Raw genomic sequence first — 72,089 nt, 5'->3', positions numbered from 1 at the left:
GCGAACACAAGGCGCGCACCGGACGCTCCTCCGACAGAGGATGTGGACATGCTGTCTGCCACCAATTCCGAGGTGGAGAGTGCCATGAACCACAGGCGTCGCCGGACAGTTCTTCGTGATGCTTGTTTCTCCCAAGAGGCATTGGATGCCTTCAATTCGGGAGATGCGTACCTCCGTGCCGCTCAAAATGGTCTAGCCAGAGCCACGGAGCAGTATGTAAAAGACATACGGGTAAGAAAATTTTGGTAATTATATATATACCAGTAGCCCCCGAGACTTGAAACAGCTAGAATAACTGATTTAAGGATCATTTGTTATGCAGGTTCTTACAGAAAATAATACCCTACTGTCCCAGGAGCTGGAAGAGTGCAAAGCCCAACTTGAGGCCGCACTAGCCACGACAGGGGAGCCCAAGGAGACCCCCTCTAGTAATATATGCTTCGAAAGATAAGTATTTTGCGAAGTGCGGCATGGGTGTGAATCTGACAAATGAAATTGCAAATGGCGCCGGATTAAATCCGGAAAAGTAACAACTCCTACGCCAGCTGAAGGCTGGTGAGAGTGTGCTGACAAAGGTGAGGCGGGAGAAGAACAATCTCCAAGATGCCAACACTAAGCTGGGCGTTGAACTGAAGGATGTTCGTGCCCAGCTGTTGGACTCCGTTAAGGAGAATCAGCGACTTCGACGCGGCATATTTAGTAAGTGCTTAAACGAACTTCGAAAAAAGAGTTCGGCGAGGAAGTCGACTAACAGAGTAATGTCTGTAGGTATGCTAACAGGTCGTCCTGCAGAGGAAATGCCCGGTTCTATGGGTGACCTTCTTACTGAGCTCTCACAACTGCACGAGCGAGTTCGGCAGGTGATGCAAGGCGTCGCCCAGGCCTTGTGGCCATCTGTCTCCATGCCCGAAGGCCTTGGAGAGCTTGTAGAGAAGCTGAAGGGAGCGCAATGGCGCTTCCGATTGTGGAAGATGTCGGCCTACCGTCAAGGCGCCAGGGAGGCCTGGGCCATGGTGAAGACGCGGTACACGAAGGCTGACCCAAACCACATGGCCGAGGTCGGACCCGTGGGGCCCGATGGGAAGGAGATCCCTGTGAGCTTAGTATACGGGCAAGTAGAATTGGCCGCAAAGTATTCCCAACAGGATTGTAAGCTAGACAGCCTGTTAGATGGTATTGAAGAGGAATACAATCAGTCATATTGACTATGTAATTTTAATTGACATGTGTAATGCCTTCTAGCCGGATTGTAGATCGTTTGTCATGGCTGACCTTTTCGCTTCAACCTCGGGACCTGACGGTCCGGAGTGTGTCCGAATACCCTCGCGGTTATATAAGAACCGGGGTATGCATGGAGACCAAGCGTAGGGGTCATTAGTGCTTGAACAGACAAGTGCCCAACTAGTTATGTTATATTACATGGTTAGTAAGAAACACCTTCCAGGGAGAATAGTTTCGTTAGGGGTTCCTTTCCCTGGGAGGCATGCCCTAAAGTGCATGTTCATTCTGCGAAGAGAGATGCAGGAAAAACATCTGGGGGCGTATAGATAAATAAGTGAAAAAGATCATCTTTAGTTCACCGACCGAATATTCCCTTAAGAACGCTAGCTTTCGGCTTCACCCAGTCTGAGGTACACATCCGGCTGACCCGGCAGTAACAATCGCAGAGGTGCTCCCTTTACCACCTAGCCGAACAATCGGGAACGTAGGGGTAAGCACAGGAGCCAGGCAACCCAGCTTGGCCAAAACTTAAGTCATATCGATGCATATAATGGTGAATAAAAGGTACATGCGGAAGTGTGACACATGTGTTGGGCATGAAGCCCGTATAAATAAGCCTCTGTTTAAAGAAGCCCCCAGGTTTAATGAGCGCGGATAGCGCATCACTTTATGAGCCTTTAAAGGCTATAAGAGAGAGAGGAGAAGGAGAGAAATGTAAGACAGAAAGTATATAAAAAATGGACAGAGGAAGGAGACGAACACAGAGTCCGGCGCTAGGCATAGAATCTTCGGAGACGGGCTGCGTTCCATGGGTTCGGCTCGAGTCGGTTATCCGATGCATCTCGCAGGCGGTACGCTCCACCAGTCAGGACTTGGTCAATTATGAATGGACCTTCCCACATGGGCTTGAGTTTGTCCTTTTTCTTGTCCGGCAGGCGTAGAACTAATTCGCCAACATTGTAATTTTTGGCCCGTACTTCTCTGCTTTGGTATCTTCGAGCCTGCTGTTGATAGAATGCGGAATGGGCTTTTGCCACGTCATGCTCTTCCTCCAAGGTGTCCAAACTGTCCTGCCGATCGAGCTCAGCTTCTCTTTCTTCGTACATGCGCACTCGAGGTGAGTCATGAATTATGTCGCAGGGCAAAACTGCCTCTGCGCCGTACACCATGAAGAATGGTGTGTATCCGGTGGTGCGGTTCGGCGTGGTCCGCAGCCCCCAGAGTACGGAGTCGAGCTCCTCTACCCAGTGCGTATTAGATTCCTTAAGGGACCGCACTAATCTGGGTTTGATGCCGCTCATGATAAGACCATTTGCACGTTCGACCTGGCCGTTAGTTTGTGGGTGATAGACGGAAGCATAATCGAGCTTGATGCCCATGTTTTTGCACTAGAGTTTTACCTCGTCGGCCGTAAAGTTCGTGCCGTTATCAGTGATGATGCTGTGGGGGATGCCGTAACGGTGTACAACCCCGGATATAAAGTCTATCACCGGTCCGGATTCGGCCGTCTTAACAGGGTTGGCTTCTATCCATTTGGTGAACTTATCCACCATGACCAATAAGTATTTTTTCTTGTGGGTTCCGCCTTTAAGGGGTCCAACCATGTCAAGCCCCCAGACCGCGAAGGGCCAAGTGATGGGGATAGTTTGGAGGGCAGTGGGTGGCATATGGCTTTGGTTTGCAAAAAGCTGGCAACCGACGCATCGTTGGACTTAGTCCTGGGCGTCTGCCCGAGCCGTCGGCCAATAAAAGCCTGTGCGGAAGGCCTTGCTTACAAGGGACCAAGCTGCAGCGTGATGACCGCCGAGTCCGGCATGAATTTCAGCCAGGAGGTTCCGCCCTTCCTCTTCGGAGATGCACCTTTGAAGGACTCCGGTAGTGCTTTTCTTATAAAGCTCACCCTCATGGACTTTATAGGCTTTAGATCGCTGCACTATGCAGCGTGCCTCATTTTGGTCCTCGGGGAGTTCCTGCCTAGTAAGGTAGGCGAGGAATGGTTCTGTCCACGGGGCGATGACGGCCATTATTACGTGGGCTGAAGGTGTTATTTCATTGGCAGAGCCTCCAATTATGTCAGAGTGTTCGGTGTCGGGCAGTGTGGTTGGGTCCGGGCTGTTATTGCCGGGTTCCCCTTCCCATACTATGGATGGCTTGAACAGCCTTTCCAGGAAGATGTTGGGGGGGGGACTACATCGCGTTTTGCGCCGATGCATGCCAGGACATCTGCCGCCTGATTATTTTCCCGGGCTATATGGTGAAATTTGAGCCCTTCGAACCGAGCTGACATTTTTAGGACGGCGTTGCGATAACCTGCCATTTTTGGATCCTTGGCATCAAAGTCTCCCTTTATTTGGGATATTGCGAGGTTCGAGTCCCCGCGCACCTCTAGGCGTTGAATGCCCATGGATACTGCCATCCGGAGACCATGTAAAAGGGCCTCATATTCGGCTACTTTGTTGGAGTCTGTGTACATTATCTGGAGTACGTATTGAACTGTGTCTCCTGTGGGAGACGTCAAAACGACGCCAGCCCCTAGACCGGACAACATTTTGGAGCCGTCGAAGTGCATGACCCAGTTTGAATATGTGCCGTACTCTTTAGGGAGTTCGGCCTCCGTCCATTCTGCGACGAAGTCGGCCAAAACTTGCGACTTGATAGCTCGCCGCGGCTTGTAAGTTATGTCGAATGGGAGGAGCTCAATGGCCAATTTTGCAATCCGGCCCATCGCGTCGCGGTTGTTTATAATATCGTTAAGTGGCACTTCCGAGGCTACTGTTATTGAACACTCTTGAAAGCAGTGTCACAGCTTCCGGGATGCCATAAATACCGCGTACGCAATCTTTTGATAATGCGGGTACCGTGACTTGCACGGAGTAAGGACAGTGGACACATAGTAGACCGGCTTTTGAAGGGGGAATTTGTGTCCGTCCATTTCTCGTTCGACGACGAGCACTGCGCTTACGACCTGATGGGTTACTGCAATGTATAATAGCATTGGTTCGCCAATGTTTGGCGCGGCCAGGACTGGTTTTGTTGCCAAGATGGCTTTTATTTCGTTGAGTCCGGCCGTGGTTGCATCCGTCCACTCGAAGTGTTTGGTGCGCCGAAGGAGGCGGTAAAGGGGTAGGGCCTTTTCTCCTAAGCGGGAGATAAAGCGGCTTAGAGCCGCCACGCATCCGGTTAATTTTTGTATTTGTTTGAGGTCCTTCGGGATATCCAATTGTGACAAAGCTCGGATCTTGGCTGGATTTGCTTCAATTCCTCTACCAGATACAATGAAGCCCAAGAGCTTTCCGGCTGGAACGCCGAAAACGCATTTTTCTGGGTTGAGCTTGATGTCGTATGTTCGAAGGTTATCGAATGTTAGCCTCAAGTCGTCTACTAGAGATTTGACATGTCTTGGTTTAACGACCACATCATCTACGTATGCCTCCACTGTTTTGCCGATCTGGTTTGCCAGACATGTCTAAATCATGCGCTGATATGTTGCACCGGCGTTTTTGAGCCCGAAGGGCATTGTGTTGAAGCAGAATGGGTCGTATGGTGTGATGAATGCCGTTGCGGCTTGGTCTAACTCTGCCATCTTTATTTGATGGTAGCCGGAGTATGCGTCGAGGAAACACAACGAATCGTGTCCTGTGGTAGCGTCGATAATTTGATCGATGCGGGGGAGAGGGAAGGGATCCTTTGGGCAAGCCTTGTTAAGGTCTTTGAAATCAACGCACGGGCGCCAGGATTTGTCCTTCTTTGGTACCATCACCAGGTTTGCTAGCCAGTCCGGGTGTTTTATATCTTTGATGAATCCGGCCTCCAATAGCTTGGCTAGTTCCTCTCCCATGGCCTATCTCTTAGGTTCGGAAAAGCGCCGAAGAGCCTGTTTGACTGGCTTGAATCCTTTTAGGATATTTAAGCTGTGTTCGGCCAGCCTGCGTGGGATTCCTGGCATGTCAGAAGGATGCCAGGCGAAAATGTCCCAGTTCTCTCGTAGGAACTCTCGCGGTGCGGCGTCTACATTAGGGTTTAACTGTGCCCCGATGGAAGCTATTTTATTGGGGTCCGTTGGATGGACCTGGAATTTGACTATTTCGTCCGCCGATTTAAAGGAGGTGGACTTGGATCTTTTATCGAGTATCACATCGTCCCTATTCACCGTGGAGCACAGCGCAGTCAGTTCCTCAGCCGCTAGGGCTTCGGATAGCGCCTCGAGGGCCAGTGCGGCTGTCTTGTTTTCGGCGCGGAGTGCTATGTCCGGATCACTAGCGAGAGTGATGATTCTGTTAGGCCCGGGCATCTTGAGCTTCATGTACCCGTAATGGGGTATTGCTTGGAAGACTGTAAACGCTTCCCGGCCTAGCAGAGCGTGATATCCGCTACTGAACGGGGCCACCTGGAACGTGACCTCTTCGGACCTGTAATTATCTGGCATGCCGAACACCACATCTAGTGTGATTTTTCCTCTACAGCGCGCTTCCCGACTGGGGATTATTCCTCTAAAGGTTGTGCTGCTTCGCTCAATGCGGTTCCAGTCTATTTCCATTTTTTGAAGGGTTTCCTCATAAATGAGGTTCAATCCGCTGCCGCCATCCATGAGTACCTTGGTAAGACGAAAGCCGTCCACTATTGGACTGAGGACCAATGCGGCTGGTGCTCGGGCTGTTCGGAATTTAGGTTCATCACTGGCGTTAAAAGTAATAGCCGTGTCACTCCATGGGTTTATTGTTGCTACTTGGTAGACTTCGGCAAGGCTGCGGAGTGTTCTTTTTCGCATATTATTTGATGCGAAAGTCTCAAAGACTGTTAATACCGTACTGGTTTCTCTGGGGTGGCTTTCTGTGGCTTCTGGAATTAGAAGATCTTCGCCAATTTTTGCCACCTGCCAGAGTATCCAACATGCTCTAAGGCTGTGAGTTGGTGTGGCGCCCTCTGCACTATGAATTTTACAGGGTCCATTAAGCCATCCTTCCAGTACGGTTCCGTGCCCTGTAGAGGGCTTTTGCTTTTTGGTATTGAACCCGGGTGTCTGGCGATGATGCACCCTTTTATTTCGAACTGGGTTTGTATTCAGGGCCGGATTGTCCCAAAATTTTATTTCGGTTTTCCAGGCGCTTTCCATGGCACAGTACTTTCGTACTATGGACGCCAAGTCAGCGAAGCGTGTAATATCACGGCGACTTATGGCGTTGAGGATTCCCTTGTCCGTGCAGTTATTGTAGAAGAATGAAATTGCGTCTTCCTCGCGGCAGTCCTTTATCCTGTTAATAACCAGGAGGAATCTGGCCCAGTAGTGATGTACTGTTTCTTCGGGCTCTTGCCTAATTTGGGATAGATCGCTTATGTACGGGTGGGTGGGTGGAATCAAATCCGAAACCTCACCCAATCTGAGACCCAAGGGCCAAGGAGTTTCCGAACTGGGAAGTTTGGATTCTTGGATGCTGTCCAATGAATCTAGCCCGTCGCCTGACTTTAAGTTCAGGTCTTGAGTGATGTCCTCCCCTCCGCGGGTATCCGGCTTGGAGGGATTGGGAATCCGGACATAGCTAGTCCTTAAGATAGATGAAGGGTTGCCGCACTGTCCCTCTACCACGGCAACGTGATGGGTGACCTGGGGAGAGTTAATCTCTCTTAGATCGGGTTTAGGCCCAATCTGGTCGTAATCCATAGCAACTCCCAGGGCGGCTATGCGATCCAAGAGCTCGTTTAGGGAAGAGAGCTCCATTGGATCTAGCTGCTCGGTGAATTCCGAGCTGACGTGAAGATTGCTTTCGATGACCCGAGAGGTCATCATCGGCGCAGCAGCCGAACAGGCGGTCATAAGGAAACCAGCTAGCCGGAGAGTTTGGCCGACAGCCAAAGCTCCCTTAGCAACGGTGCCGTCTTTAAAGACGAGATGAGGCATCCTTCCTGATGGCGACGGCACAGAGGAACTCTCAATGAAAGCACCAATGTCGGTGTCAAAACCGGCGGATCTCGGGTAGGGGGTCCCGAACTGTGCGTCTAGGCGGATGGTAACAAGAGGCAGGGGACACAATGTTTTACCCAGGTTCGGGCCCTCTTGATGGAGGTAAAACCCTACGTCCTGCTTGATTGATATTGATGATATGGGTAGCACAAGAGTAGATCTACCACGAGATCAGAGAGGCTAAACCCTAGAAGCTAGCCTATGGTATGATTGTTGTTCCTACGGACTAAAACCCTCCGGTTTATATAGACACCGGAGAGGGCTAGGGTTACACAGAGTCAGTTACAATGGTAGGAGATCTACATATCCGTATCGCCAAGCTTGCCTTCCACGCCAAGGAAAGTCCCTTCCGGACACGGGACGAAGTCTTAAATCTTGTATGTTCATAGTCCAGGAGTCCGGCCGAAGGTATAGTCCGGCTATCCGGACACCCCCTAATCCAGGACTCCCTCAGCCCCCCTTTCCTTCTCTTCTCCTCTTCCTTCCCCCTTCTCCTTGTGGGAATGGGAAAGGGGGGAATCCTACTTGGAGTAGGACTCCCCCCTTGGGCGCGCCACCCCTTGGCCGGCCTCCTCCTCCCTCCCCCCTTTATATACGTGGGAGGGGGCACCCCATAGACACACAAGTTGATCTTTTAGCCATGTGCGGTGCCCCCTCCACAGTTACACACCTCGGTCATATCGTTATAGTGCTTAGGCGAAGCCCTGTGTCGGTAACTTCGTCATCACCGTCACCACGCCGTCGTGCTGACGGAACTCTCCCTCGGCCTCAACTGGATCAGGAGTTCGAGGGACATCATCGAGCTGAACGTGTGCAGATCGTGGACATGTGCCATACGTTCGGTACTTAGATCGGTTGGATCGCAAAGACGTTCGACTACATCAACCGCGTTACTAAACGCTTCTGCTTTCGGTCTACGAGGGTACGTAGGCACACTCTCCCCTCTCATTGCTATGCATCTCCTAGATAGATCTTGCGTTATCGTAGGTAATTTTTTTGAAATACTGCGTTCCCCAACAGATGTATCTATGGACATTGATAAAATTTACCCATTTTCTAGTAGCTGTGCATGCCCACTTTAGTACTCCATGCAAAATTTGAACAAATTCCGACAACGAACGCACGTTATGTCACGTCCGACCAGTATTTTAGGGTTTTTCATCGAAAAAACCATAGAAAATGCATAAAATGTCAAAAGTTGATGAAACATGACATGGATGCTTGCCATCATGATTGTAGTGTGTGGAAAAAAATTATGTTTACGTGATGTCTAAGCGCGCTCGTCTAGTCTGTGCCAATCAGCAGACACAATGCTCGCACGCCACCTTTCATGGGCCGGCCCAACTACACGAGCGACCAAAGAAACCTTCTTCATGGGTGACCTAGACAACAAGTTGAGCATGGACATGTTTGACCTTTGACAGTTGACTTTTAAAAGGTTCATCTTTTTGGAAAAGTTTATGTATTTGAAAAAAAATTCATGGGTTTACAAAATGTTCACAAATTGAAAAATACCATGAATTAAAAAAATTCTTGGCTTTTGGAAAAAAGTTCAAGGATTTCAAAAAAGTTCATTGATTTTGGAAAAGGTTTATCGATTTCGAAAAAAGTCCATCAAAAAAATGCATTCATTATGAAAAAAGTTCTTCAATTTTGAGAAAAAGGTTCATCGTTTTTGAAAAAAAAATCATCCATTTTGAAAAAAATCATTGATTTTGAAACAAAATTCATCATTATTATTTACAAAATTTAGGAAAAGTTCACCAAATTATAAAAATTGAAATAGGAACAGAAAAAAGAAAGGAAAACGAAAAAGGAAATAAAAGCCGAAAAAAACCGTTTGAAAAAAATGACAAAAAAGAATAAGAAAAATGTAAAAAGAAAAAAGAAAGAAGGAAAAGAAAACAGGATATAAGAAAAGAGCAGGAAACACTAGTGGAAAACAGGGCTTTAGTCACAGCTCAATGTACACATTAGTCTCGGTTCAAGCGGCTAGGGCTTAGGAAAGGCCTTAGTCCCGGTTTGAGACACGAACCGAGACTAAATGGTGAGATGCCCTTTAGTCCCGGTTCTTATCTCAAACCGGGACCTAAATATTAGACCTTTAGTCCCGGTTTGAGACATGAATCGGGGCTAAAGGGTGTGATGCCCTTTAGTCCCGATTCGTGTCTCAAACTCTACCCCTCCCCCTATGTATCACCATTATAGTTTAAAAAAACAAAAGAAACTGATAAAAACTTCAAAAAGTAAAATTCTTCGAGATGTAGTTATATTACTACATTTACTAGTTAGCAAAATTACAAAACTTAAATTTGGACACGTTTTGCAAAAAAATGTTATGAAAAAGTAAAACGGCTATAACTTTTGCATACGATGTTGAAAAAGTATAATATATCAAAATGTTCAGCACGAAAATCCGCATCCGATTTTGACCGCCATAGGCCATTTTGCAAATTTTTAGAATCCTCAAACTCTAAAAGGAAAAAATTATATGTCCAAATTTCACTTTTTTTTGAATTTTGGTTAAATCTGGTCAAATTGTGGTCAAACTACTTATTCGAGAAACATTAGTGCTACTAAATAATTATTCAAGAATATTAGTGTTACTAAATAATTATTTCAGTTTTTCTGAATTTTGGTCAAATCTGGTCAAACTGTGGTCCAACTATGGTCAAACTACTTATTCAAGAAATATTAGTGTTACTAAATAATTATTGTTTTTTAGAATAATACTCCCTCCGTTCCAAAATGTAGTGCTTCCTCTATTCCCGTGCTTCAACTTTGACCATAAATTTAACCAACGAGACTGACTGTGGCGGGAGAAAAGTTATACTAGTGAATTCGTATTCAAATGAAGTGTCAAAGTTGGACCTCGAGAAGCGCGTGCGCATTATATTCTGGAATGGAGGGAGTAGTTTCAAACTCAAACAGTGAAATTTGTGACTTCATGTTCAAGCTAAACTCCTGAGGGTTAATAGGATTGACATCTTACTAGTGTCAGGAAAACAACAAGTGAAGACTTGGAAACTAGGGGGGATAGAACTCGGAAGTTAAGCGTGCTTAGACTGGAGTAGTGACAGGATGGGTGACCGGCTGGGAGGTTAGACGATTTGGAATGATGAGGGGTGATTAGAGATTAAATTGTAAAATAATTCAGAAATTTGAAATCCGGGAAAAAAATTCAAAATAAAAATCAATTTTTTTCGAAAAATTTCCTTTAGGTGGAGCTCCAGACAGCAGCCATGTGGAGGGCCTTTAGTCCCGGTTTGTAACAGAACTGGGACAAAAGGGAGGCCTTTAGTCCCGACCCTTTAGTCCCGGTTCCAGAACCGGGACTAAAGGCCCTCTGGAACCGGGACTAAAGGCCCGTTTTCTACTAGTGAGAGACAAAACTATTCACGTTAACTGAGGTGGCTAGTTGGTTATGACTTTGTCGATTCCCGTTGCTCTCACATTTACGTTTTTCGATTTAAAATAAGGAAAAAATGATGTATGGGCCGGCTTAGGCGCTCAGCTCGTTTGTACAGCGTGTACCTATACAAACAAATCTGAGTCGTCCTTGTGTTTAGGGGGGTGTACCGAAGCGAAAGTGCTTCTTGGATTAGTGAGATAACTTCCCATCAGTGTTTTTGTACTAAACAAATGCTTTGTACACATGCAGACATGTGTGGGAATTTTCAAAAGTGTTCCTTAGTTCAAAGAATTCAGCGTTTGATTTCATGTATGCAAGGGTTCACTCTTAGTTTGTCAATGGGTTTATGTGTTACCCTTTTACGGCTTTTTCTTTCTTTTCCTGCTAGAGAGAAATGTTTATGCAACTTGTTTTAAGAATACATTTATGCAAGCTTTTAATAATGAATTCAGAATACTTTTATACAAGCTTCCTTGTTTTCCAGTGTTTTGTCCGCTATCTAAGTACACATGACCATGCCTATCAGCTATAGTGGTTGAAATTGAAGCAATTTTGCTTGAGATGCATATTTTTTCACAGAAAGTGTATGGTCACAGTACTAATACTCCTATATGAAACAGTAAACAAGACCCCAACAAATAAAAATGCATTGGTCAGTTGCAGGCTAATAAAAAGTGCAGAACAAACAGATAACACACGATACATGCACTTTTTTTGGAGCAAGACCATCATGGCTAACTTTATTAACTTAAAAAGCAATTACAACGTTTACTAGTTGGCTAATCAAAAACGCAGGTGGTTCGTTAGTCCAACTATCATTACACTTATTATAAAAAACTAATAGCCCATGTGCTGCAGAATTTGCATCACGATACATGCACATACGCATCAAAAAACCACAGCCGCAAAGATACTGCCAAAGGCGGAATGGTTCAAGAAGAAGTAAAGGCGACAAGAAAATGACTATAGTAAAACACGCTTTTCCACTTAATACACAACAGAAAAACGGCACGGCAAGGCACGCGTTTGCCTCTAGTTCACATTAGAACATGGTTAATAGTATAGCCAGATGTTGGCTGTATGGTCTTGCCACATCATCTATAGTCAAGTTTATAGCCGGCAAGTACAATAGTTGCATGTAAATATGTACTACTTTTGTATACATGGCCCACCTCCGTCTCTTACAACATGCCTAGGAGCACGTGCTGCAGCCGGCTGTTAATCAGCAGCCCGTTTCCCTTCTCTTTCCTCATCTCTCTCCTCCAACTCATCTAAAATATAATATTGAAAGGCTTACAACCAGCCTACGTCATCCTATTGAACTTGCTCTTAGGCCCCTCCCAATGCTCCACCTTGTACAGGTGCTAAGCCTTCCACGTAGGCAAAAAATCTGATGTGGCAAGTTATTTAAGATGAGAGAGATGGGTATGGTGACCCCAGGAAGAAACAATGCTAAGCGCGTGAACCTAGGAAAAACATTTAAACGAAGGAAGCCTACCAATACATGAAGAGCTTTAGTTGCTAAATCATTAAATGAAGCAAGCTTAGCTACCATGAGCTAAGCACCTATGCATTGATGAGTATAGTTGTTAAGCTATTTAATGTGCTTAGCACCTCATCTAAGCATCGATGCATTGACAGCAGCCTTAAAGGGAGTCTGTAACCTAGCTGGTGCTAGGCCTCGGGTCAGCTAGGCAATTCAACAATTACTGTACCATTAAGCCATTATCTTGTCCAACTCAACTCTAGTTTCTACAGTGATAATATCCCTCAAAACTAGCCACCAGCAGCAGAATAACCTTTTTGGTGCAAAACAGCTATATATAAAAAAGGCTCTGTATAATTTTGCACACACACACACACAGTAATGTCATATAGTATGTTTTTCCCGAACTGATAATAGTTCACATACTAAACTGGCACACCTAGTTTGTGTTTTAGTATATAAAATAGATGTCATCGAGGTGAGTTTATGTAGAAAATGCTTTTGTGTTATTCTTTCCAAAGAAAACATTGTGAACTAATAATGGCACGAAGAGTTGAGGCGTTGCCGGTGATCTCTGCATTCTGCATCTTCCTTTTGAAAATCATCTTTGAACGGCTGCACTTAGTTTTTCTCTGCATCCTGCTAAAATAGAAGGAACAAAATGTGAGATACATGAAGAGTTGAGGCGCTGCCGGTGAAAATCTGAATCTTCCTCGCTAGACCTCCGTTGCCCTGCCACCGACCGTGCCACTAACCACCATAGCCCCACCTTCCCCATGTGCATGATGCTTCTCCCTCCCTCCCCAACCGATTCACACCGAACTGCCGATGACGGCAACCTTCACAGCCAGGCCACATCGAACCTAACTCACGGTCATTACACACCTTAATCAACAGCAAACCTCCCTCCAAAGTCCTCACCTACTAACCAAAGTATTTGAAACTAACCAACTGACTATATATACTTGTTGGTGGCGCATGGGAGAAACCATATATCAAACTCCAAATCAAATATTTATATAAACTGTCAGCTTGAACACAAACACATGCCTTCGGCAACCAGCCCATGCTCATTATGCAGTTTTTTTATCTGTATGTTGAGTGCCGCACATGATCTTTGTAAAATTGGCAACTAAACTAAACTATGCTTTGTCCTAGCTAAAGTCATGACCAAAATTCAAAATTTTAAATTCCAACAGTTCAAGGTCACACAGGTAACAGTTCATCAGTTAAACGGTTCAATTCAAATAGAAGATCACTGGTTCTGCTGGAATTCAGTCTATTTTGGGCAGCCCAATAACTATTTCAGAAATTCCTAATAAATCCTAGAGGCCCACTTAGCCCATTTGTGCAATGCAAGGGTGTTGGAAATATGCCCTAGAGGCAATAATAAAATGATTATTATTATATTTCCTTGTTCGTGATAATTGTCTATTGTTCATGCTATAATTGTGTTATCCGGAAACCATAATGCATGTGTGAATACATAGACCATAACATGTCCCTAGTAAGCCTCTAGTTAACTAGCTCGTTGATCAATAGATAGTCACGATTTCCTGACTATGGACATTGGATCTCATTGATAACGGGATTACATCATTAGGAGAATGATGTGATGGACAAGACCCAATCCTTAGCATAGCACAAGATCGTGTAGTTCGTTTGCTAGAGCTTTTCCAGTGTCAAGTATCATTTCCTTAGACCATGAGATCGTGTAACTCCCGGATGCCGTAGGAGTGCTTTGGGTGTACCAAACGTCACAACGTAACTGGGTGACTATAAAGGTATACTACAAGTATCCCCGAAAGTACATGTTGGGTTGACACAGATCGAGACTGGAATTTGTCACTCCGTATGACGGAGAGGTATCTCTGGGCCCACTCGGTAATGCATCATCATAATGAGCTCAATGTGACCAAGTGTTTGGTCACGGGATCATGCATTAGTGTACGAGTAAAGTAACTTGCCGGTAACGAGATTGAACGAGGTATTGGGATACCGACGATCGAATCTCGGGCAAGTAACGTACTGATTGATAAAGGGAATTGTATACGAGATTGATTGAATCCTCGACATCGTGGTTCATCCGATGAGATCATCATGGAACATGTGGGAGCCAACATGGGTATCCAGATCCCGCTGTTGGTTATTGACCGGAGAGTCGTCTCGGTCATGTCTACGTGTCTCCCGAACCCATAGGGTCTACACACTTAAGGTTCGGTGACGCTAGGGTTGTAGAGATATTAGTATGCGGTAACCCGAAAGTTTTTCAGAGTCCCGGATGAGATCCCGGATGTCACGAGGAGTTCCGAAATGTTCCGGAGGTGAAGATTTATATATAGGAAGTCCAGTTTCGGCCATAGGGAAAGTTTCGGGGGTAATCGATATTGTACCGGGACCACCGGGTGGGGCCACCTATCCCGGAGGGCCCCATGGGCTGAAGTGGGAGGGGAACCAGCCCCTGGTGGGCTGGTGCCCTCCCATGGGCCTCCCCATGCGCCTAGGGTTGGAAACCCTAGGGGTGGGGGCGCCCCACTTGGCTTGGGGGGGGGCAAGTTCCCCCCCTTGGCCGCCGCCGCCCCCCCCTTGGAGATCCCATCTCCTAGGGTCGCCCCCCTAGGGGCCCTATATATAGTGGGGGGGAGGGAGGGCAGCCGCACCAAGTCTCTGGCGCCTCCCTCTCCCCACGTAACACCTCTCTCTCTCTCTCTCTCTCTCTCTCTCGTTGGTGCTTGGCGAAGCCCTGCGAGATCACCATTGCTTCCACCACCACGTCGTCATGCTGCTGGATCTCCATCAACCTCTCCTTCCCCTTACTGGATCAAGAAGGAGGAGACGTCTTCCCAACCGTACGTGTGTTGAACGCGGAGGTGTCGTCCGTTCGGCGCTAGGTCATCGGTGATTTGGATCACGACGAGTACGACTCCATCAACCCCGTTCTCTTGAACGCTTCCGCTCATGATCTACAAGGGTATGTAGATGCAATCTCCTCTCCCTCGTTGCTAGATGACTTCATAGATTGATCTTGGTGATGCATAGAAAATTTTAAAATTCTGCTACGTTCTCCAACAGTGGTATCAGAGCTAGGTCTATGCGTTTCTATGCACGAGTAGAACACAAGTTGTTGTGAGCGTTGATTTTGTCAATTTACTTGCCGTTACTAGTCTTATCTTGATTCGGCGGCATCATGGGATGAAGCGGCCCGGACCGACCTTACACGTACGCTTACGTGAGACTGGTTCCACCGACTGACATGCACTAGTTGCATAAGGTGGCTAGCGGGTGTCTGTCTCTCCCACTTTAGTCGGATCGGATTCGATGAAAAGGGTCCTTATGAAGGGTAAATAAAAATTGGCATATCACGTTGTGGTTTTGGCGTAGGTAAGAAACGCTCTTGCTAGAAACTTATAGCAGCCACGTAAAAACTTGCAACAACAATTAGAGGACGTCTAACTTATTTTTGCAGCATGTGCCATGTGATGTGAATGGCCAAAAGGATGTGATGAATGATATATGTGATGTATGAGATTGATCATGTTCTTGTAATAGGAATCATGACTTGCATGTCGATGAGTATGACAACCGGCAGGAGCCATAGGAGTTGTCTTAATTTATTTATGACCTGCGTGTCAACATAAACGTCATGTAATTACTTTACTTTATTGCTAAACCGTTAGCCATAGTAGTAGAAGTAATAGATGACGAGATAACTTCATTAAGATGATGGAGATCATGATGATGGAGATCATGGTGTCATGCCGGTGACGAGGATGATCATGGCGCCCCGAGGATGGAGATCAAAAGGAGCAAATGATATTGGCCATATCATGTCACTATTTGATTGCATGTGATGTTTATCATGTTTTTGCTTCTTATTTGCTTAGAACGACGGTAGTAAATAAGATGGTCCCTCACAATAATTTCAAGAAAGTGTTCCCCCTAACTGTGCACCGTTGCTAAGGTCCGTTGTTCCGAAGCACCACGTGATGATCGGGTGTGATAGGCTATAACGTTCGCATACAATGGGTGTAAGCCAGATTTACACACACAATACATTTAGGTTGACTTGACGAGCCTAGCATGTACAGACATGGCCTCGGAGCACGGAAGACCGAAAGGTCGAACTTGAGTCATATAGAAGATACGATCAACATGAAGATGTTCACCGATGATGACTAGTCCGTCTCACGTGATGATCGGACACGGCCTAGTTGAATCAGATCATGTATCACTTAGATGACTAGAGGGATGTCTATCTGAGTGGGAGTTCATTAAATAATTTGATTAGATGAACTTAATTATCATGAACTTAGTCTAAAATCTTTGCAATATGTCTTGTAGATCAAATGGCCCACGCTAATGTTGCCCTCAACTTCAACGCGTTCCTAGAGAAAACCAAGCTGAAAGACAATGGCAGCAACTACACGGACTGGGTCCGTAACCTAAGGATTATCCTCATAGCTGCCAGGAAAGCATATGTCCTTGATGCACCGCTAGGTGAAGCACCTGTTTTCCCTATAGAACAAGACGTTATGAATGCTTGGCAGACACGTAGTGATGATTACTCCCTGGTTCAGTGCGGCATGCTTTACAGCTTAGAACCGGGGCTCCAAAAGCGTTTTGAGCAACACGGAGCATATGAGATGTTCCAAGAGCTGAAAATGGTTTTCCAAGCTCATGCCTGGGTCAAGAGATATGAAGTCTCCGACAAGTTCTACAGTTGTAAGATGGAGGAGAATAGTTCTGTCAGCGAGCACATACTCAAAATGTCTGGGCTACATAACCGCTTGTCTCAGCTAGGAGTTAATCTCCCGGATGATGCGGTCGTTGACAAAATCCTTCAGTCGCTCCCACCTAGCTACAAGAGCTTTGTGATGAACTTCAATATGCAGGGGATGGAAATGGCCATTCCCAAGGTATATTCAATGCTGAAATCAGCGGAGGTGGAAATCAAAAAGGGACATCAAGTGTTGATGGTGAATAAAACCACTAAGTTCAAGAAAGGCAAGGGTAAAAAGAACTTCAAGAAGGACGGCAAGGGAGTTGCCGCGCCCGGTAAGGAAGCTGCAGGGAAGAAGTCAAAGAATGGACCCAAGCCTGAGACTGAGTGCTTTTATTGCAAGGGAAACAATCACTGGAAGCGGAATTGCCCCAAGTACTTAGCAGAAAAGAAGGCCGGCAATACCAAAGGTATATGTGATATACATGTTATTGATGTGTACCTTACCAGCGCTCGTAGTAGCTCCTGGGTATTTGATACCGGTGCAGTTGCTCATATTTGTAACTCGAAATAGGAACTGCGGAATAAACGGAGACTGGCGAAGGACGAGGTGGCGATGCGCGTCAGGAATGGTTCCAAGGTCGATGTGATCGCCGTCGGCACGCTACCTCTGCATTTACCTACGGGATTAGTTTTAAACCCCAATAATTGTTATTTAGTACCAGCTTTGAGCATGAACATTGTATCTGGATCTCGTTTAATGCGAGATGGCTACTCATTTAAATCTGAGAATAATGGTTGTTCTATTTATATGAGAGACATGTTTTATGGTCATGCCCCGCTGGTCAATGGTTTATTCTTATTTAATCTTGAACGTGATGTTACACACATTCATAGTGTGAATGCCAAAAGATGTAAGGTTGATAATGATAGTCCCACATACTTGTGGCACTGCCGCCTTGGTCACATTGGTGTCAAACGCATGAAGAAACTCCATGCAGATGGACTTTTGGAGTCTCTTGATTATGAATCATTTGACACGTGCGAACCATGCCTCATGGGTAAAATGACCAAGACTCAGTTCTCTGGAACAATGGAGCGAGCAACCAACTTATTGGAAATCGTACATACTGATGTGTGCGGTCCAATGAGCGTTGAGGCTCGCGGTGGCTATCGTTATGTCCTCACCCTCACTGATGACTTAAGTAGATATGGGTATGTCTACTTAATGAAACACAAGTCTGAGACCTTTGAAAAGTTCAAGGAATTTCAGAGTGAGGTTGAGAATCAACGTGACAGGAAAATCAAGTTCTTACGGTCAGAACATGAGGGAGAATATTTGAGTCACGAATTTGGCACGCACTTAAGGAAATGTGGAATAGTTTCACAACTCACGCCGCCTGGAACACCACAACGTGATGGTGTGTCCGAACGTCGTAATCGCACCCTATTGGATATGGTACGATCTATGATGTCTCTTACCGATCTACCGCTATCATTTTGGGGTTATGCTATAGAGACTGCCGCATTCACCTTAAATAGGGCTCCGTCGAAATCCGTTGAGACGACACCGTATGAATTGTGGTTTGGCAAGAAACCTAAGCTGTCGTTTCTGAAAGTTTGGGGATGCGATGCTTATGTCAAGAAACTTCAACCTGAAAAGCTCGAACCCAAATCGGAAAAATGCGTCTTCATAGGATACCCTAAAGAAACTATTGGGTATACCTTCTATCTTAGATCCGAAGGGAAGACATTTGTTGCCAAGAATGGATCCTTTCTAGAGAAAGAGTTTCTCTCGAAAGAAGTAAGTGGGAGGAAAGTAGAACTTGATGAAGTGTTGCCTCTTGAACCGGAGAGTGGCGCAGCTCAAGAAATTGTTCCCGAGGTGTCTGCACTGACTAGGGAGGAAGTTAATGATGATGATCATGAAACTTCAGATCAAGTTGCTACTGAACTTTGAAGGTCCACAAGGACGCGTTCTGCACCAAAGTGGTACGGCAACCCTATCCTGGAAATCATGTTGTTGCACAATGGTGAACCTTCAAACTATGAAGAAGCGATGGCGGGCCCAGATTCCGACAAATGGCTGGAAGCCATGAAATCCGAGATAGGATCCATGTATGAAAATGAAGTATGGACTTTGACTGACTTGCCCGTTGATCGGCGAGCCATAGAAAATAAATGGATCTTTAAGAAGAAGACAGACGCGGATGGTAATGTGACCATCTATAAAGCTTGGCTTGTCGCTAAGGGTTATCGACAAGTTCAAGGGGTTGACTACGATGAGACTTTCTCACCCGTAGCAAAGCTAAAGTCCGTCCGAATCATGTTAGCAATTGCCGCATTCTATGATTATGAGATATGGCAAATGGACGTCAAAACGGCATTCCTGAATGGTTTCCTTAAGGAAGAATTGTATATGATGCAGCCGGAAGGTTTTGTCGATCCTAAGAATGCTGACAAGGTGTGCAAGCTCCAACGCTCAATCTATGGGCTGGTGCAAGCATCCCGGAGTTGGAACATTCGTTTTGATGAGATGATCAAAGCGTTTGGGTTTACGCAGACTTATGGAGAAGTCTGCGTTTACAAGAAAGTGAGTGGGAGCTCCGTAACATTTCCCATATTGTATGTGGATGACATACTATTGATGGGAAATGATATAGAATTCTTGGAAAGCATAAAGGCCTACTTGAACAAGTGTTTTTCAATGAAGGACCTTGGAGAAGCTGCTTATATATTAGGCATTAAGATCTATAGAGATAGATCGAGACGCCTCATTGGTCTTTCACAAAGTACATACCTTGACAAGATATTGAAGAAGTTCAATATGGATCAGTCCAAGAAGGGGTTCTTGCCTGTATTGCAAGGTATGAGATTGAGCACAGCTCAATGCCCGACCATGGCAGAAGATAGAGAAAAGATGAGTGTCGTCCCCTATGCCTCGGCCATAGGGTCTATCATGTATGCCATGCTGTGTACCAGACCTGATGTAAACCTTGTCGTAAGTTTGGTAGGAAGGTACCAAAGTAATCCCGGCATGGAACACTGGACAGCGGTCAAGAATATCCTGAAGTACTTGAAAAGGACTAAGGATGTGTTTCTCATGTATGGAGGTGACGAAGAGCTCGTCGTAAAGGGTTAAGTCGATGCTAGCTTCGACAAAGATCTGGATGACTCTAAGTCACAAACCGGATACGTGTATATTTTGAATGGTGGGGCAATCAGCTGGTGCAGTTGCAAGGAAAGCGTCGTGGCGGGATCTACATGTGAAGCGGAGTACATGGCAGCCTCGGAGGCAGCACAAGAAGCAATTTGGGTGAAGGAGTTCATTATCGACCTAGGAGTTATTCCCAATGCGTCGAGCCCGATGACTCTCTTCTGTGACAACACTGGAGCTATTGCCCTTGCTAAGGAGCCCAGGTTTCACAGGAAGACCAGGCATATCAAGCGTCGCTTCAACTCCATTCGTGAAAATGTTCAAAATGGAGACATAGATATTTGCAAAGTGCATACGGACCTGAATGTCGCAGATCCGTTGACTAAACCTCTTCCTCGAGAGAAACATGATCAACACCAGAACTCTATGGGTGTTCGATTCATCACAATGTAACTAGATTATTGGCTCTAGTGCAAGTGGGAGACTGTTGGAAATATGCCCTAGAGGCAATAATAAAATGATTATTATTATATTTCCTTGTTCATGATAATTGTCTATTGTTCATGCTATAATTGTGTTATCCGGAAATCATAATGCATGTGTGAATACATAGACCATAACATGTCACTAGTAAGCCTCTAGTTAACTAGCTCGTTGATCAATAGATAGTCACGGTTTCCTGACTATGGACATTGGATGTCATTGATAACAGGATCACATCATTAGGAGAATGATGTGATGGACAAGACCCAATCCTTAGCATAGCACAAGATCGTGTAGTTCGTTTGCTAGAGCCTTTCCAGTGTCAAGTATCATTTCCTTAGACCATGAGAGACGCACCAGAACTTCTCCTTCCTCTCGCCACCGGTTCCAATCTCTGAGCTACTGCTGTCTTCCTCATTCCGGCTTGCGGCGTGCACCGCAGGTCGGGACAGTAGGCCTCCGAAACCGCACCTCTTTGAGTCCTGTACGGGAGAAGGGTGATAAGGTTTTTGGGGAGCGCTCTGCGCGACTACTGGCTTCTTCATCACGGACTCCGATGAATACTTCCCCGACGACAACTTCTTCCCCGACGTCGACTACCTCAGCAACGACATGGCTGGAGAGGATGTCGACCCCAAGTCCAGTGCTTCTGCTGCTGCTGTCCCATATGTGTTCTTCTTCTTTCTGTCAGATGTCCTGCCACAGTTTCTCGTACTAGTTCTTGCCCTACATGTGTTAGGTTCTACTCCATATATGCAACATGATCTAGTGTCTGTCCTAGATGTGTTCAGTTCAAGTTCATATATGCATATGCTATTTACTTTCTCTCCGTCAGATTGCATGACTTGCTTTATCGCAGCTATATTAGTCATGCTTTATCTAATATTTCTGTTAATAAAATCATTTGGTAAATTGCTCATATTTCCAACAATCCAAAAACCTTATTATAGGCAATTTACCCCGAGTGGTTTTGCTGCTTCCATGAGACCTCCTATGTTTGAGGGTATCCACTATAAGAGGTGGTGGGTGAGAGCAGTCTTATGGTTTCAAACCATGAGTTGCTATGACGCCACTCTCGGCAAACCTGAAGGAGAGCTTGATGCTCAACAGGCACAAGCTTTTCAGAAAATGGATACTCTGTTTAAGGCTGCTCTCTTGAGTGTTCTTGGTGAGAACATAGTTGATGCTTATGCGTCAATTGATAATGGAAAATATATGTGGGATGCACTCGAGGCCAAGTTTGGGGTCTCGGATGCTGGGACTGAGCTGTACATCATGGAGCAATTCTATGATTACAGGATGACTGAAGAGCGCTTCGTGGTTGAGCAAGCTCATGAGATACAGTCATTTGCTAGAGAACTTGAGCACTTCGGTTGTATGCTACCGGACAAGTTTGTTGCCGGAGGTATCATCACTAAGCTTCCTCCTTCATGGAGGAACTTTGCTACCTTGCTGAAGCATAAGAGGCAGGAGTTTTCCGTCCCGGATCTCATTGGCAGTCTTGATGTGGAAGAAAAGGCGAGAGCAAAGGACACACATGCTCGAGGTATTGAGGGAGGATCTAGTGCCAATGTGGTACAGAAGCAGAACTTCCAGCCCCACAAGTTCAAGAACAAGGGCAAGTTTGATGGAAAGAACAAGGCTGTGCAACACACGAACTTCAAGAAGAAAAATGACAAGAAGAAAGGTGCTTGTCATGTGTGTGGGGATCCTGATCATTGGGCTCCTAGTTGCCCTAATCGCTATGACAAGCGTCATCCTGGGAAAGGTGGCAAGAACGCTAATGTTGTCATTGGAGACACTGACATGAAGGATGCTGGACCGCAGGGACTTCAACCGTGCTGATGGGCAACGGTTCAAGTGCTTCTGTTCGTGGTGTTGGCACGGTCGATCTGAAGTTTACTTCGGGGAAGATCGTGCGGCTGAAGAACGTGCATTATGTCCCCTCCGTCAATAAAAATCTTGTTAGAGGATCTCTTCTGTGTAGAGATGGCTACAAGCTTGTCTTTGAGTCGAATAAATTTGTAATATCCAAGTATGGAACCTTTGTTGGTAAAGGCTATGAGTCAGGAGGCTTGTTTCGTTTATCCTTATCAAGTTGTTAATCATATTTGCAACAATAGTGAATCCAATGTGTGGCATTCACGTCTTTGTCATGTTAACTTTGGTTGCATGTCGTGACTAGCGAAGTTGAACTTAATCCCTAGTTTCACCACCATCAAGGGATCTAAGTGTCAAGTGTGTGTGCAAGCTAAGCAACCTCGTAAGTCTCACATGACTGCGGAAATAAGAAATCTTGCACCACTAGAGATCATACATTCAGATTCTATGTGAAATGAATGGTGTGTTGACAAAAGGTGGAAAGAAATATTTCATGACGTTAATTGATGACTCCACTAGATACTGCCGTGTGTATCTTCTGAAATCTAAGGATGAGGCTTTGAACTTTTTCAAGATCTATAAAGCTGAAGTGGAAAACCAACTTGATCGAAAAATCAAGAGGCTTAGGTCCGACCGTGGTGGAGAGTATTTTTCCAATGAATTTGATGCTTTTTGTGCGGAACATGGTATAATCCATGAGAGGAAGCCTCCCTATTCACCTCAGTCAAATGGGGTGGCCGAAAGAAAGAACCGTACTCTAACAGATTTGGTTAACGCCATGTTAGACACTTCGGGTCTCTCCAAGGCATGGTGGGGGGAGGCGATATTGACTGCATGTCATGTCCTAAACCGAGTTCCCACAAAGAACAAAGAGATAACTCCATTCGAGGAATGGGAGAAGAAAAGGTTAAAACTCTCTTATCTACGAACATGGGGTTGTTTGGTGAAAGTCAATGTTCCAATTTCAAAGAAGCGGAAGCTTGGACCAAAGACTATGGATTGTGTTTTCCTGGGATATGCTTTTCATAGCATTGGCTATAGATTCTTGGTTCTAAAATCTGAGGTACCTGACATACATGTCGGTACGATCATGGAGTCGAATGATGCGACTTTCTTTGAAGATATCTTTCCCATGAAGGATATGGCTACCTCATCTAATCAGGAGATGCCTAGTTCATCGAATCAGGAACCAGTTACAATTACCGAACCTGCCATTTCGATGGAACACTTTGAAAGTCCTGTGGAGGAGAACAATGAAGTTCCTACTAGGAGCAAGAGACAGAGGACTGCAAAGTCTTTTGGTGATAATTTTCTTGTGTATCTCATAGATGACACTCCCAGTTCTATTTCAGAGGCCTATGCATCTGAAGATGCTGACTACTGGAAGGAAGCAGTTCGTAGCGAGATGGATTCCATCTTGGTGAATGAAACCTGGGAGATAACTGATCGTTCTTATGGGTGCAAACCTATAGGATGCAAATGGGTATTCAAGAAGAAGCTTAGGCCTGATGGTACTATTGAGAAGTATAAGGCTCGGCTCGTGGCTAAGGGTTATACCCAAAAGGAAGGTGAAGACCTCTTTGATACTTACTCACCTGTGGCTCGACTGACCACTATTCGAGTTCTACTTTCACTAGCTGCCTCGCATGGTCTTCTCGTTCATCAAATGGATGTTAAGACTGCTTTCCTAAATGGAGAGTTGGACGAGGAAATTTATATGGAACAACCAGATGGGTTTGTAATAGATGGTCAGGAAGGGAAAGTATGCAAGTTGCTGAAGTCTTTGTACGGACTTAAGGAAGCACCCAAATAGTGGCATGAGAAGTTTGAAAGAACTTTAACAGCTGCAGGCTTTGTTGTAAACGAAGCTAACAAATGTGTGTACTATCGCCATGGTGGGGGCGAGGGAGTTATCCTTTGCTTGTATGTTGATGACATACTGATTTTTGGAACAAATCTGAATGTTATTAAGGAGGTCAAGGATTTCCTATCTCGTTGTTTTGAGATGAAGGATTTAGGAGCGGCTTATGTCATTCCGAACATCAAGTTGTTGAGAGACGATGATGGTGGGATTACATTGCTTCAATCTCACTATGTGGAAAAGATCTTGAGTCGCTTTGGCTATAGTGACTGCAAGCCCTCTCCAACACCATATGATGCGAGTGTGTTACTTCGAAAGAATCGAAGAATTGCTAGAGATCAATTGAAATATTCTCAGATTATTGGCTCGCTTATGTACTTAGCAAGTGCTACAAGACCTGACATCTCTTTTGCTGTTAGCAAACTGAGTCTGTTTGTCTCAAAACCAGGAGATGTGCATTGGAAAGCTCTAGAGAGAGTTTTGCATTATTTGAAAGGCACTGCAAATTATGGAATTCACTACACCGGGCATCCAAAGGTGCTTGAAGGGTATAGTGACTCAAACTGGATCTCAGATGCTGATGAGATAAAGGCCACGAGCGGTTATGTATTCACTCATGGAGGTGGCGCTGTTTCTTGGAAGTCTTGCAAGCAGACCATCTTAACGAGGTCAACAATGGAAGCAGAACTCACAGCACTAGATACAGCTACTGTTGAAGCAGATTGGCTTCGTCGGCTCTTGAATGACTTGCCGGTTGTTGAGAAACCTGTACCGGGTATCCTTATGAACCGCAACAATCAAACTGTGATCACGAAAGTGAGCAGCTCAAAGGATAACATGAAGTCATCAAGACACGTTTAGAGAAGGTTAAAGTCTGTCAGGAAAATGAAAAACTCTGGAGTTATTGCATTGGATTATATCCAAACTTCTAAAAATCTGGCAGATCCTTTTACTAAGGGTCTATCACGTAATGTGATAGATAATGCATCGAGGGAGATGGGTATGAGACCCACAATATGAGTTGATCATAGTGGTAACCTATTCTTTGTGATCGGAGATCCCGTGAATTAGATGTGGAAGACAAGCTATTGGTCAACTGAGAGGAGAGTATCCTTACTATTCACAATACCACTCCATGAAGATGCAATACTCTCCTAATCTGCATGGCAGGTTGATGTATATCTTAATGTGTTCTAAGTGGCTTATTTAAGCAGAGATGTTATCCTGCAGAACATCTTTTGAAGAACACATTTATATGAGTCTGATTGTCAAACGTCGCAATCTATGAGAGTAGGGTTGTCTCTAGTAAACTCATGAAAGGTCATGGAGTATAACGCTAAGCTCCACCCGCGGGGAAGACCCACGGTAGCCACGTATCGGTCAAGGCTTTATGTGAAGCTGGATTCGCAGAAAACTTGCAGTTCAAGGCCCAGTCCACTGTTCAAGTTGCTTACTAGTGTAGCATAGAGTTCTAGGTGGAAGTTCAACTTAACAGTCTCCACTGCAGTACCAGCATATAAAACAGTGTTTTGGAACCAAAGGCAAATTTCTGTGTGCCTCTGGGATCTGGTGGCGGATTGCTGGAATTTAGTCTATTTTGGGCAGCCCAATAACTACTTCAGAAATTCCTAATAAATCCTAGAGGCCCATTTAGCCCATTTGTGCAAGGCAAGGGATACTACTAAAGTTTAGTCCCACATTACTAGTTTAGTGGGAGTTGGACCTCCTTATAAGGGAGGTTCTTTCCCCACTTGTACGAGCATGAGAACAAGAGGAATATCCGCGCGCGCTCCTCCTCCGCCGCCCGCCTCGCCACGCCTCGTCACGCCGCGCCGCGGGTTGTGGGAATGAGCAGAGCCGATATCAATATTTTTGCCACGCACTACGGGTATATGGAAGCTGATTTTTTTTTTGCGAAAGTGGAGTTCGAATGCGAACGGTGCAGCCCTTCGGCTGCTGGTTGTTCGCTTCGTCTCTGTCTCTTCGTTTCGCCTCCCGTCGTTGCCCTCTCGCCTCCTTCTCTTGCGCCTATACAAGGGAGGCCGCTCCTCCCAGAGAGACGCACTAGAACTTCTCCTTCCTCTCGCCACCGGTTCCAATCTCTGAGCTGCTGCTGTCTTCCTCATCCCGGCTTGCGGCGTGCACCGCAGGTCGGGACAGTAGGCCTCCGAAACCGCACCTCTTTGAGTCCTGTACGGGAGAAGGGTGATAAGGTTTTTGGGGAGCGCTCTGCGCGACTACTGGCTTCTTCATCACGGACTCCGACGACTACTTCCCCGACGACAACTTCTTCCCCGACGTCGACTACCTCAGCAACGACATGGCTGGAGAGGATGTCGACCCCAAGTCCAGTGCTTCTGCTGCTGCTGTCCCGTATGTGTTCTTCTTCTTTCTGTCAGATGTCCTGCCACAGTTTCTCGTACTAGTTCTTGCCCTACATGTGTTAGGTTCTACTCCATATATGCAACATGATCTAGTGTCTGTCCTAGATGTGTTCAGTTCAAGTTCATATATGCAGATGCTATTTACTTTCTCTCCGTCAGATTGCATGACTTGCTTTATCGCAGCTATATTAGTCATGCTTTATCTAATATTTCTATTAATAAAATCATTTGGTAAATTGCTCATATTTCCAACAGGTTCATGGCTAATTTTTTTTTCAACGGTTCAGTTCAACAATTCAATAATTCAATTTTCACAGGGAGCAAGACCACCTTAGGATCAGAGAAATGGTTAACACAGAGATATTAAAAAATGATGCAATAAAATAATACTATCTAATATCCATCTTGTTTGCAGGAATTTACAGCTGGATAAGAAATTTGGTTGATAGATAAATAACTGAACTGAATTTCTGTTGCATTGCAGTATGAAGTAGACATTCAGAGAGTTTTGGACTTGGTAGCTTCGTCATGCGGAGGGAGGCGGCCTAGAGCGGGATCATGGCTAGCTCTGACCATGCCTTATGCATGGATGAACTGATATGCTACACACGAATAGATATCGTGAGTTACCTGCGAGAGAGGTGGCGACCTCGATGATGGCCGGAGCTAGCCCGACTGCATAGATGCTCGCCATGGCCGTAGGTTGGTGGGGAGCAGGCCCTGCAGGGCCGGTGCGGCGTTGCAGGGAGGAGGAAAGAGAACGACAGGATCGAAGCTCCCGGTAGCGGTTGGTGTAGGGATCCGGCGTGCGTTTGTGTTCGGTGGCGGGATCCTGGCGCATGCGGAGTGAGGCGGCCTGGAGCGGGATCCTGGTGTGCCGTGGCGGGAAGCAACGGTAGAGAGAGGGAGGCAGTGGGGTGGGTTATCTAATTTACTTTACCTGTTCGGAAAATCGGAACCCTCTCCTAGATAGGATGCGGCAGTATTCTTTTACTGGGAACAAAATAGTTCTATCCTATACATATGCCATTAAATTCATTTACAAAGCAGTTTATTACTCCCTCCATTCCCTTATACAAGGTCGCTATAAAAAAAATACAATTTGCATCTATACAAGGTCGATAACAATAAACGAAGCAAAAATTAATGATGTTTCCTCATACTCCCTCCGGTCCTCTTTACTCCGCATATAAGATTTGTTTGAAGTCAAACTTCGTAATTTTGATCAACTTTATAGAAAAATATACTAAAATTTACAATACAAAATCAATATTGTTAGATGCATCATGAATTTAATTTTCATATTATATAATCTTAGTATTGTAGATGTTGATAATTTTCCATATAAATTTGGTCAAACTTTACAAAGTTTGGCTTCAGACAATTCTTATATGCGATATAAAAAGAACATAAGCTACTTCCTTCCCATTCCTTCCTTGCATGCTTGCGGCGTATTGATGGTCCCGGTTAACCAAGAGAAAAGTTGGCTTGCAAAATATAGTCATTAAATTTTATCTTGGTATTGTATAATCTGAATTTGTGGCCTTATATAAAGAAATTGAGGAAGTATGATATATAACACATATTGCGTTGATCAAATTGAGGATATAAAGATACACGTGCGTCTTACAAATAAGAAGGAAGAGAGTGGAGCAGTATACAAAGAGCGAATTATTATTTTTCCAATAATTTGGATTGCTTATCACATGTGTCACGTGGTACAAAGAGCGGATTATTAATTAGCATACATCTTGGTATAATTTAGACGAAAATTGACCCAACGACATGTACATTTTCCCATTTTATTTTTCTTTATCCAAAGTACACCATTACCATAACCATGCATATGTCATGCTTTAGAATATAGAAGTATGAATTGCACGAAATTTGATCGGAATGCATATACGCATGATTTTAAGCTGCCTCCATAATCCATATGATAAGTCCAGATCGGCCAGCGACCATGCATGAATGTACACATGACGAGTGATATCACGCGAGCTTCGGCCGGAGGATGGCCCTGTGCTTGAGATGCTGCCGGAGGCGGTACCAGTCGTGAACTGCGTCGGGGACAAGGCCGGCGAGGAACCACTGCAGCTGCTGGGACGCGTCGGGCACACAGAGCACACCGTGGCCGATCCACCGCGCCGCGTCCCGGGCGTACGCGTCGGCGGTCGCCACGAACGCCGGGAACGTCATGGTGGCCTTTATTGCCGGCGACAGCATGCCGGTGTGCACGTAGAACGGGACCTGGCACTGCACGTCGATGCCCCTGTGCTTGTACTCCACGCTGAGGCACCGCGTCAGGTGCTGCACGTACCGTTTTGTGGCGCTGTAGACGGTGTAGAGCGGGAAGGAGGGCACGGCCACCGTGGACCCGGACCCGACGTTGACAATGGCGCCCCTCCCCCGCTCCAGCATCCCCGGCAGCACTGCCGCCGTCACCTCTGTGAGCGCCATCACGTTCACCAGCACCATCCTCGCCAGCCGCTCCACGTCCGCCTCGTGGACGTACAGCGCGCCCGGCCGATTCACGGCGGCGTTGTTCACCAGTAGCCCCACGTCCAGCCCCTCTGTGGCCTCTTTGAGCCGCCCCATCGACTCGTCGCCGGCGGCGGTGCCGACGAGAGAGAGGTCGAATACCACGGTCTTGGTCTCCACCCCGGGGTGGGCCTCGTGGAGGGCAGCCGAGACGTATTGCAGGTTGGCCGCGTCGAGGTCGAGGAGGACGAGGCTGATGCCACGGCGGGCGAGCTCCATGGCCATGGATCGGCCTAGCCCCGTGGTTGGGCCGGTAACGACCGCCCACGAGCCGTAGTGGCGGCGGAGGTTGATGGGCCGGCGGAGGCAGAGGGCGAGGTGGGCAAGGAGACGGAGGCAGGCAGCGGACAGGTACATGGCGCCTAATCCGGCCAGGGAGACGAACCAGACCTGCACTGCCGCCGCCATGTCGCAGCTAGCTCCGACCGCTCGGAATTAGTTTGCTACTCCATGCTGCCCCAGTGGCCCCTATATATCTCTTCTTCCCATCAACCCAATCACCGTTATGGATCGTGGCCCGCAATCACACCAATCGACATTGGTGTTCTCTAGAATAACTGAATCAACGTGACAAGCAACTATTACCTCCGTCCCAAATTATTTGTCTTAAATTTGTCTTATACTTATACGAATGTATCTAGACACGAGACAAAAAAAATATAGGATGGAGTCAGTCTGAGGCAAGAAAGCAATCACTTTAATTGCAACTAACTCATCTTAGAGCATGTTTAATAAGATATAGTCAGCTGGTTATAAGGATTAAACAATTATATTTGTGTTGACTTGGATGAGAGAGAAGAGAAAAGAAAAAGGAAGCTAATTTTAAATTAACAGCCGGCTGCAAGGCGAACTCCAAAAAATATTATAAGAGTGTATGACGGGTCATGCATTAATAAAGTAGTACTACTTAGCAACTACTCCCTTCGTCTCATAGCTTGCAAAATGCTCTTATATTATGGACGAAGGGAGTAGCTATCATACATGTTGGTTATTAGATTGACTATATGTAACATGATAACCCATATAGCCAGTTGTTAGGCAATACTATTACACACGCTCTTACACCACACCAGAGCACATCATCGTCAGAGCTTGTGGGGATCGGACGGAGATGAGAAGAAGACAATATATTCAATAAGATGCTGACGCACGGGACCCACTTGCTAGTAATGAAAAGTGTTGGCCAAAAATTATTGGTCGCATAACACGGTAAATGAAGTAATTTCAGTTTTCAATTCGACCAAATGACCAAACATTTCACTTGATTTCGGTAACAATATGACCAAGTATTTTGAATTTTTGAAAATAATTTGAATCCATGTGTTCTACTGTAATGATAGAAATATTTTGACCAAAAGGCAACTATCTTAGTATCTGTGTAAATGATTGAAACTTCAGAAATTTCAATGAGATTTTCATTTGCACTAGTTAAAACAATATCTATTGGCGCCTGGATAGTTGGGGCTATGGGCCCTCTATAATTATCTTTTCTCCTTGTAGTAATATTCTGCCGTCGATCAGAAACAATAATAACACGTTGCCTTGGATGTATCAGAGCATCTACAATCGCAAATCCAGCCTCAAACGCCTACAGACGCGCCTGAGCGTGTCCATGGACAGTGATCGGACAATACACAAAAAGTTGATTCCACAACAAAAACACCATTTCTAAATCACCAATTCTAAATTATTACATGGAACGTAAAATCCAATCTAAGCGGAGCTCCGCTGGCTCCACCGTGCTCATATCCGGCGGCCGGCGGCGCCCCTCGAAGTGTTGATCCGGTCACCGACGAGGTAGAGTAGGACATGAGACATGGACCGGCTGACGGAACTCAAGGCGTCACCATCTACCATGCCCTGCTCTTTCTCGTCGGGGTTCGGAACCTTTACGATGCCGGTGGATGTAAGATCGATGATGGATCTGTCTTGGGAGGAGCCGGTGACGTCAATCACAACGCGGTTTGTGGCGCCCAGGGTGGCCATGCACCACGCGGGGCACCAAAGAATGCGACCCTGCCTCGCCAACGTCCTCTACGATGAGGGGTGTTGCCGCCTCCCACCCCCGCTGCCTCGTACAGCGGGCACGTCGCGCCGTATTTGTGTTGGCAGATGTCTTTGGGTTCACCTTCCCCTCGGCGCGCCAACGAAACGGTTGCGCATCCGCCGGCCTGTTCGGACGCCAGACGGACCGCAACGTCTCCGGTGAGGCAGCGGTGACACACTTTCTGCCGGACCCATGCGCCATTTGGGGTGACGCAATGGATTTCAGGCGGAATGAGTCCGAGCGCTACCGTCGGGCGGGCTCCTCCCAGGAGCGGCGGAGCGCGAGACAGATGGTCATCTCCTCCTCAGAGCCTCGTGGGATGAGTTTCGGGTCAACGAATCTGAAGGTGTAGGATTCGAATCTGCTGCCCGCCATGCTGAAGTGGGTAAAAAATCGTCGGACGGAAGCTTGTGGGCGGAGGGAGTGGACGGGAGGAGAGGAAAGTGGAGTGAAATGCGGCTGAAGTTTTGGTTGGAGGTGCGGATAGGATCATTTTATGTGGGGTCAGGTGAACCAGTATGGGCCGGATCCAACGTAAGGGGCACATCCGGACGTTCCTTATATCTGTCAGATTTAGACTGGATACAGGGAATGCCAGTCAAGTCCTATCGAGCGTGTATTTGGTTGATCGAGGGTCATGTACAATACATACTAGTGTTTGGATGAGAACATGTCCGTTACAAAATGCCATCCTGGGAAACTAGTACTCCAGATGATCAGGATTTAGGGTACACATGTGGATAATCTCATAGGTGCCGTTTGGTTTGGACTCAATTAAGCCTATTAATAACGTGACGTCCAAATTGGCCTGTGTATGGACCAAGGCATCATTCTCAAAATCACCAGCCGCAGACTGCGAGCTATATGTGCACGCAGGGCCTGTCAGGCTATAAATATAGACGGATGACACACGCAGAAAGAGAGAGCAAGCGAAGCGACGTGTGAGATGGTGTGCGTACGTGTAAGGTAGATTCTGACTCACTGAAGGCAGCTTATAACCACCAAGTATTCACTTAAACCAACGTGGCAACGCCACATTTCAGTCTTGGTCGTTTCAAGAGGCAGAACAAGAAATTCTCGACTCTTCGCCAGGAAACACGAGGCCTGTGGAGGGGTGGCGTCAGGAAGAAAGAACATGCATGGACTCCGTTGGGGCATTGTCCACAACCACACAGCTTGGGCACGTACGCCGCCTTTGCACCATGGGTCAAGAGAGTGTCTGGCACATTATTACACGCAAGCAAACGAAAAGGAAATAGACTGTAGTGTTACATCGTGACAGTCAGGTACAGCTGCGCTTGGGTAGAAAATTTCTCCCTCGAAAAGTAGCAACTCGCGTAGAGGTCCCCCAAGAAAATCTCGTGCGTCTTGCCTCACCAAAACTTACAGCTATGTTTATCATCTATTTCTTCCTTCCAAAAATACTTATCATCAAAATGAATAAAACAGAATGTATTTTAATTTTAAATACATATTTTTTAATCTATTTTAATGACAAATATTTTCAAACGGAGAAAGTATATCACTACTAGTAAGATAGTTACAACATAGGAGTTTTAGATGTCTAAAGTATGCACGAATAACAACGGCACAATAAATTAGGGTATACCCAACGCCGACCCTCAAATCAGACACAATATCTGTCTGTGGATAGGAGGCAGCCCACGAACACGGATGCGGGAGCCGGCCATCTAACGCTATCCCTTAAATTCCGCTAGTATGGTAAATTTGAAATTCAAATCCGTTCGACCACATAAAGCGTGCCGGATCACAACCAAAAGGAGCAGGTATGCATAGTTTTTACATGCCGAAAGAAGATTGCATTTTCATGCCTTGCTGGACATGCAATCCGATCCTTCATGCTCAATCTGCCATTGCTGCATCTACCTCCTTCTCCGTCGTCTCGGCCACCTCCCTATCCGCCGCTGCCTTCTCCTCTGCTTTCAATTCTTCCTTATGCCGCCTCAACATCTTAAAACGGATGGCCTGCACAATCATCCTCATATCATTTGGTTCCTGTTTATGGGAAAAAGGCGAGAACTTGGTGGAAAGCGGCGGGATGGAAGAGAGGAGTGGATATTTTGCTGCGGAAACAATGCGGCCAGCTACAAAAGCGCGGGCTTCGCCTCAATTTCGGGTGGGACGGGGGTGTCGGAGTCCTACGTTGTTCGGGTTCGGAGTCCCGCAAAGCCCGCCTCGTTCGATTTCGATTTGCAAGGAAATTGTGGTCCGGACAGCTCTGCGGACCGATGACGGTCGGCGGTAGATGACTTGCAGGGTTCGTACAACCGCGTCCAAACGTAAACGGGCGGTTTGGGGGTCGGCTTGGAGATGCCCTTATAACAGAAAAAAATCTAGATAAGTTTAGTATCATATATGCATGGCGTAAACGTAGATTTAGTTCCCTTAGTTCATCGCGTTGAAAACTAAATTATAGCTACAAAAATATTGGAAGACTGCATGGTATAATTCTATACAAAACTCGTATGAAATATACCCATCACAATTGTCTTTAGGTATCTCGTATTCAAGTTTTGAGTAGCTAGTATATTCAATCTTCAAAGACAAATGAAATTTATGAAGTCGTGTCATAGCCTTGAACATCACATAAAGTAAAAGTAAATGGCAATTCTTTAGAAGGAAAAAACATGGGAATTAATTAGTAGAAGAGTCTAAAACATATGCGAAGTGTCTCTGATGAGGTTTGTGCATATTTATGCACTTTAAATCATAAAGTAAGAAAAAAAGGAATGATAATTCAGGTAGAAGATTTTTTTGGGATAATTTTAGTATGGAAGGTTATAGAACAAAGAGGAGGCCTTAAGTTTTGTGGTTTGTGTATATTGTGCGCTCTAAATCACAAAGTAAAAAAATAAGGGGATTTATTTAGGAGATTCTTTTAAATAATAAAAATGGAAGATTATAGAACAAAGGAGAAGTGCTTGTGTCTTGATGTTTGGGAATTGTGATTAAACTCAACCATGGAATTTTCTAGATAATACACATGGCAAAATCCAGTGGAGTGAACACGATATCCAACGGCCAATAGTATTTGAATTTTCCACCTCTGTACTGTCGGATTGGCTTCATACAATGATTAATATTCAAAGTAATTTGTTCAACATATATTTATATAAATATAATGTGACAATAACTTCAAATATTAGATGTCGGAATCTTTGGAAAAAATACATTAGGCGCTGGATATTGACGGGCAGGGCAGAATCCGATAATGGTTTGGTCGTAAACTGGGTATTCAAGTCTGGTCCTTTGTTTTTCTTTTGCAAAAAAAAACAGTTTGATCTTTCATTTTACTGTTTAGTTGAAATGGGCTGAGATGGGAGAAAACTTTGGTTCTTTTTTAGAAACATAAGTATTTTTTTATACTCATAACTATTACAGGTACACTTATTTGAATCTAAGATCCAAAAAAATCAAAGTAATTCCTATGACTAATAATTACAATGAAATCTCTTGGAAATATCTCCTTCGTTGTATCAACTCTGCAAGACGAAATGCTCCAACACTTCGGTAAAGAGAATGCAGTTAGATCGAAGCAACGGTGTTGTCACTCTCTCACACCCCACGAACTTGATTACTAGTAAAGGTTAGTCTTGAGTATTCCATCCAAAATATGAAAAGCTTTGAGCCATTACGTACCGTACTTGGATCAATGAGTATCCCCTAGACGTGCAGACCATCGAATCACAATATCTTCACCATGGTGTAGACGAAATATTTCAACCCTAGATAGAATCAAACCAACAAAAGAAGCTTGACACAATAATATAAACTCATCATATTTAAATAAAATCAGATCTTTTTTTCGAAAAGGAGCCTCTTCATCTGAATGATGCATACGGCTAATATTATTAAAAAGCAAAATATCCAACATCAATATCCAAGTCTCGACCAATAAAGGTAAAAGGCTCCACCAGAGCTAAACAGAAATAAGAAAAAGCCACAACCGGCTAGCATACAAAGAGAATAGCACTACATGCCTATCCTATTACATGACCGCCATCCAAACCGGTTGAAAATACTCCGTGCTACCATCTCCCATCGGGTAGACGCAGTAACCAAACGCTCCCTGGCCTCCGTCGGAGTGAGTAGCGACCACATACGGATCAACGCAGTGGCCTTGAATATAACCTGCAAAAAATGAATATTTGTTGTTCTGTTAAAAACCAAATCATTTCTGCAATTCCAGACTGCCCATAATAAAGCACACACTCCCACACGAATGAGTCTCGTTGTCTCAAAATTTATCCCATCAAGACACGTCCCAAATAACGTATTGATGGAATTCGGTGGAGTGATGTTAAAAGCTATGTGGACCGACCACCACAATTTTTTTGCCAAAGGACAATCCAGAAAGAGATGATCGATGGATTCGTGTTGGTCGCAGAAACTACATCTGGTAGATCCTGTCCAATTGCGTTTTACTGAATTATCCTTCGTTAAAATAACTTGTTTATGCACAAACCACATAAACACTTTGATTTTCAAAGGAGCTTTGACTTTCCAAAGATGTTTCGATCGAGGAATCACACTAGAGTTGATAACATCCAAATACATGGATTTAACTGAAAATTCGCCATTCTTAGTTAGTTTCCAGCACAACTGATCGGGCAGTTGAGACAGCTGAACATCCATTAATCTTCGGACAAGATTGAGCCACGCTTCCCAACGGGCCCCCACTAGCGTCGTCCTAAACTGGATATTAAGCGGAATGGACTGCATCACTGTTGCAACGCAGGCATCTCTACGCTGGACGATATTATACAAGGAAGGATATTGGAGTGCGAGGGGCGTCTCCCCTAGCCATGTATCCTCCCAAAAACTCGTAGCAGTACCGTTTCCCACTATGAATCTTGTCCTATTGAAAAAGAGTGATTTAACTCTCATCAGTCCTTTCCAAAAAGGCAAATCAGTCGGCCTCACTGTCACCTGGGATAAGGTTCTGGAGTGAAGGTACTTGTTCCGCAAGATCTGAGCCCAAGTGGCCTCCGTCTCGACAGAAAGCTTAAATAGCTACTTGCTAAGGAGACATCTGTTCTTTACTTCCAGATTCTCAATACCAAGACCCCCTTGGTTTTTTGGCCTATAGATGATATCCCATTTAGCAAGTATGTATTTTCGCTTAACATCATCACTCTGCCAAAAGAATCTTGATCGATAGAAATCTAGCCTCTTCCGGACTCCCACCGGAACCTCGAAGAACGAGAGAAGAAACATGGGCATACTCGTGAGGACCAAATTAATTAGAATTAATCGTCCTCCGTATGACATCAGCTTGCCTTTCCAGCAACTCAATTTCTTCTCAAAGTGATCCTCAATACACTTCCATTCTCTGTTGGTTAGCTTACGATGGTGAATTGGTATACCTAAATACGTAAAAGGTAGAGCCCCCAATTCACACCCGAACAATTGCTTGTACGCATCTTGTTCATCTTTAGCTCTTCCGAAACAGAACAACTCGCTCTTGTGGAAGTTAATCTTTAACCCGGACAATTGTTCGAACAAGCTTAACACGAGCTTCATGTTGCGGGCTTTAGCCAAGTCGTGCTACATGAAGATGATGGTATCATCGGCATACTGTAGAATGGATACACCTCCGTCTACTAAGTGCGGGACGAGGCCTCCTACCTGACATACATCCTTGGCCCTTCCTATAAGAATTGCCAACATATCAGCCACTATGTTGAAGAGGACAGGAGACATCGGATCCCCTTGCCTCAGTCCTTTGTGGGTTTGGAAATAGTGTCCTATGTCATCATTCACTTTAATTCCAACACTCCCTTTTTGCGTGAAGGAGTCTACCTAGTGTCTCCAGGCGTGATCAAAACCTTTCATACGCAAAGCCTGCTGAAGGAATGGCCATTTGACCTTGTCGTATGCCTTCTGAAAGTCCACTTTGAAAACTACTCCATCTAGTTTTTTTGAGTGGATCTCATGGAGTGTTTCATGCAAAACGACAACCCCTTCCAGGATGTTTCTGTCTGGCATGAAAGCAGTCTGGGACGGCTTCACCACGGAGTGCATGATTTGCGTAAGTCTATTAGTCCTGACCTTGGTGAAAATTTTGAAAATTACATTAAGAAGACAGATGGGCCGGAACTGCTCAATACAAACAGCCTCTGTCTTCTTGGGGAGTAAAGTAATCGTTCCAAAATTAAGTTGAAACAACTGAAGCTGTCCAGAGAAAAGATCATAGAACATTGGGAGTAAATCCCCTTTGATGATGTGCCAACATTTTTTATGAAACTCTGCCGGGAAGCCATCCGGCCCGGGAGCCTTATTGTTCTTTGCTACCTCTTGAGCACCGCGTTGGTTTTCCCTTAAAGAGGAAAGGGTGATGCAGCAGAGCAGCGTAAGTATTTCCCTCAGTTTTTGAGAACCAAGGTATCAATCCAGTAGGAGGCCACGCACGAGTCCCTCGCACCTACACAAACAAATAAACTCCTCGCAACCAACACGTTAAAGGGGTTGTCAATCCCTTCACGGTCACCTACGAGAGTGAGATCTGATAGATATGATAAGATAATATTTTTGGTATTTTTATGATAAAGATAAATAAAGATGCAAGTAAAATAAATGGCAAAGGAAATAAGTAAATATTGGAAGATTAATATGATGGAAAATAGACCCGGGGCCATAGGTTTCACTAGAGGCTTCTCTTGAGAGCATAAGTATTACGGTGGGTAAACAAATTACTGTTGAGCAATTGATCGAATTGAGCATAGTTATGAGAATATCTAGGTATGATCATGTATATAGGCATCACATCCGAGACAAGTAGACCGACTCCTTCCTGCATCTACTACTATTAGACCACACATCGACTGTTGTCCAGCATGCATCTAGAGTATTAAGTTCAAGAGAACAGAGTAACGCTTTAAGCAAGATGACATGATGTAGAGGGGTAAACTCATGCAATATGATATAAACCCCATCTTGTTATCCTCGATGGCAACAATACAATACATGCCTTGCTGCCCCTACTGTCACTGGGAAAGGACACCGCAAGATTGAACCCAAAGCTAAGCACTTCTCCCATTGCAAGAAAGATCAATCTAGTAGGACAAACCAAACTGATAATTCAAAGAGACTTGCAAAGAATAACCAATCATACATAAAAGAATTAAGATAAGATTCAAATATTGTTCATAGATAAACTTGATCATAAACCCACAATTCATCGATCTCAACAACCACACCGCAAAAGAAGATTACATCGAATAGATCTCCACAAGAGAGGGGGAGAACTTTGTATTGAGATCCAAAAAGAGAGAAGAAGCCATCTAGCTAATAACTATGGACCCGTAGGTCTGAAGTAAACTACTCACACCTCATCGGATGGGCTATGGTGTTGATGTAGGAGCCCTCCGTGATCGATGCCCCCTCCGGCGGAGCTTCGGAAAAGGCCCCAAGATGGGATCTCGTGGATACAGAAAGTTACGGCGGTGGAATTAGGGTTTTGGCTCCGTATCTGGTAGTTTGGGGGTACGTAGGTATATATAGGAGGAAGGAGTACGTCGATGGAGCAACATGGGCCCCACAAGGGTGGAGGTGCATGCCTGGGGAGGGGGGGGTAGGCGCGCGCCCCTACCTCGTGCCTTCCTGGTTTATTGCTTGACGTAGGGTCCAAGTCCTTTGGATCATGTTCGTTCCAAAAATCACGTTCCTGAAGGTTTCATTCCGTTTGGACTCCGTTTGATATTCTTTTTCTGCGAAACCCTAAAATAGGCAAAAAAAACAGCAATTCTGGGCTGGGCCTCCGGTTAATAGGTTAGTCCCAAAAATAATATAAAAGTGTATAATAAAGCCCAATAATGTCCAAAACAGGAGATAATATAGCATGGAACAATCAAAAATTATAGATACGTTGGAGACGTATCAAGCATCCCCAAGCTTAATTCATGCTCGTCCTCAAGTAGGTAAATGATAAAAACAGAATTTTTGATGTGGAATGCTACTTGGCATAATTTCAATGTAATTCTCTTAATTGTGGTATGAATATTCAGATCCGAAAGATTCAAGACAAAAGTTTAATATTGACATAGAAATAATAATACTTCGAGCATACTAACTAAGCAATTATGTCTCTTCAAAATAACATGGCCAAAGAAAGTTATCCCTACAAAATCATATAGTCTGGCTATGCTCCATCTTCACCACACAAAGTATTTAAATCATGCACAACCCCGACGACAAGCCAAGCAATTGTTTCATACTTTTGGTGTTCTCAAACTTCTTCAATCTTCACGCAATACATGAGCGTGAGCCATGGACATAGCACCATATGTGGAATAGAATGGTGATTGTGGAGAAGACAAAAAGGGAGAAGATGGTCTCACATCAACTAGGCGTATCAACGGGCTATGGAGATGCCCATTAATAGATATCAATGTGAGCGAGTAGGGATTGCCATGCAACAGATGCACTAGAGCTATAAGTATATGAAAGCTCAACAAAAAGAACTAAGTGGGTGTGCATCCAACTTGCTTACTCACGAAGACCTAGGGCATTTTGAGGAAGCCCATCGTTGGAATATACAAGCCAAGGTCTATAATGAAAAATTCTCACTAGTATATGAAAGTGATAACATAGGAGACTCTGTATCATGAAGATCATGGTGCTACTTTGAAGCACGAGTGTGGAAAAAAAGGATAGTACTATTGCCCCTTTTTATTTATTTATTCTCTTTTTTTGGGCCTTCCTTTTTTTGGCCTTTCTCTCTTTTTTTATTGGGACAATACTCTATGAATGATGATCATCACACTTCTATTTATTTACAACTCAATGATTACAACTCGATACTAGAACAAAGTATGCTCTATATGAATGCCTCCGGCGGTATATCGGGATAGCAATGATGCATTAGTGACTTATATGAAAGAATTATGAACGGTGGCTTTGCCACAACTAAAATGTCAACTACATGATCATGCGGAGCAATATGACAATGATGGAGCGTGTCATAGTAAACGGAATGGTGGAAAGTTGCATGGCAATATATCTCGGAATGGCTATGGAAATGCCATGATAGGTAGGTATGGTGGCTGTTTTGAGGAAGGTATATGGTGGGTGTATGATACAGGCGAAAGGTGCGCGGTATTAGAGAGGCTAGCAATGGTGGAAGGGTGAGAGTGCGTATAATCCATGGACTCAACATTAGTCATAAAGAACTCACATACTTATTGAAAAAATCTATTAGTTATCGAAGCAAAGTACTACGCGCATGCTCCTCGGGGGATAGATTGGTAGGAAAAGACCATCGCTCGTCCCCGACCGCCACTCATAAGGAGGACAATCAATAACTACATCATGCTCCGACTTCTTAACATAACGGTTCACCATATGTGCATGCTACGGGAATCACAAACTTCAACACAAGAATTTCTCAAATTCACAACTACTCAACTAGCAAGACTCTAATATCACCATCTCCATATCTCAAAACAATTATCAAGTTTCAAACTTCCCATAGTATTCAACACACTCATAAGAAAAAAAATATTAATCTTGAATGCCTAAAATAATTAAAGCAAATTACCATGCTGTTTTGTAGGACTCTCAAAATAATATAAGTGAAGAATGAGAGAACAAAAGTTTCTATAAAACAAATCCACCATCGTGCTCTAATAGATATAAGTGAAGCACTAGAGCAAAAACTATATAACTCAAAAGATATAAGTGAAGCACATAGAGTATTCTAACAATTTCCGAATCGTGTGTGTCTCTCTCAAAAAGGTTTGTTCAGCAAGGATGATTGTGGAAAACTAACAAATAAATACTCAAATAATACAAGACGCTCCAAGAAAAACACATATCATGTGGTAAATAAAAATATAGCTCCAAGTAAAGTTACCGATAGAATTAGACGAAAGAGGGGATGCCTTCCAGGCCATCCCCAAGCTTTGGCTTTTAGGTGTACTTAGATTATCTTGGGGTGACATGGTCATCCCCAAGCTTAGGCTCTTCCGACTCCTTGTTCCATAATCCATCAAATCTTTACCCAAAACTTGAAAACTTCACAACATAAAACTTAAAGTAGAAAATCTCGTGAGCTCCGTTAGCGAAAGAAAACAAAACACCACTTCAAGGTACTGTAATGAACTCATTCTTTATTTATATTGGTGTTAAACCTAATGTATTCCAACTTCTCTATGGTTTATAAACTATTTTACTAGCCGTAGATTCATCAAAATAAGCAAACAACACACGGAAAACAGAATCTGTTAAAAACAGACTGTAGTAATCTGCAGGTAACGCAAGTTATGGAACCCCAAAAATTATAAAATAAATTGCTGGACGTGAGGAATTTATCTATTAATCATCTTCAAAAAGAATTAACTAAATAGAACTTTCGAAATAAAAATGGCAGCAGTTCTCGTGAACGCTAAAGTTTCTGTTTTTTTACAGCAAGATTAAAAAGACTTTCCCCAAGTCTTCCCAACGGTTCTACTTGGCACAAACACTAATTAAACACAAAAAACACAACCAAAAAAGAGGCTAGATAAATTATTTATTACTAAACAGGAGCAAAAAGCAAGCAATAAAAATAAAATTGGGTTGCCTCCCAACAAGCGCTATCGTTTAACGCCCCTAGCTAGGCATCAAAGCAAGGATAGATCTAGGTATCTTTAGTTGGTAATTCTTTAATGAGACATCTATCACCCTTAGGAGTTTCTTTATTTTTATTAATTATCAAACTTCGAGGCACAAAATTGAAAAAATCATTAGTAGCAAACGGTTCCTTAATGATAGCAAAAAGATTGGGATGAATACTTATAGATTTGAGATCCGCAGTTTCCTTGCTAGAGGATTCACCCTTATTTTTAGGAACATACATAAGCTTGACAGTTTTAATTGGAGGACTAGGAGTATTCTTTATGGAAGAAAAAGTTGTTCTCAAGTTGGTAATGATACCCTCAAGTTTATCGATTCTAGTGGAATCCTGATTTATTCTTTCATTAACTATGGGTTCCTTCTCCTTAATATTTTTTAAAGTGACTCCTACTTTAGATCCATATTGAGTAATCTGGTTGTGGATCTTTTTATCCAGATTTTCAATTAACTCTACGGTAGCAACTTTATTTTCAATAATTTCAAATTTTTGCATTACATGCTCCAAAGTTAACATAGTTCCATTAACCAAAAGAGGGGGTGAGCCAAACAAATCTGTCATAGCATTATAAGAATCAAAAGTGTGGCTACCCAAGAAATTCCCTTTGGTAATGGTATCAAGGACATATTTGTGCCAAGGCATAACGCCTGCATAAAAATTGCAGAGAAGAATGGAAGTAGATTGCTTCCTGGTAGATCTATTTTGAGCATTGCAAATTCTATACCAAGCGTCTTTTAGATTGTCTCCCTTCCTTTGCTTAAAATTAAGAACTTCATTTTCGGGAGACAATGGAGAAGATAGAGAACTAGCCATAATGACAAGCAAGCAATCCGACACACAAGCAAACAAGAAACGAGCAAAAAGAGGCAAATAGAGAAAGAGAGGGAGGATGGAGAGAGAGAGAGAGGGCGAATAAAACGGCAAGGGTGAAGTGGGGGAGAGGAAAACGAGAGGCAAATGGAAAATAATGTAATGCGGGAGATAAGGGTTTGTGATGGGTACTTGGTATGTTGACTTTTGCGTAGACTCCCTGGCAACGGCGCCAGAAATCCTTCTTGCTACCTCTTGAGCACTGCGTTGGTTTTTCCTTGAAGAGGAAAGGGTGATGCAGCAGAGCAGCATAAGTATTTCCCTCAGTTTTTGAGAACCAAGGTATCAATCTAGTAGGAGGCCACGCACGAGTCCCTCGCACCTACACAAACAAATAAACTCCTCGCAACCAACGCGTTAAAGGGGTTGTCAATCCCTTCACGGTCACCTACGAGAGTGAGATCTGATAGATATGATAAGATAATATTTTTGGTATTTTTATGATAAAGAGAAATAAAGATGCAAGTAAAACAAATGGCAAAGGAAATAACTAAGTATTGGAAGATTAATATGATGGAAAATAGACCCGGGGGCCATAGGTTTCACTAGAGGCTTCTCTCGAGAGCATAAGTATTACGGTGGGTAAACAAATTACTATTGAGCAATTGACAGAATTGAGCATAGTTATGAGAATATCTAGGTATGGTCATGTATATAGGCATCACGTCCGAGACAAGTAGACCGACTCTTGCCTGCATCTACTACTATTACTCCACACATCAACCGCTATCCAGCATGCATCTAGAGTATTAAGTTCAAGAGAACAGAGTAACGCTTTAAGCAAGATGACATGATGTAGAAGGATAAACCCATGCAATATGATATAAACCCCATCTTGTTATCCTCGATGGCTGATGTCTACTACACAACCTTCTTCTTGTAGATGTTGTTGGGCCTCCAAGTGCAGAGATTTGTAGGAGAGTAGCAAATTTCCCTCAAGTGGATGACCTAAAGTTTATCAATCCGTAGGAGGCATAGGACGAAGATGGTATCTCTCAACCAACCCTGCAACCAAATAACAAAGAGTCTCTTGTGTCCCCAACACACCCAATACAATGGTAAATTGTATAGGTGCACTAGTTCGGCGAAGAGATGGTGATACAAGTGGTATATGGATAGTAGATAATGGTTTCTGTAATCTGAAAATATAAAAACAGCAAGGTAACTAATGATAAAAGTGAGCGTAAACGGTATTGCAATGCGTTGAAACAAGGCCTAGGGTTCATACTTTCGCTAGTGCAAGTCCTCTCAACAATAATAAGATAATTGGATCACATAAGTATCCCTCAACATGCAACAAAGAGTAACTCCAAAGTCAATAATAGCGGAGAACAAACGAAGAGATTATGGTAGGGTACGAAACCACCTCAAAGTTATTCTTTCCAATCAATCCGTTGGGCTATTCCTATAAGTGTCACAAACAGCCCTAGAGTTCGTACTAGAATAACACCTTAAGACACAAATCAACCAAAACCCTAATGTCACCTAGATACTCCAATGTCACCTCAAGTACCCGTGGGTATGATTATACGATATGCGTCACACAATCTCAGATTCATCTATTCAACCAACACATAGAACCTCAAAGAGTGCCCCAAAGTTCTACCGAAGAATCACGACAAAAACGTGTGCCAACCCCTATGCATAGGTTCATGGGCGGAACCCGCAAATTGATCACCAAAACATACATCAAGTGAATCACGTGGTATCCCATTGTCACCACAGATACGCACGGCAAGACATACATCAAGTGTTCTCAAATCTTTAAAGACTCAATCTGATAAGATAACTCAAAAGGGGAAACTCAATCCATTACAAGAGAGTAGAGGGGGAGGAGAAACATAAGATCCAACTATAATAGCAAAGCTAGAGAGAGAGAGAGATCAAACACATAGCTACTGGTACATACCCTCAGCCCTGAGGGAGAACTACTCCCTCCTCATCATGGAGAACACCGGGATGATGAAGATGGACACCAGAGAGGGACCCCCCCTCCGGCAGGGTGCCAGACGGGTCTAGATTGGTTTTCGGTGGCTACGGAGGCTTCTGGCGGCGGAACTCCCGATCTATTGTGCTCCCCGGTAGTTTTAGGGTATATGGAGATATATAGGCGGAAGAAGTACGTCAGGGGGGCCACGAGGGGCCCATGAGGGTGGAGGGCGCGCCCTAGGGGGGGTGGGCGCGCCCCCTACCTCATGGTCTCCTCGAAGCTTCCTTTACGTAGACTCCAAGTCTCCCTGGTTGCTTCTGATCCAAAAATAAGTTCCGTGAAGTTTCAGGTCAATTGGACTCCGTTTGGTTTTCCTTTTCCGTGATATTCTAAAACAAGGTAAAAACAGAAACTGGCACTGGGCTCTGGGTTAATAGGTTAGTCCAAAAAATGATATAAAAGTGTATAATAAAGCCCGTAAACATCCAAAACACTAGATAATATAGCATGGAGCAATAAAAAATTATAGATACGTTGGAGACGTATCAATGGCAACAATACAATACATGCCCTGCTGCCCCTACTGTCACTGGGAAAGGACACCACAAGATTGAACCCAAAGCTAAGCACTTCTCCCATTGCAAGAAAGATCAATCTAGTAGGCCAAACCAAACTGATAATTCGAGGAGACTTGCAAAGATAACCAATCATACATAAAAGAATTAAGATAAGATTCAAATATTGTTTATAGATAAACTTGATCATAAACCCACAATTCATCGATCTCAACAAACACACCGCAAAAGAAGATTACATCGAATAGATCTCCACAAGAGAGGGGGAGAACTTTGTATTGAGATCCAAAAAGAGAGAAGAAGCCACCTAGCTAATAACTATGGACCTGTAGGTCTGAAGTAAACTACTCACACTTCATCGGAGGGGCTATGGTGTTGATGTAGGAGCCCTCTGTGATCGTTGCCCCCTCCGGCGGAGCTCTGGAAAAGGCCCCAAGATGGGATCTCGTGGATACAGAAAGTTACAGCGGTGGAATTAGGGTTTTGGCTCCGTATCTGGTAGTTTGGGGGTACGTAGGTATATATAGGAGGAAGGAGTAGGTCGGTAGAGCAATGTGGGCCCCACGAGGGTGGAGGGCGCGCTTGGGGGGGTAGGCGCGCCCCCTACCTCGGGCCTTCCTAGTTGATTGCTTGACGTAGGGTCCAAGTCCTCTGGATCATGTTCGTTCCGAAAATCAAGTTCCCGAAGGTTTCATTCCGTTTGGACTCCGTTTGATATTCTTTTTCTGCGAAACCCTAAAATAGGCAAAAAAACAACAATTCTGGGCTGGGCCTCCGGTTAATAGGTTAGTCCCAAAAATAATATAAAAGTGTATAATAAAGCCCAATAATGTCCAAAACAGGATATAATATAGCATGGAACAATCAAAAATTATAGATACGTTGGAGACATATCATTCTTCATTTGTGAAATAGCCTTAAACACCTCTTTCTCCGTAAAAGGGGCAGTCAAGACTCCATTTTCGTCTGAGGCAAGTTGAGGTACATCCTCAACCCTGGACTCATCTAAGGAAACACAGTTATCTTCCGGCGGCCCAAACAGCTGCCTATAGTAATTCATAATATAGACTTTCAGATTTTCTTGACCTACAATCGTCCCCTCATCCTGCTCAAGCTGAAATATCCTCTTCTTGCGGTGCTTGCCATTGGCAATCATGTGAAAGAACTGAGTGTTGTCATCCCCTTGGACGATCTTGCGAACCTTAGCTCACAATGCCCATTTCAATTCCTCCTCCCGAAGGAGATCTCTTAATCTTAATTCCGCCTCTACCTTAGTTTCCAACTCTCTGGCATCTAAAATAGTGGATTCGACTTTTAAGTCTAGGGACTGAATAAGTAAAAGGAGTCTTTCCTTCTCAGCCTTATAAATCCCATGGATATGTTTAGCCCATCCACGCAGGAATCTTTGCAGATGCCTAATCTTATTCTGCCATCTCTCGATAGGAGACCTTCCTCCTGAATCTTTAGCCCATTCTCTAGCCACCAAGTCAAGGAACCCTTCTCTATCAAACGACGAGAGCTCAAAAGAGAATATATTCTTGTTCCCCACATGAGATGGATCGCCAGAGTCAACTAGCAACGGAGTGTGATCGGAAATTCCGCGCGATAACGCCTGGACAGTTACGAGAGGGAACTTTTGTTCCCATTCGACACTAGCGGGAACACGATCCAGCTTCTCAAAGGTCGGGTTAGGTAGCGAATTAGCCCAAGTGAATTTCCTACCAGATAGTTTTATCTCTCTAAGATCTAAGATTTCAATTATGGTATTGAACATGAACGACCATCTGCCGTTAAAATTATCATTATTCTTCTCCTCCCTCCTTCGAATAATGTTAAAATCACCCCCAACTAGGATTGGGAGTTGCTCGCTACCACAAATACAAACCAGATCGGCCAGAAAATCTGGTTTGAGCTCTGGCTGCGCGGCCCCATAAACCGCCACTAAAGCCCAATTAAACCCATCAACCTTTGATCTGACCCGAAACTTTACCGCAAAATCCCCCATGACCACACTCTGCACTTCCAACGAGTCACACCTAACCCCGAGTAGGATCCCGCCGGACCTTCCTCTTGGAGGTAGGCAGTGCCAGTCAAAGTGAATACCTACGGATAAAGTACTAAGGAATTGGGGTGTAAAATTGTCCCTTCCAGTCTCGGAGAGGGCAATAAAATCCAACTGGTGTTCAATAGATGCTTCCACTAGAAACCGTCTTTTAGCCAAGTCTTTCAGACCTCTGCTATTCCAAAAAATTCCTCTCATATTTCATCATGGAATTTTTTAGATGTATGGATCCTAGCACTTCTACGCACAGCCAAAGCTGGATAAACCTTCCGTTTCCACTTCCGCTTAGGCTTATACTGCTCCATCTGCCGGTCCTCACAACCGGGCTCTAGGGATTTAGCCTCTGGAACATCTACATGACTAGAGGCCATAGGGGAATCGAGTCCCTCTTTTTCCTGCAACTCAGGGTCCAGATCCGCACACAAACTATCAAGAGTCCTAACTCCCAACGCATCTATGTCATGATCATTCATGGGTTTAACAGCTGCTATGTTACGAATCATCTCCAAAGCGCGCTCCGCTTCGAGATCGAGAATATCATTAACGGATATATTGATTTCAGTACCATTTCTACCTAGGTAGACCCCTAATTGATTTGCATTGTGAACAATCACGTCATTGGAAAAATGCAAAATCGAATTAGACAAATTGACAGACATACCAGTAGTGACCTCAATGTCATGAAGCTTGGCCGCTCGCCTAGCACACCTTAGCTGCATGTCGTCCACATACGGTTGCTCCTGGAGACGGCTGCTTATCCGCCGCCCCTCAGAAACTGGATCTGGGATCCCTCCAAAAGCAATGACCTCCTCTCTCGTGGCCCTGTTGGGGGTAAGACCGCCTGCCCGGGCCCCAACAGAACTCAACCGAACTGGATCAGCCGAAAGATCACCAGGAATCCTCGAGGCCTCTCGCGGCCTTGGCCTGTGTCCGGATCCCGGGGACGCCACAGGATCCCCACCAACCACAGGCGCAATACCAGCACCCGCGAAAGCTGAGACGGGCGATGCCGCAAGAGTAGGTCGGCGCGGCGAAACAGCGGAAGGCCCCTGGCCGCTCACACCAGGCGACCCTCCCACCAGGGCAGCCATCGCTGGTGATGGCACCGCAGAAGACGTCGGGGGACGCAGCACCAGGGAAGGAAAAGGTGGTGCGCATGCCTCCTGCCTGCATGCCCCTCCTAGGCCCGCCAGAGCCACTAGGGGGCCCCTAGCCGCCGAGTTTGCTTTGGGTCCCCCCGAAGCAGGTGTAGAATCGGCAGATGAGGGCCGGACCTCCTGCCCGCCCACCGCCACCGGACCGTCCAGAGCAACCATGACCTCCAGCCTAGGCAACAGAGACGAAGGGGGAGTAACATGGACCTCCTGCCCACCAGTTCCTCCCACTCCGTCCATGACCAACAGAGAGTCAAACCCCGCAATCGCCGGCGAAAAATGTTCCGACGGATCATCCATATCGACGCGATCACTCCAAAGACGAGGAGGTGCTGAGAAAGCTCCCATGGATCCCAGTTGCAACATGTTAGACGGAACAGAAGTCGGCGATTTCCCCTGAGCAGACTCTCCTGCCTTAGACGAATCTGCAGGCCCTGTGGGCTTGTCACCATCAGTGGGTGCATTACCATCCTGGTTCCCCGGAGCATCTCCCCCTCAGAAGTGTCCATATGATGTATGTCCTCAAAATCCTGAAACAGATCAGGGTCCTCATACTCGACATCCAACATATACGCAATTCCCTCGTGAGTCCATCTTACCACATCCGGTAAGAACTGAATGTTAGCCACACTAACCAGCAAGCGCGCCACACCATGAGCACGCGTGAAGGGCATATCTACCTGCTCTATCTTGCCGAGCAGGGATCCCAGGCTCCAAGTGACCAGGAAGTTATCCAGGGGTTCAGATGGCGCCCCTGAAAAATGAACCCAAATCTGAGTCAGCGGCGTACCCTAAGGCTCCTTCTTTTTCCACTCATCAAATTGTAACACATAACTTGTTCCAGTAACTCTACACATGCCAAACTTGAGAATTCTCATCTGATCCTCCTTAGAAGGGAAGTCCACTTTGTAAGTCTGATCTGATAACTTCAACAGAGACCAGTTAAAATTCCCCGGTGCCAACTCCTGCAACTGCTGAATAATCTGAGCTTCAGTAAGAGGTCCATTAACCACCTTAACCACACCTGGGAAGGAAGTTTCAATCACGGGAGCCACCAGAGCCACACTTGGTGACTCAAAGAACATCAACTCAGAGCAACAGAGCCCATAAATGTTAACGTCGGTTTGGGCCCTAAAAGAAGCGGACACTCAGCCGCCATATGCTTCGGTTTCCGACATATATCACATAACTCAGTAGAGCAATCAACCATAAAGTGTCCCGTTTCATCGCACCGGAAGCAGGTCAACTTTTTCTTCTTAGTCACCCATTTGGACAGCTTGTCACCCCCGGACTTCTCCGTACCTTTGTCGGATGCAGCATCAGCAGGCTAAATGGACTCCGGCACCGTCACATCTGCGAGGGCCCGGACTATCTCCACCGCAACCTGAGGTAGACCAGCACCATCGGTGGGCACCTCCTCAAGGCCCGTGACCGAACCCGTGGCAACGGGCAGATGGCGCGGGGGAGGAGGGCGCCGGTGACCACCACGACCTCGGTAGCGGCCCCGGAACTGGTTATTGGGGCGAACCGCATCCTCAACAAAGTTTCCCGGTGGTCCTTGAAACCCTTGACCGGCAACACCATGATCAGTCCAGGCATAGCCACGCCCACCACCGGTGGACGATGAACCTCAATGAAGGCCATCCCTGTAAGCATCGTAGCCATCGTCCCCCCACTGACCACGGGAGGGGGGGATAGCTGCTGTCACCTGTGAACGTGCCAGAACCGCGGCCAACAGCGCCACGAGCACCTCCACCCCACCCATCGGCCATCTGTCTAGGCCAAGGGCGCTGCGGCTGAGGGGGCGCAGCCTCTGGTAGCGGCAGCGCCATAGCCCTGGCAGGGGGCGTTGTGCCGCACTGGCGCCGGAGCGGCCGCACCTGAAGCCGCCGCAGCCGCAGTAGCAGCCCCCGACGGTGTCTTCGCAGGCGCAGCCTTCGCCGGTTGCGGAGCCTTGGGCGGCATCACGCCCTCGCCGGCCAACGCCACAAGCACGCCAAACTGGCCCGATGCCTTCCTCGCACGTCGACACATGGCAGCAGGAAAACCAATCCTTCCTCGGCGGTGAACCCTAGCGACAACACTTTTCGGCACGATCGTGCATGCGAGGGCACCCGATCCGTTGTAGACTCATGGACGCTGGATTCCACAGCCCGTTCGCCGCCAACCGGTTTTTCCTGGGCCACTAGCCCCGCTAATCCCGGTCCACGCGCACGATGCATCCTGACCCGACATCCCAAGCTTAGGCACACCCACACAGCGGCCTACCGCTTCCAGCCCGTCAGAGCCCAGCAGCATTTTCAAACGTGAGATCCGCTCCGCCCGGATCACGCTCGATCGGTCGATCCCCGGCGCCGCCGACGGTCACCGTTTCTCCTTCCTCTTCACTACCTTCCACGATCCCTCTGTAATGAAATCAGACAAAATCGGTTTGGGAAGACTCACCTTAGGAAGAGGCCCCTTCCACGGCCGGATGGCCGTAGCCGCCGTCCATCGATGAACCACCCATCTGACTAGCTCGATCCCATCCTCTGTCCGCAAGCCTCGCCTCGCCGGATCATCGAAGGGAATCGCCAAATCCACCATCATTGCCACCTCTTCCTCCGGATATCCCACCCGCAAGGCTTCATCTAATTTTGCAAAAGGGCGCACAGCCCCTCCCGCGAGCTTGGCCGACCCATCAATCTTCTTTCTTCTTCTGTTTTTAACCCGCAAAAACTGTGAGAGTGGTGGAATTCGAACCAGCGACTTCCTGGTTTAGAGTTTGCCGCAAGAACCAACCAGCCTCCCTCAGTTGGTGTGATTAATTACCTCTTTTCATCATTTTCTTTTCTTCAAAAGGTATTGTTCGAAACTTTCGTTTTTTTCTTTTTCTTTTTCTTTTTCTTTCCTTTTTGTTTTGCTAAATGCGCAAACTCTTTTCAACTTTGCATACTTGTTTAAAATGGATGAACTTTCTTCAAATACATGAACTTTAAAAAAAGATATGAAGTTTCCATATCATTGAACTTACTTTCAAAATTGATGACTTTTTTTCAAAATCAATTAACTTTTTCAAAATTCGTGAACATTTTCCAAATTCCATGGTTTTTTGCAAAATTGCTAAGAATTTTTGAATCCTTGAACTTTTTTTTTTACCAAAATCCTTGATCTTATTTCAAATTCATGATTTTTTTTCTCAATTTATGATTTCTTTTTAAATTTGTAAATATTTTGCAAATCTGCAAGCATTTTTTAATTCCACGATTTTTTTTCAAAAAGTTGAACCATTTTCTTAAAGTCAACTGTCAAAGGTCAAACATGTAGGTCAACCATGAAGAAGTTTTTTTAGTCGAACAACCAAGAAGCGATCGGGCCTATGCTCTCATGAATGGTGGCGTCGAGTGCTGCGTCCGCTAACTAGCGCATCATGTGCTGACTAGGAGCTCCCGAATAAAATGGGCTGCGTGAGTTTAAGTTGGGCTGGAAAACTAAGCGGAGAAAGTGGATACACGTACCTCAGTCGCGCAGAGAAGTTGTTTGGAGCCAGTTGGGAAGCTTCTATAGACCCAGTCGGTCCGGTTTTAGAAGCTTTTGGGCAGTTTGTTTCTTTTTTTTCTATGTGTTTTTGTTATCGGATTCTTCTTTAGTTTCCTTTTAAATTTTTTGAATTATCGATCAAATTATTTCAATAAACATTTTACGTTTTCATTATACACTTACTATTTTTTGATACAAGTTTAACATTTCTCAAATACATGATGAACATTTTTAAGATACATATTTGAAATTTATTACAAATAAATTTGAAGCCTTTTATAATAAATATTTAGTATTTTTTCGAAGTTATGCAACAGTTTTTTGGAAAATACGTGAACATTTTTGTATTGTATAATTTTTTCTATATAATGTCACGAACGTATTCCTGGGAAGCATGAACAATTTTTTAATGTATCCAACAATTCTTTGAACCATATGAAACATTTTATTTCAAAGATGTGAACATGTTTTACCATTGTACAGTCATTTTTCTAAAATGTGACAAACATATTTTTGAAATACGTGAAATTTTTATAATACCATGAGTTTTTCAAAGTTACATAAACATATTTTTACATTATGACATTGTTCGAAAATGTCGCAAACATTTTTCCCAAATGCGTGGAAAGCAAATGTCATTAAACATTTTTCTGTATGTTATCAATATTTTTTAAAAATTGCAATAAGAAAATATTTTCGCTGCATGATTTAATTTGCGATGAATAGTTTTAAATATTAGCTAGTTTAATATTTTAATACATGTATATAATATTTCGAAATATAAACAATAATAAAAAATGAAAATGAAAATGTAAGTAAGTAACTAACTAATGAAGAAGCACGCTTCTGGGCCGTCCGAGAAGCTCGTCGCTTGAGATGAGGGGTGCTCATGCTCGCTGCGAGTGAGATGAAACCCCTCTCGCGATGGTTGACGTATGTGGGAAGGTCCTAGTTGAGAGCACCCGTACAAGACGTGTATTACGTCTCGCCTACAGGGCAGCGTTATTAGGATAGCACAATACACTAGCATTTGTTTGACTTTTTTTTCACTGTATTACATTGGATTCAGCTGATTTTTTGGGTTTATTCCATTTTCTTTTTCTTTTTCTTCATGCTTTCATCGGTTTTCTTTGGTGTTCACTTTTTTTCCATGATTTTCTCTGGTTTTTTATTTTTTTTACTTAAGTCGACACATGTACTTTTTCAACACACAATGTAAATGTTTGGTATACATCAAGATTTTTTCTAGTATTTTAACATATTATCAAATATATGTTATTCATGTCTACATTTTTAATACATTAATACCATTTTTACATGTTTATCAATTTTAAATAATGTGACTAACAATTTGTAAATAAATAAATATATATATATATATATATATTTAAGTCTTTTTTCCCTTTTATATATTATTTAAGTCTACTTGTTCTCATACGTGTTGTACATTTTTCGTACACACATGAAACTTTATTTTTACACATGTCTAACATCTTCCAAATGCATGATGTTTTGGATATATATATTTTTGATGTTTATGTTTTTCATATACATTGTACATTTTTCATATACATAAAGAACATTTTTTAAAAACAATGGCATCCGAGCCAAGTCTATGTGTAGAAGTTATATGCATGAGTAGAACACAAAGGAGTTGTGGGCGTGGGTATATACATACTGCTTGCCGTCACTAGTTGATTCTTGATTTAACGGTATTGTTGGATGAAGCGGCCCAGACCGACATTACGCGTACGCTTACGCGAGACTGGTTCTACCGACGTGCTTCGCACACAGGTGGCTGGTCGGTGTCAGTTTCTCCAACTTTAGTTGAATCGGATTTAATGAACATGGTTCTTTCTGAAGATCAAAAAGCAATCACTATACCGCGTTGTGGTTTTTGATGCGTAGATAAGAACGATCCTTGCTCAGCCCGTAGCAGCCACGTAAAACTTACAACAACAAAGTAGAGGACGTCTAATTTGTTTTTGTAGGGCATGTTGTGATGTGATATGGTCAAGAGATGATGCTAAATTTTATTGTATGAGATGATCATGTTCTGTAACCGAGTTATCGGCAACTGGCAGGAGCCATATGGTTGTCGCTTTATTGTATGAAATGCAATCGCCATGTAATTGTTTTACTTTTTCACTAAGTGGTAGCGATAGTCATAGAAGCAATAGTTGGCGAGACGACAACGAAGCTTCGATGAAGATCAAGGTGTCAAGCCGGTGACGATGGTGATCATGACGGTGCTTTGGAGATGGAGATCAAAGGTACACGATGATGATGGCCATATCATATCACTTATATTGATTGCATGTGATGTTTATCCTTTATGCATCTTACTTTGCTTAGTTCGGTGGTAGCATTATAAGATGATCTCTCACTAAATTTTAAGGTATAAGTGTTCTCTCTGAGTATGCACCGTTGCTATAGTTCGTCGTGCCGAGACACCACGTGATGATCGGGTGTGATAAGCTCTACGTTTATCTACAACGAGTGCAAGCCAGTTTTGCACACGCATAATACTCAGGTTAAACTTGACGAGCCTAGCAAATGCAGAGATGGCCTCGGAACACTGAGACCGAAAGGTCGAGCGTGAATCATATAGTAGATATGATCAACATAGTGATGTTCACCATTGAAAACTGCTCCATCTCACGTGATGATCGGACATGATTTAGTTGATATGGATCACGTGATCACTTAGATGATTAGAGGGATGTCTATCTAAGTGGGAGTTCTTAAATAATTTGATTAATTAAACTTTAATTTATCATGAACTTAGTACCTCATAGTATTTTGCATGTCTATGTTGTTCTAGATAGATGACCCGTGTTGTTGTTCCGTTGAATGTTAATGCGTTCCTAGAGAAAACTAAGTTGAAAGATGATGGTAGCAATTACACGGACTGGGTCCATAACTTGAGGATTATCCTTATTGCTGCATAGAAGAATTACGTCTTGGAAGCATCGCTAGGTGACAAACCCGCTGCAGGAGCAACGCCAGATGTTATGAACACCTGGCAAAGCAAAGCTGATGACTACTCGATAGTTCAGCGTGCCATACTTTACGACTTAGAACCAGGACTTCAACGATGTTTTGAACGTCATGGAGCATATGAGATGTTCCAGGAGTTGAAGTTAATATTTCAAGCAAATGCCCGGATTGAGAGATATGATGTCTCCAATAAGTTCAACAACTGCAAAATGGAGGAGAATAGTTCTGTCAGTGAACATATACTCAGAATGTCTGGGTACCACAACCACTTGACTCAGCTGGGAGTTAATCTTCCTAATGATAGTGTCATTGACAGAGTTCTTCAATCACTGCCACCAAGATAAAAGAGCTTCGTGATGAACTATAATATGCAAGGGATGGATAAGACAATTCCCAAGCTCTTCGCAATGCTAAAGGCTACAGAGGTAGAAATCAAGAAGGAGCATCAAGTGTTGATGGTCAAGAAGACCACCAGTTTCAAGAAAAAGGGTAAAGAGAAGAAGAGGAACTTCAAGAAGAACGGCAAGCAAGTTGCTGCTCAAGTGAAGAAGCCCAAGTCTGGACCTAAGCCTGAGACTGAGTGCTTCTACTGCAAAGGGACTGGTCACTGGAAGCGGAACTGCCCCAAGTATTTGACGGAGAAGAAGGATGGCAAAGTGAAAGGTATATTTGATATACATGTTATTGATGTGTACCTTACTAATGCTCGCAATAGCACCTGGGTTCTGTTGCTAATATTTGCAACTCCAAACAGGGGCTATGGATTAAGCGAAGATTGGCTAAGGACGAGGTGATGATGCGCGTGGGAAATGGTTCCAAAGTCGATGTGATCGTCGTTGACACGCTACCTCTACATCTACCTTCGGAATTAGTTTTAGACCTAAATAATTGTTATTTGGTGCCAGCGTTGGGCATGAACATTATATCTGGATCTTGTTTGATGTGAGACGGTTATTCATTTAAATCAGAGAATAATGGTTATTCTATTTATATGAGTAATATCTTTTATGGTCATGCACCCTTGATGAGTGGTCTATTTTTACTAAATCTTGATAATAGTGATACACATGTTCATAGTATTGAAGCCAAAAGATATAAGTTTAATAATGATAGTGCAACTTATTTGTGGCACTGCCATTTAGGTCATATTGGTGTAAGGCGCATGAAGAAACTCCATGCTGATGAGCTTTTGGAATCACTTGATTATGAATCACTTAATGCTTGCGAACCATGCCTCATGGGCAAGATGACTAAGACTCCGTTCTCTGGAACAATGGAGCGAGCAACAGACTTGTTGGAAATAATACATACTGATGTATGCGGTCCGATGAGTGTTGATGCTCGCAGCGTGTATCGTTATTTTCTTATCTTCACAGATGATTTGAGCAGATATGGGTATATCTACTTGATGAAGCATAAGTCTGAAACATTTAAAAATTTCAAAGAATTCCAGAGTGAAGTGGAAAATCATCGTAACAAGAAAATTAAGTTTCTACGATCTGATCATGGAGGAGAATATTTGAGTTACGAATTTGGTTTTCATTTGAAACAATGCGGAATAGTTTCGCAACTCACGCCACCTGAAACACCACAGCGTAATGGTGTATCCGAACATCGTAACCGCACTTTATTAGATGTGGTGCAATCTATGATGTCTCTTACTGATTTACCGCTATAGTTTTGGAGTTATGCTTTAGAGACGGCTGCATTCACATTAGATAGGGCACCATCGAAATCCGTTAAGACGACACCTTATGAACCGTGGTTTGGCAAGAAACCCAAATTGTCATTCCTTAAAGTTTGGGGCTGCGATGCTTATGTGAAAAAGCTTCAACCTGATGAACTCGAATCCAAATCAGAGAAATGTGTCTTTATAAGATACCCAAAGAAGACTGTTGGGTGTACCTTCTATCACAGATCCGAAGGCAAGATATTCGTTGCTAAGAATGGATCCTTTCTAGAGAAGGAGTTTCTCTCGAAAGAAGTGAGTGGGAGGAAAGTAGAACTTGACGAGGTAATTGTACCTACTCCCTTATTGGAAAGTAGTTCATCACAAAAATCAGTTCCAGTGATTCCTATACCAGTAAGTGAGGAAGCTAATGATGATGATCATGAAACTTCTGATCAAGTTACTACCTAACCTCGTAGGTCAACCAGAGTAAGATCCGCACCAGAGTGGTACGGTAATCATGTTCTGGAGGTCATGTTACTTGACCATGACGAACCTACGAACTATGAGGAAGCGATGATGAGCCCATATTCCGCAAAATGGCTTGAGGCCATGAAATCTGAGATGGGATCCATGTATGAGAACAAAGTGTGGACTTTGGTTGACTTGCCCGATGATCGGTAGGCCATAGAGAATAAATGGTTCTTCAAGAAGAAGACTGACGTTGATGGTAATGTTACTGTCTACAAAGCTCGACTTGTTGCAAAAGGTTTTCGACAAGTTCAAGGAGTTGACTACGATGAGGCCTTCTCACCCGTAGCGATGCTTAAGTCCGTCCGAATCATGTTAGCAATTGCTGCATTTTTTGATTATGAAATTTGGCAAATGGATGTCAAAACTGAGTTCCTTAATGGATATCTTAAAGAAGAGTTATTTATGATGCAACTATAAGGTTTTGTCGATCCAAAAGGTGCTAACAAAGTGTGCAAGCTCATGCGATCCATTTATGGACTAGTGCAAGCTTCTCGGAGTTGGAATATATGCTTTGATAGTGTAATCAAAGCATATGGTTTTATACAGACTTTTGGAGAAGCCTGTATTTACAAGAAAGTGAGTGGGAGCTCTGTAGCATTTCTAATATTATATGTGGATGACATATTACTGATCGGAAATGATACTGAATTTTTGAATAGCATAAAAGGATACTTGAATAAGAATTCTTCAATGAAAGAGCTCGGTGAAGTTGCTTATATATTGAGCATCAAGATCTATAGAGATAGATCAAGACGCTTAATTGGACTTTCACAAAGCACATACCTTGATAAAGTTCAAAACGGATCAAGCAAATAAAGGGTTCTTGCCTGTGTTACAAGGTGTGAAGTTGAGTCAGACTCAATCCCCGACCACTGCAGAAGATAGAGAGAAAATGAAAGTTATTCCTTATCCTTTAGCCATGGGTTCTATCATGTATGCAATGTTGTGTACCAGACGTTCTATTAGTTTAGCAGGGAGGTACCAAAGTAATCCGGGAGTGGATCACTGGACAGCGGTCAAGAACATCCTGAAATGCCTGAAAATGACTAAGGACATGTGAGGGAGTCCTGGATTAGGGGGTATCCGGACAGCAGGATTATATCCTTTGGCCGGACTGTTGATTATGAAGATACAAGATTGAAGACTTCGTCTTGTGTCCGGATGGGACTCTACTTGGCGTGGAAGCCAAGCTAGGCAATACGGATATGTATATCTCCTCCTTTGTAACCGACCTTGTGTAACCCTAGCCTCCTCTGGTGTCTATATAAACCGGAGGGTTTTAGTCCATAGGACAACATACAATAATACCATAGGCTAGCGTCTAGGGTTTAGCCTCTCCGATCTCGTGGTAGATCAACTCTTGTAACACTTATATCATCAAGAATAAATCAAGCAGGACATATGGTTTTACCTCCATCAAGAGGGCCCGAACCTGGGTAAAACATCATGTCCCCTGCCTCCTGTTACCATCCGCCTTAGACGCACAGTTCGGGACCCCCTACCCGAGATCCACCGGTTTTGACACCGACGTTGGTGCTTTCATTGAGAGTTCCTCTGTGTCGTCGCCATTAGGCTTGATGGCTCCTACGATCATCGATAGCGATGCAGTCCAGGGTGAGACTTTTCTCCCCGGACAGATCTTTGTGTTCGACGGCTTCACACCGCGGGCCAACTCGCTTGGCCGTCTGGTGCAGATCGAAAGTTACGCCCCTGGCCACCAAGTCAGGTTTGGAAGCTTAAACTACATGTCCGATATCCGTGGAGACTTGATCTTCGACGGATTCGAGCCCCTGCCTTGTGCGCCGCGCGGTCATAATGAGTACGACTTAGCTCTACCATCGGACCATATTCAGGAGATCGCACCGGCAGCCGCTCCGAGCCTCAATTCGGAGCCAGTTGCGCCATCCATGGACGGGTGGATAGACCCCGTCACGGAGGCCGTATCCTCAGCGGCGATCGAGCCGAATATCGACCTTACCCTTCACGAGAGCCGTGTTGCCAAACTGCCGGATCCTTCTCCGGCCACGGACTCCGGACCGCCTGTGCCCGTTCCTGTCGAATCCGATTGGGCGCCAATCATGGAGTTTACCTCCACGGATATTTTTCAGCACTCGCCTTTTGGCGACATACTGGACTCATTAAGGTCTATCTCCTTGTCAGGAGAGTCCTGGCCGAACTACGTCCGGCAGGATTGGGATGCGGATGACGAAGAAATTCGCCGCCCACCCACCACCCACTTAGTAGCCACTATCGATGACTTAACCTACATGCTCGACTTCGACTCCGAAGACATCGACGGTATGGACGACGGTGCGGGAGATGGAGAGGAACCACTGCCCACAGGGCACTGGACAGCAACCTCATCATACGATATATACATGGTGGATACACCCAAAGAAGGCAATGGCGACGAGACAACGGAGGATGACCCCTCCAAAAAGCAATCCAAGCGCCGGCGTCAGCGGCGCCGCTCTAAGTCCCGCCAAGGCAAAAGTGGTGATACCGGCACCGGAGATAGTAGCACTCCGGCAGTGTCGAAGACAACAACAATCCCCTCCAGCAAGATTTAGAGCAGGAGGATGGAGGAGCCAGCCCTCCTGAGAGAGCGGCAGATCGAGAGGCGGAGGATGATAATTACATGCCTCCCTCCGATGATGAGGCAAGCCTCGACGATGACGAATTCGTCGTGCCAGAGGATCCCGTCGAACAAGAGCGCTTCAAGCGCCGGCTTATAGCCACGGCAAATAGCCTCAAGAAAAAGCAGCAGCAGCTTCAAGCTGATCAAGATTTGCTAGCTGACAGATGGGCTGAAGTCCTGGGGGCCGAGGAATACAAACTCGAACGCCCCTCCAAGAGTTACCCAAAGTGCAGGTTGCTACCCCGACTGGAGGAGGAAGCACCGAAACCTACATCCCCGGCGTATGACGCGGCTGATCAGCCACCTCGTGGCCGCGACAGAGAGGCATTCCAGCCAAAAGCTCAGCCCGCACCCCGACGCCATTCAAATAAAAAGGCATGGGGAAATACGCCATACCTGCGAGACGTATTGGAGGACAAAGCAAAACATGCAAGATCGATCTACGGATCACGAGGGTGCGCCACTATGCGAGACGATAATCGTCATGCCGGATACAGTAAAAGTAAGTCCGGCCGGGCCGAACACAACGGGCAAGACTCATTCGAGCTGCGTCGCGATATAGCCCAGTACAGAGGCGCCGCACATCCCTTATGCTTCACAGAAAAAGTAATGGATCATCAAATCCCAGAGGGTTTCAAACCCATAAATATAGAATCATACGACGGCACAACAGATCCTGCGGTATGGATCGAGGATTTCCTCCTGCACATCCACATGGCCCGCGGTGATGACCTACATGCCATCAAATACCTCCCACTCAAACTCAAAGGACCAGGTCGGCATTGGCTCAACAGCTTGCCAGCAGAGTCCATTGGCTATTGGGAAGATCTGGAAGCCGCATTCCCTGACAACTTTCAGGGCACTTATGTGCGACCACCAGATGCCGATGACTTGAGCCACATAATTCAGTAGCTAGAGGAATCAGCCAGGCAATTCTGGACACGGTTCCTAACAAAGAAAAATCAAATCGTCGACTGTCCGGATGTAGAGGCCCTGGCAGCTTTCAAGCACAACATCCGCGACGAGTGGCTAGCCCGGCACCTTGGTCAGGAAAAGCCGAAATCTATGGCAGCCCTCACGACACTCATGACCCGCTTTTGCGCGGGAGAAGACAGCTGGCTGGCTCGCAGTAATAACATATCAAAGAACCATGGTACTTCGGATACCAAGGACGGCAATGGCAGGTCACGTCGCAACAAGCATAAGCGCCACATTAACAGCGACAATAACGAGGGTACGACAGTCAATGCCGGATTCAAAGGCTCTAAACCCGGTCAGCGGAAAAAGCCATTCAAAAGAAGCACTCCGGGCCCGTCCAGTTTGGACCGTATACTCGATCGCTCGTGCCAAATACACGGCACCCCTGGCAAGCCAGCCAACCACACCAACAGGGATTGTTGGGTGTTCAAGCAGGCTGGCAAGTTAAATGCCGAAAACAAAGATAAGGGGTCACATAGCGATGACGAGGAGGAGGCCCGGCAGCCGAACTCCGGAGGACAGAAGAGGTCCCCCCCACAAGTGCGGACGGTGAACATGATATATGCAACCCACATCCCCAAGAGGGAGCGGAAGCGTGTGCACAGGGACGTATATGCGTTGGAGCCAGTCGCCCCAAAGTTCAACCCATGGTCCTCCTGTCCGGTCACCTTCGATCGCAGAGACCACCCCACTAGTATCCGTCACGGCGGATTCGCCGCACTGGTCCTAGACCCAATCATTGACGGATTTCACCTCACTCGAGTCTTTATGGATGGCGGCAGCAGCCTAAACCTGCTTTATCAGGACACAGTGCGCAAAATGGGTATAGACCCCTCAAGGATCAAACCCACAAAAACGACCTTCAAAGGTGTCATACCAGGTGTAGAGGCCCATTGCACAGGCTCAGTCACACTGAAAGTGGTCTTCGGATCCCCGAATAACTTCCGAAGCGAGGAGTTAATCTTCGACATAGTCCCGTTCCGCAGTGGCTACCACACACTGCTTGGGCGAACCGCATTTGCAAGATTCAATGCGGTACCGCATTATGCATATCTCATGCTCAAGATGCCAGGACCTCGGGGGGTCATCACAGTCAATGGAAACACAAAGCGCTCTCTCCGCACGGAGGAGCACACTGCGGCCCTCGCAGCAGAAGCACAAAGCAGCCTCTTAAGGCAATCCACTAGTTCGGCAATTAAGGACCCGGACAATGTCAAGCGCGCTCGGAGTAATCGGCAACTGGACCGCCTGGCACGTTCCGAGTTCGCATAGCAATGCGGCCCCCACCCCGGTCCCAGCCAAGCGGTGAAATCCGTGCCACACGTACATAATTACGCATTAAAAATACCATGGGCACAGGTGGGGAGGGGGGCATGACTGCGGCACACTCCAAGTCGCGGTTTAAAACACACTAGGGGCTTCCCGCTTTGTTACTTTTCTCATTCAGGACTTCAATCTCTGGAAACCCTGTCCGGCAGCATGATTGCCGAACACATGATGCAGCAACCAAGGAGGCAGAAAGCTATGTCACACCACGGAACTCCCAGGTGGATTACGATAACGAGTGTAATATTTTCTTTAATACTATTCCTCAGCTTGCCCATGGAAGGGACATGTCAAACAGTCCTACTTTTTGCTTATCGCACTACTTGTATCATTCTGCTTTAACGCACCTTTTTGAATAAACAATGCATAGCATTAAGACTATTGTTGCATTCTTCATTTTTATATATATGTTCATTCACGACATCTAGCACCCATACACTCTGGTATGGCCAATACGCTAGGGGCTTAAGCATACCCCATAATACGGCGTGAGAAGTCCGAACACATTTGACAGTGCAGCACCCCGAACTTATAGCATTATATGCATCAGCTCCGAATCATGTCTTGGGTCAATAGTTGGGTTTGCCCGGCTCCCATGTTTTGGTACCTTGCGTTCCTCTATATCGGCTAAGGTAGCACTGGGAGAACTACTGCGATTGTGCCCCGGTTCTGCTGGGCTAAGCACCTCAGTAGAGAAAGCTAAAACTGACTGTCATGATAAGGCGAGAGACTAGTTGTTGTTCGAGAGGTTTCAACTCCCTAAAGACTTATGCCGTTTAGAGCGAGGAGTCAGCCCTGTCCGGCTTAAGGCGTGTATCGCGCCCCGAATTCGGCCTTCCGAATACTAGGGGCTTCGCCAAAATTTAAAATTATAGAATTCTATGGCTAAGTGGGAGTGATAACGCATTATGGTCCGATTGCCTTGTTCGTCGTGCTGAGCACCTCCCTCGAAGGACCCAACAATGGGAACAAGAGTGCTCAGGTTTATCCCGAACACCCCCGCACTCGTGGCGTGGGGGCAGAAGCCGACGACTAGCCATCTCTCAGATTTGATAAACAACCGAACAGAAGGTAATATTTTAAATTCAGACAAGCGTTGCATAGCGCATATGAACAAGTTTTCATAATACATGATTACACGAGCAAGTTCATTCAAATATTACATCTTTGGCACACTCGTCCGCTATGAGACGGGAACCCTTCAGGACACCCTCATAGTACATCTCGGGGTGGCGATGCTCCTTGCCCTGCGGCGGCCCTTCCTTCACCAGCTTCACACCGCCCATCTTGGCCCATTGCACCTTCACACAGGCGAAAGCCCGGAGTGCACCTTCGATGCAGACGGACCGCTTGATGACTTCCAGCCGTGGGCAGGCATCCACAAGCCGCCTCACCAGGCTGAAGTAGCTGTTGGGAAGGGCCTCGCCAGGCCACATCCGGACTATAAAGCCCTTCATGGCCTGTTCGGCCGCCTTGTGTAGCTCGACCAGTTGCTTCAGTTGGTCGCTCAAAGGCATCGGGTGTTCGGTCCCAGTATACTGAGACCAGAACAGCTTCTCCGTTGAGCTTCCCTCCTCGGCCTGGTAAAACTGTGCGGCATCCGACACACTGCGGGGCAAATCTGCAATGCTCCTGGAGAGCTCTGGATTTGGGTAAGTAACAAGTAATTTACTTTCACATGCTTGCTTTGCATATAGAATGCCTTACCCGCCGCTATCTTCTTCATCGCATCAATCTCCTGGAGGGCCTTTTGGGATTCGGCCTTGGCATTCTTTGCACTCTCGAGGGCCGCCACAATCTCGAACTCTCGCGTCTTCAAGTCAAGCTCCAACGCCTCGTGCTTCGTCACGAGAGCGTGGAGCTCTTGCTGCACCTCGCCCACCCGAGCCTCCTGCCTTTCCCGCTCGGTGCGCTCCTTGGCCGCTTTGTTTTCGGCCTCGGATAGCGCTTGCTTCAGGGTCGCCACCTCGGTCGTGGCCCCTGGCAAATTCACGATGATCCTGTCATTTTGCAATCGCACTTTTTATATATATCCATAGACTAGGTACTACTTACCTTTGTTCTCCTCGAGCTGCCTCTTGGCAAGGCCGAGCTCTTCCTTGGACCCTTCGAGGTCCTGCTTCAGTGCGGCGACCTCTGCAGTCAGTGAGGTAGAGGCCAGCAGCGAAGCCTGCATACGCATATAGACATACTTATATTAAACTCCTGCGATATTGTTTGATCCTCTATTCGGATTTTCTTTGTGAACACCGAATAGAGCATCAGGGGCTACTGTCTATGCGGTAATATTTTCCCTATATTTCAAATACTTACCTCAAAGCCTGTTAGAAGGCTGGCACAGGCTTCAGTCAGTCCGCTCTTGGCGGACTGAACCTTCTGGACCACCACACTCATAATAGTGCGGTGCTCTTCGTCGATGGAAGTGCTGCGAAGCGCTCCCAATAGATTGTCCGGTGCCTCTGGATGGACAGAGGTCACCGACACAAGCGTCTTGCCCCTTTTGGAAGGAGGCCGCCTACCTGAGTCCGGAGCCATTGGAGGTTCCGGCGTGGTGTTCGGCTAAGGGCCGAACTCGGAGCCCTCGGGAGCCTTGCTCCCTCTGCTCCCGGAATCTGGAAGGTCGCATCTTCATCTTCCTCCTCGTCTTCGGGGGAGGAGTGCGTCGCGGAGTTATCGAACGATGAGTCTGATAACACCCGGCGTTGGGAACTCTTTCGGGTACCCTTGGCTTTCTTGGTCTTCTCCGGCACCTTGTAAGGAGCCGGAGTCAGCATCTCCGTCAGGAGAGCGTCCGCAGTGTCTTCGGGCAGAGGGGCCGGACAGTTAATCTACCCCGACGTCTCCACCCAGTCCTGTCAAAGGCATGGAGCTCAGACCCCCACATGGTTAAGCTAGGGGAAATAAATATCCTACCAGATGTGTAGAACTCACCGAATGCGCTAGGTGCTTCGCACTTAGCCCGTGGTCCTCGGTGAGAGAGGGAGGGACCTCGGCGCCCTTGAACAACACCCTCCAGACGTCCTTGTGCGTCGTGTCGAAGAGCTCGCTCAGAGTCTGATGCTGGGCTGGGTCGAACTCCCACAAATTGAAATCCCGTTGTTGACATGGGAGGATCCGGTGGATGAGCATGACGTGGATTATGTTGACAAGCTTGAGCTTCTTGCCTGCCATATTCCGGATACATTTCTGGAGTCCATCCAACTCCACCGATGAACCCCAGGACATGCCCTTCTCTTTCCAGGAGGTGAGCCGTGTGGGGATTCCGGATCGAAACTCGGGGGCCGCCACCCAGTTGGTGTCGTGTGGCTCGGTGATGTAGAACCAGGCCGATTGCCACCCCTTTATGGTCTCCACGAAGGAGCCTTCAAGCCATATAACATTGGGCATCTTGCCCACCATGGCTCCGGCGCATTCTGCTTGTTGGCCCCCCACCACCTTCGGCTTGATATTGAAGGTCTTCAGCCACAGGCCGAAGTGGGGACGGATGCGGAGGAAAGCCTCACACACGATGATGAATGCCGAAATGTTGAGGATGAAGTTCGGGGCCAGATCATGGAAGTCCAACCCGTAGTAGAACATGAGATCGCAGATGAATGGATGGAGGGGAAACCCCAGTCCATGGAGGAAGTGGTGGAGGAAAACTACCCTCTCATGAGGTTCCGGGGTAGGGACGATCTGTCCCGCAGCGGGCAGCCGATGCGCGATATTCGCGGCTAGGTATCCGGCCCCGCGCAGCTTTTTGATGTGTCCCTCCATGACAGAGGACGCCATCCACTTGCCTCCCGCTCCGGACATGTTTGGAGAAGGTTGAGGAGAAGGATGTGGACTTGGGCGTTGGAGCTCGAGTGCGCAAGAATGGATGAGCAAGGAGGAAGAAGGCGTGGGTAGAAAAAGGTTAAACCTTGTCCCTTTATAAGGGCGGCCGAAACTATGTGCCTCCACTAGCCTGGTAAAACTCGCTTATCCCCCAAGCGCCATAATCGATGGCGCGGTTGGGTTACCCACGCCCGTATTGATGAGAATCCCGTAATAAGGGGGACACGATCTCTGCTTTGACAAGACGTGTCAAGAAACTGCCTCGCGTTATGTGCGGGGCTAGTTAAAGGAAACGGTTCGAATAATCACTGGGCCATGACATAATGTCATGTTGCCAAAACGTGTCAGCAGATTAGATTTGTGGAAATATTATTCTCTCTACGGTGGTATGTGGAACTTATTTTGCAGGGTCGGACACTATCCTTGTATTCAAATTCTTTCGTGGTGTATTCGGAGGAGGAACCCGCCTTGCAATGCCGAAGACAATACTGCGCGCCGGACTCATCGTCATTGAAGCCTGTTTCAGGTGCTACTGAGGGAGTCCTGGATTAGGGGGTATCCGGACAGCCGGATTATATCCTTTGGCCGGACTGTTGGACTATGAAGATACAAGATTGAAGACTTCGTCTCGTGTCCGCATGGGACTCTACTTGGCGTGGAAGGCAAGCTAGGCAATACAGATATGTATATCTCCTCCTTTGTAACCGACCTTGTGTAACCCTAGCCCCCTCCGGTGTCTATATAAACCGGAGGGTTTTAGTCTGTAGGACAAGATACAATCATACCATAGGCTAGCTTCTAGGGTTTAGCCTCTCCGATCTCGTGGTAGATCAACTCTTGTAACACTTATATCATCAAGAATAAATCAAGCATGACGTAGGGTTTTACCTCCATCAAGAGGGCCCGAACCTGGGTAAAACATCGTGTTCCTTGCCTCCTGTTACCATCCGCCTTAGACGCACAGTTCGGGACCCCCTACCCGAGATCCGCCGGTTTTGACACCGACAACATGTTTCTCGTTTATGGAGGTGACAAAGAGCTCGTCGTAAACGGTTACGTCGATGTAAGCTTTGACACTGATCCAGATGACTCTAAGTCACAAACCAGATACATATTTTTATTGAATGGTGGAGCTGTCAGTTGGTGTAGTTCCAAGCAGAGCGTCATGGTGGGATCTACGTGTGAAGCGGAGTACATAGCTGCTTCGGAAGCAGCAAATGAAGGAGTCTGGATGAAGGAGTTCATATCCGACCTAGGTGTCATACCTAGTGCATCGGGTCCAATGAAAATCTTTTGTGATAATACTGGTGTAATTGCCTTGGCAAAGGAATCCAGATTTCACAAGAGAACCAAGCACATCAAGAGACGCTTCAATTCCATCCGCGATCAAGTCAAGGAGTGATACATAGAGATTTGCAAGATACATACGGATCTGAATGTTGTAGAGCCATTGACTAAGCCTCTCTCACGAGCAAAACATGATCAGCGCCAAAACTCCATTGAAGGAAATATGCCCTAGAGGCAATAATTAAGTTGTTATCTATATTTCCTTATATCATGATAAATATTTATTATTCAAGCTAGAATTGTATTAACTGGAAACTTAGTACATGTGTGTAATGCCCCGTATGTAACCTGCCATATTTGTATTCCAACTCTTGCCATTTTCGGCACTAAGTTATGATATTCCCTCATGGTTGGGTTTCGTCTTTGTTTTGCTTTTGCTTTTGTCATGCATCTCATATCATGTCATCATGTGCATCGCATTTGCATACGTGTTCGTCTCATGCATCCGAGCATTTTCCTCATTGTCTGTTTTGCATTCCAGCACTCCTATGCCCTCCGGCGTCCCTTTTTGCCTCTTTTTCATGTGCGGGTGTTAAATGTTCGGATTGGACCGAGACTTGCCAAGCAGCCTTGGTTTACTACCGGTAGACCGCCTGTCAAGTTTCGTGCCATTTGGACTTCGTTTGATACTCCAACGGTTAACCGAGGAACCGTAAAGGCCTCGTGTGTGTTGCATCCCAACAACTCTCCAAAGTGGCCCAAAGCCCAGCTAAACCCCCTCCATCATCTCAGTCGTTCGATCACGGTCGCGTGGCCAAAAACCATGCTCAATTTGGAGCCTCCTAGCTCCTTCTATGTATAAAAAGGCATCTCCCCCAAAAATCTCGGATCAATCCACCCCTAACCCTAGCTCCTCTTCCTCCCGCCGCCGCCGGACACGTCCGAGACGGCCGAACGCGTCCGCTCCGCCACTCGGACCAACCAGGGGCTGCCACGTGGGCAAGCCTCGCCCACATCGCAGCCGGCCCGCAGCAGGACCGCGGGGCCCAAAGCCGCCGCCGCCCGGTTCGCCCGCCTCCTCGCGCCCGAAGGCTGCCGCCTCTGCCTCCCAGATCGCCGCCTCCGCCGCGCCACCCCGCCGTTCGGCCATCGCCTGACTCCAGCCATCGGGAGCGCCGCCAGGGCCACCGGAGCAGCGCCACTCGCCGTCGCGCCCTCCTTCTCTTCCGAATCCGGCAAGTCCCATCCCTCCGGCGAGCTCCTTCGACTCCGACCACCTCATCCCGCTACTCCGGCGAGAAGCTCCGGCGAGGCTCCGTTCGTCCTTGGTTCGCGTGCCCCGATCCAGATCTAAGACGAACCCTAGGTTGGCTTTCGTTTCTCTAAGTACCCAGTTTGCATTATTTTTAGGCAACTTCATCGCATCATAACTTTGCATTCGTGGCCCCGTTTTGGGCGTGTAGCTTATCAAATTGTTCGTCTGGATCTGCACTTCATTTCATTCCATTGCACCATGTTCATTTGAGTTCATCTTGATGTCCTAAATGCTGTTGCAAGAGTGCTATGCAATGTTAGTTTCAGATTCTTAACAGATCATGGGCATTTGTCATTTTTTGCCATGTTTAATGTGTGCCTCCTATGATCTTGAGCCCTACATGTGTTTTGTTATATGCCATTCCATCTTCACAGGGGTGTATGCCATGTATTTTTGTGATCATTGTGGTGACTAGCACAAGCATGCAAAGTAGCTCTCGTGATGTTGCTGATTTCAGGGACTTAGAATTCTTCTAAGTCATTTCCCTGATGATATTTTTATGCCATGCCTCTTTTGAGCATGTTCAGTAAGGATGGTTTTGAGATATTGTTATGCTCTATCCATCCATGTCTTTGTTTGCAATTATGGAGCACCCTAGCATGACTCAATCTTGCTCTAATTTTGCTATAAAATGTTCCTGGCAGATTGTTTACGTGTTAATCAATTTTGCCGAGGTTGTTATAGTTTATCCATGCATGCTATGAGAGTGTTCTTGCCATGGTTAGCTTATTTATCATGTCTACTTGCTGGGGGTATGCTTATCTTGTCATGCAATGCTTTGTGGTGAGTGCATCGAGCTCGTAAACATGCCTACGTAATTCTGTTTTGCCATGTTCTAGTTTTTCTGCCAAGTCTGAATCTGTTAACGAAACTTGCTATGTTCACATGGTTGCCATTGTATTTTCTGATCCCTTTTGGCTTATGGTCAGTAAGGGACTTTTGTTATATGCTTTGAGTAGTTTCATTCTATACCTTGCTTTGCCATGATATGTTCCTGTAGCATGTTGTTATCTTGCTCTAAACATTGCTTCCTGATGATAAATCCTGACATGTTGGTTATTTCACTAAGTTTGTGAACCTGATATCTTTTGCTTTTTTGCCATGCTTGTTTGAACCTGCTATTGTGTGATTTAGCCGTAGCTCAGTGTTCATCTTTTGTCAAGCATCTTTAGTGGATCACTGCCATGTGCTTTGTTGTTATGTTAGAGTGCAGTAGCTTGTTGTTCTTGATGCATTTAGATGGCCTCGTGCTGTTAATCGCAGCTTTGTGCCATTATTGTTTTGCTTGCCATTTGCAAACCGTGCATCCGATTCCGGTGATCTTTATATCGATTTCGACCGAAATCAACTCATCTTTCCAGCGGCACTCTTGGTCTTCCAAGTTGAGGCCTGGTTCAATCTTCCTTTTCTGAAACACGCATATGCATTGCATATCACATGCCGCATACCATGCCATATTTTGCATCATGTTGCTTGCGCATTGCACCATGGTTGATTGTGTCTCCCTTTGCTTGTGTTCTTGATTTGGGTAGAGCCAGGAGACGAGTACGTGATCGAGGAACCCCTTGAGAACGTTTACGAGGATCAAGCTCACGTCAACTCGGAGAACTTTGCAGGCAAGATGACCATACCCTCGAAATCACTTCTATCTTTGCTTGCTAGATGCTCGCTCTTTTGCTATGCCTATGCTACAATACCTACCACATGCTTTATCATGCCTCCCATATTTCCATGTCAAACCTCTAACCCACCTTGTCCTAGCAAACCGTTGTTTGGCTATGTTACCGCTTTGCTCAGCCCCTCTTATAGCGTTGCTAGTTGCAGGTGAAGATTGGAGTTTGTTCCTTGTTCGGACATGTTTATTGTTGGGATATCACTATTATATCTTGTCTACTTTAATGCATCTATACACTTGGTAAAGGGTGGAAGGCTCGGCCTTATGCCTGGTGTTTTGTTCCACTCTTGCCGCCCTAGTTTCCGTCATACCGGTGTTATGTTCCTTGATTTTGCGTTCCTTACACGGTTGGGTTATATTGGGAACCCCTTGACAGTTCTCCTTGAATAAAACTCCTCCAGCAAGGCCCAACATTGGTTTTACCATTTGCCACCTAGCCTTTTTTCCTTGGGTTCCGCGGACTCAAGGGTCATCTTTATTTTAAACCCCCCGGGCCAGTGCTCCTCTGATTGTTGGTCCAACCTGTCAGCTACCGGTGGCCACCAGGGGCAACTCTGGGCTGGCCTACCGGAACCTTGGACAATCCGGTGTGCCCTGAGAACGAGATATGTGCAGCTCCTATCGGGATTTGTTGGCACATTCGGTGGCTGTGCTGGTTTAGGTTTACCATTGTCAAGATGTCTTGTAACCGGGATTTCGAGTCTGATTGGGCCGACCTGGGAGAAGGAATATCCTTCGTTGACCGTGAGAGCTTGTGATGGGCCAAGTTGGGGCACCCCTGCAGGGTTTTGAACTTTCAAAAGCCGTGCCCGCGGTTATGGGCAGATAGGAATTTGTTAATGTCCGATTGTAGAAAACCTGAAACTAAACTTAATTAAAATGAATCAACAGCGTGTGTTGCCGTGATGGTCTCTTTTCGGCGGAGTCCGGGAAGAGAACACGGTCTCGTGTTATGCTTGAACGTAAGTATTTCTAGGATCACTTCTTGATCATAGTTTCTCGACCATGCCTTTGTTGGAAATATGCCCTAGAGGCAATAATAAATTGGTTATTATTATATTTCCTTGTTCATGATAATCGTTTATTATCCATGCTAGAATTGTATTGATAGGAAACTCAGATACATGTGTGGATACATAGACAACACCATGTCCCTAGTAAGCCTCTAGTTGACTAGCTCGTTGATCAATAGATGGTTACGGTTTCCTGACCATGGACATTGGATGTCATTGATAACGGGATCACATCATTAGGAGAATGATGTGATGGACAAGACCCAATCCTAAGCCTAGCACAACATCATGTAGTTCGTATGCTGAAGCTTTTCTAATGTCAAGTATCGTTTCCTTAGACCATGAGATTGTGCAACTCCCGGATACCGTAGGAGTGCTTTGGGTGTGAAAAACGTCAGAACGTAACTGGGTGGCTATAAAGGTACACTGCAGGTATCTCCGAAAGTGTCTGTTGGGTTGGCACGAATCGAGACTGGGATTTGTCACTCCGTGTAAACGGAGAGGTATCTCTGGGCCCACTCGGTAGGACATCATCACAATGTGCACAATGTGATCAAGGAGTTGATCATGGGATGATGTGTTACGGAACGAGTAAAGAGACTTGCCGGTAACGAGATTGAACAAGGTATCGGGATACCGACGATCGAATCTCGGGCAAGTATTGTACCAATAGACAAAGGGAATTGTATACGGGATTGATTAAGTCCTTGACATCGTGGTTCATCCGATGAGATCATCGTGGAGTATGTGGGAGCCAACATGGGTATCCAGATCCCGCTGTTGGTGATTGACCGGAGAACGTCTCGGTCATGTCTGCATGGTTCCCGAACCCGTAGGGTCTACACACTTAAGGTTCGGTGACGCTAGGGTTATAGAGATATTAGTATGCGGTAACCCGAAAGTTGTTCGGAGTCCCGGATGAGATCCCGGACGTCACGAGGAG

At 45.5% G+C, this 72,089-nt stretch overlaps 2 pseudogenes; both read right to left on the bottom strand.

Moving 5' to 3' along the window:
* Positions 1 to 28,280: 28,280 nt before the first annotated feature.
* Positions 28,281 to 29,531, bottom strand: LOC125534205 (very-long-chain 3-oxoacyl-CoA reductase 1 pseudogene; annotated as a pseudogene).
* Positions 29,532 to 47,416: 17,885 nt separating this feature from the next.
* On the bottom strand, positions 47,417 to 48,395 carry LOC147986944 (uncharacterized; annotated as a pseudogene).
* Between the last annotated feature and the right edge of the window lie 23,694 nt (positions 48,396 to 72,089).

The sequence above is a fragment of the Triticum urartu genome, chromosome 2A (genome assembly GCF_056163025.1).
Source record: "Triticum urartu cultivar PI428250 chromosome 2A, HENAU_Tu73, whole genome shotgun sequence".
NCBI lineage: Eukaryota > Viridiplantae > Streptophyta > Magnoliopsida > Poales > Poaceae > Triticum > Triticum urartu.
This window is presented reverse-complemented; position numbering and strand designations above follow the sequence as displayed.